Source organism: Haematobia irritans, chromosome 2, assembly GCF_050003625.1.
Source record: "Haematobia irritans isolate KBUSLIRL chromosome 2, ASM5000362v1, whole genome shotgun sequence".
NCBI classification, from domain to species: Eukaryota; Metazoa; Arthropoda; class Insecta; order Diptera; family Muscidae; genus Haematobia; species Haematobia irritans.
Genome location: NC_134398.1, coordinates 128336605 through 128408693, shown reverse-complemented (window position 1 = coordinate 128408693; position 72089 = coordinate 128336605). Strand labels below are relative to the sequence as shown.

At 33.3% G+C, this 72089-nt stretch overlaps 2 protein-coding genes and 3 non-coding genes across 5 annotated transcripts; 3 read left to right on the top strand and 2 right to left on the bottom strand.

Annotated features, from left to right (window-relative positions):
- The first annotated feature begins 28361 nt into the window (after nucleotides 1–28361).
- On the top strand, nucleotides 28362–28433 carry TRNAW-CCA (transfer RNA tryptophan (anticodon CCA)). Its single transcript has one exon. It is a non-coding gene; the product is annotated as a tRNA-Trp (tRNA).
- Nucleotides 28434–31050: 2617 nt separating this feature from the next.
- On the bottom strand, nucleotides 31051–31122 carry TRNAW-CCA (transfer RNA tryptophan (anticodon CCA)). The gene has a single exon. It is a non-coding gene; the product is annotated as a tRNA-Trp (tRNA).
- Nucleotides 31123–41197: 10075 nt separating this feature from the next.
- TRNAW-CCA (transfer RNA tryptophan (anticodon CCA)) lies at nucleotides 41198–41269 on the top strand. Its single transcript has one exon. It is a non-coding gene; the product is annotated as a tRNA-Trp (tRNA).
- A 6204-nt stretch (nucleotides 41270–47473) lies between these two features.
- LOC142226238 (uncharacterized) lies at nucleotides 47474–56607 on the top strand. Its single transcript, XM_075296137.1, has 4 exons — nucleotides 47474–47833; nucleotides 51839–52076; nucleotides 52140–52664; nucleotides 52734–56607. Exons 1-4 carry the CDS (start codon nucleotides 47487–47489, stop codon nucleotides 55167–55169), a joined length of 3546 nt encoding a protein of 1181 aa, XP_075152252.1. The 5' UTR covers nucleotides 47474–47486; the 3' UTR covers nucleotides 55170–56607.
- Nucleotides 56608–70097: 13490 nt separating this feature from the next.
- Nucleotides 70098–70844, bottom strand: Dim1 (thioredoxin-like protein Dim1). Its single transcript, XM_075296136.1, has 2 exons — nucleotides 70649–70844; nucleotides 70098–70576 (listed from the first exon to the last, which is right to left on the bottom strand). Exons 1-2 carry the CDS (start codon nucleotides 70724–70726, stop codon nucleotides 70226–70228), a joined length of 429 nt encoding a protein of 142 aa, XP_075152251.1. The 5' UTR covers nucleotides 70727–70844; the 3' UTR covers nucleotides 70098–70225.
- Nucleotides 70845–72089: the final 1245 nt, after the last annotated feature.

Sequence of the window (72089 nt, the reverse complement as noted above, 5' to 3'; positions counted from 1 at the left end):
CTTCCTAGAAGCAAGTACACAAAACCCAAATTTAAAAGAGAATTGTGTCTTAAAAGTATCCTTACTTGTATTCTCCGCTTCTTTGGCTCGGAATCAATACCAAAATTTTTAAAGTAAAGACAAAATCTTTGGAACCGGGCATGCTTTTTTTCAGTGTAGCCTACCATATCTATCAAAGTGTTACAAAAAATTCAAAAAGAATCCAAAATAATATCAGCTATTGTTTTTGTATGAATGTCCATTTACAAGAGACGTACAGTATTTCTACTAATGGTCTCAAAATTTCGTATTCGGCATAAGCCGGCTATCATGTAAAACCTTTTTTCGGAAGGTTCATTGTTGGGTTTAATGAACTGCCTGAATTTATTCTGATAATTGGTTGATAGTTTTGCTGCAAGTAGAGGATGCTGATGAGGAATGTGGTAATTCCGAAACGTGCGTCCATGCAACCATCTTGCAGTCTATAGGGCTTTGCCTAAATAAATTTGACAAACATTATTTTCCTCTGTTGGTTAAGCTACACTTGTAGTTTAGTCAATGCATGGTTTTAAGCTGAAATCAAAAACAACAACAATGATTAAAGAACAAAACCAACAATAACAAAACAAAACGAATTCTTTGTTTAATGTTAAAAAAGTTTATGAAAATGCATTGTAGTGGTCACCAATATAGAAAATATTTATAGCATATTTAGATTAAAACCTCTACTTTAAAATAACATAGAGAAATAAATCGTATCTAATTGGGGAAATAGAGTTTGGTGTCGTTTTCGAATGTCCTCTATAGTGGACATCGGTAGTCAAAGAGTTAATAGGAGTGTTAAAGACAATTTCATTGATTTTAAAGAATTTTTCAGAATTATAAAAGCCAAGTTGACCTTAGTCAAACAAAATTTTCATTCACTTTAGGATATCAAATTTCAAGTCGAATTACTTAATCAAAACGAATTACTTAAGACAAAACGACTTCATTGAAAAGTTTATCGACATTTGGATATGGAAAAAGACTTTTGTATCAGTGAAATGCATCTTCTATGCTAAGCTAAATTGGGATTCGTATTTTAAGGACATGACATTTTTTTCTCATGACAATATTTTTTCAGGGTATACAAGCCAATTCAGTTCTTGGTCGATTTGTTTAGAGAAGTCTATAAATAATTATAAAGGAATCTAAAAAAAAAAACATTCATAAATTTGGAAGCAATACAAAAGATCACTGTATACAGTAAGCAGCCATATACACAGAGCCCAAGATTTGAGTTGCGTTGCCAATTTCATCCGATTCGGTTGAAAATTGGTACGCGGTTTCTCTAACAACCAAGCAAAAATTGGTCAATATAGGTCCATAACTATATATATAGCTCCCATATAAACCAATTGACAAATTTGGAAGGAGCTACGCAATCTTGTAGGAGAAAAATTCATTCGATCCCGCTGAAATTTGATACACGATGTAAGTGTATGGCCTTTAACTATAATGCAAAAATAGGTCCATATCGCCTCGTAATTATATATAGCCCCCACACGCTCACAAAAAATCGCTTCTGTAGCATATACTCCCAAACATATTTTGCTTCAAGCATATACATTTTTGGGTATTGCCCAAACATTTATATGTTTGATCTCTTCCAATATATAATATGTTTGAAAGCATATTGGTCTAAACAATATATGTTTGGGTAGTCTAAGTTCCAAACATTTTGTATTTTTGCATCCAAATTCAATAATGTTGTCTTCCAAAAAACAATATGTTATTATGTGAACATATAATATGTTTGGAAGCATTTTGCACCCAAAAATATTATATGCTTAAAAAAAATTCTCCCAAACAATATTGTGCTCAAAATTTTATTTATTTATTTATATATTTACAATCATAATGAATTATGAAAATAAACAGGTAATATAGGTGCTAACAACATAGGTTTTCGACCTGAATGCTCAAAATTTTTTTTCTGCCCAATTGTATATTCCCCCACATCTTTCTCACTTCCACGAGATTTTTTAGTTCTTAGCACCTTTTTCTGTAATACAAACATTGTAGAAGAAATTATTCAATTGAATGATTTTTTTTTATTTTAATTTTACCTTTTGCCGGACGGGGATTCGAACAGCGGACCACACAGTTTGTAAGGATCAAAGAAGTAGCTGATCAATTGCCCAAGGAAAAATAAAATGTTAATTTTGTAATAACAAGCAACAACCACCAACTTAATTCAATATCGCTCCCTGTTAAATAGCGCTCCAAGCTACTAAACACATATATGTTTATAGGCTATTTCTAAATTAATATATGTTTGCATCCAAGCATATTATATTTACAAACATTTTATGTCCCAAACATAATATGTTCTAACATATTAACATATATGTCCCAAACATGTTATGCTAGTTTATGAACATTATATGCTTGCACTCAAAAATATTGTGTTTAAAAATGTGTGTTCCAAACATATAATGTTAATAGCCAAACATATGAAAAACAGTCTTTTTCATCCGTGCATATAAATGGATCCCCCGATTTTAAATACCGAGATTCAAAGAATTGCAAATTTCATCCAATGGGGTTGGAATTTGGTACTTAATGTCAATCCATCTATATATAGCCCCTATATAAACCGATTCCCCGATTTGATTTCCGCTACTTCCTACAGATGCAAATTGCGTGATGTCTGTTTATACTTTCTACTAATCATGCAAAAATGTTACTTTATCGGTTCATAACTATATATAGCCCCTATATAAAGAGACGCCAAAATTTGACTTCTTGTGCCTTATGTAGGAACAAATTTCATCATATTCGGTTGAAATTTAGCTCTCTAATTACCCTTCGAAAATTAGTTCATATCGGTTCATAATTAATTGAATGCGCAGCAAAAAATAATTATAAAATTGGAAGCACCTAAATTATAGCGTCCTTATTGAAGGCATATCCAGTATAATTATACAAAATTAAGAATGTTAAAAAAGTTTGTAAAACGGCAGTATTTTACACACAAAGAAAATTTCATTAAAATTGAGCCAACGAAAATTTGTCATTGATATAACGAAACATTTTCATTAATACAATGAAAATATTCGTTAATAGAACGAAAAGTTACGTTGATTAACAGAAAATTCGTTATAATATCGAAAAATGTGTTGTATTAACGAATTTGATTCATTGGCTCATTTTTATACCCTCCATCATAAGATGGGGGTATATTAACTTTGTCATTCCGTTTGTAACATATCGAAATATTGCTCTAAGACCCCATAAAGTATATATATTCTGGGTCGTGGTGAAATTCTGAGTCGATCTAAGCATGTCCGTCCGTCCGTCTGTTGAAATCACGCTAACTTCCGAAGGAAACAAGCTATCGACTTGAAACTTGGCACAAGTAGTTGTTATCAATGTAGGTCGGATGGTATTGAAAATGGGCCATATCGGTCCACGTTTACGTATAGCCCCCATATAAAGGGACCCTCAGATTTGGCTTGTGGAGCCTCTAACAGAAGCATATTTCATCCGATCCGGCTGAAATTTGGTATATGGTCTCTAACAACCATGCAAAAATTGGTCCACATCGGTCCACATCGGTCCATATTTATATATAGACCCCATATAAACCGATCTCCAGATTTGGCTTGCGAAGCCTCAAAGAGGAGCAAATTGCATCCGATCCGGCTGAAATTTGGTACAAGGTATTGGTATATGGTCTCTAACTACCGTGCAAAAATTGATCCACATCGGTCCATAATTATATATGGCGCCCATATAAACCGATCCCCAGATTTGGGTTGCGGAGCCTCAAAGAGAAGCAAATTTCATCCGATCCGTCTGAAATTGGGTACATGATATTGGTATATGGTCTCTAACAACCATGCAAAAATTGGTCCACATCCGTTCATAATTATATATAGCCCTTATATAAACCGATCCCCAGATTTGGCTTGCGAAGTCTCCAAGAGAAGCAAATTTCATCCAATCCGGTTGTAATTTGGAACATGGTGTTAGTATATGATCTTTAACAACCGTGCCAGAATTGGTCCATATCGGTCCATAATTATATATAGCCCCCATATAAAACATTCTCCAGATTTGACCTCCGGAGCCTCTTGGAGGAGCAAAATTCATCCGATCCGGTTCAAATTAGGCACGTGGTGTTAGTATATGGTCGCTAACAACCATACCAAAATTGGTCCAATCACACAAAAATTGGTCCATATCGGTTCATAATCATGGTTGCCACTAGAGCCAAAAATAATCTACCAACATTTTATTTCTATAGAAAATTTTGTTAAAATTTTATTCGGTTCATAATAAAATTTTCATCATTGTCAAAATTTTATTTCTATAGAAAATTTTATCAAAATTTTATTTCTAGAGAAAATTTTGTTCAAATTTTATTCGGTTCATAATCATGGTTACCACTCGAGCCAAAAATAACCTACTAATATTTTATTTCTATAGAAAATTTTGTCAAAAGTTTATTTCTATAGAAAATTTTGTGAAAATTTTATTTCTATAGAAAATTTTGTTAAAATTTTATTTCTGTAGAAAATTTTGTCAAAATTTTATGTCTACTTTGCAAACTGAATTATATACGTATTACATCGATCTTTTTTGATTTAATATATACCACGTATGGACTTACATACAATTTAGAAGATGGTGTTAGGAGGTTTTAAGATACTTTGCCATCGGCAAGCGTTACCGCAACTTAAGTAATTCGATTGTGGATGGCAGCGTTTAGATGAAGTTTCTACGCAATCCATGATGGAGGGTACATAAGCTTCGGCCTGGCCGAACTTACGGCCGTATATACTTGTTAATGACACATTTCGTTAATATAACAAAACTTTTTCTATCAGTGTACCGCTATATGGTAGTACTTTAGGGCTATTATGGTTCCAATATTCGTAATTATTATGTGCACTCTTAAGCGCATTAAAATTTCAAAGATTTCCTCATGTAAATGTACTGCTTCTGAAAGAGCTGAAATTCATACAAAGAAGAAGCACATACAAGTGGGAAATTTCCTTATAAAATCATGAGTGAATTACTCACAGAGGTAAGCCTTGAACTACAAGACCCATACAAAGCTGCTAACAATTCAGCAGATGCCTTGCTGGGTAATTATAAAATCTGTCTTTTTATTTTGTCTAACATACACTGAAAAAAACAGTGTACGCCCCAAGAAAAAACATTTTAGTTCATTTTAGAAAATATAGATTAATTCTAGAAAATTTTAACTCCTATTTCATAAAAATAAGTAAACCTTTTTCGACAAATTCAAGAAAATTTATTAGATACATTTTTTATTTTTCATTTATTAAAGAAAATTTTGTAGTTTGAAGGAAAAAATTTAAGTTAAAAATTGCAAAAATGTCTTTAGTGACATACAAAGTTCACGATGGGTGTTTTATTGGTAAAATTTACAAATTTTACAAAATTCTGAACTATTTTGCTTCATTTGTGTATAATTTTTTCTTCAGTTTTAGTTAATTTAACTAAAGTACGCAAAAATTATTATTGTCATGGAAACTTTCTTAACACGTTATTGAGGTAAACATGGAATCGGGCAGCACTCAGTGATAAGAGAGAAGTTCACTAATGTGGTATCACAATGGACTGAATAGTCTAAGTGAGCCTGATACCTTGGGCTGCCACCTAACCTAACCTACCATAACACGTTATAATTCCATGAACTAATCGGCTTTAGTGAAATATAGGGTTCACTTTTTTTTGAGTGTAGAATCCATATGGACTAACATACAATTTACACGGCATTGTTAAAAAGTTTTAAGATACCTTGCCATAGGTCGTGTTACCACAACCGAAATAATTCGATTGTGGTTGAAAGTCAGAAAACTTTCTACGCAATCCATGGTGAGGCGTACATAATCAGGTCTGACCAAATTTTTGGCCGTATATACTTGCTTGGCTCTCAATATGTCCAATTTCGTGCCAAGAAAACAGCATTTGTGGGAAAGTCGCGATAAGGTGATTTGCAACAACATAACACTCAACCACATATTGCTAAAGAATGGTTGATAAAGTGGGCACTGTTGTACTTTTTTTTACCCTCCACAATAGGATGGGGGGATATTAACGTTGTCATTCCGTTTGTAACACATCGAAATATTGCTCTAAGACCCCATAAAGTATATATATTCTGGGTCGTGGTGAAATTCTGAGTCGATCTGAGCATGTCCGTCCGTCCGTCTGTTAAAATCACGCTAACTTACGAACGAAACAAGCTATCGACTTGAAACTTGGCACAAGTAGTTGTTATTGATGTAGGTCGGATGGTATTACAAATGGGCCATATCGGTCCACTTTTACGTATAGCCACATATAAACCGACGCTCAGATTTGGCTTGCAGAGCCTCTAAGAGAAGCAAAATTTCATCCGATCCGGCTGAAATTTGGTACATGGTGTTAGTATATGGTCTCTAACAACCATGCAAAAATTGGTCCACATCGGTCCATAATTATATATAGCCCCCATATAAACCGATCCCCCGATTTGGCTTGCGGAGCCTCTAAGAGAAGCAAATTTCATCCGATCCGGCTGAAATTTGGTACATCACCCTCAAAAAAAATCGCTTCTTTAACATATGTTCCAAACATATTTTGCAGGAAGCACATATATTATTGCATACTGCCGAAACATTAATATGTTTGTTTTATGTGAACATATTATATGTTTGGAAGCATTTTGAGCCAAAAATATTATATGCTTGGAAGACTTTTTCCCAAACACGATTGTGCTCATTCCCTAACATACTCGTAATTTTCACTTCCACGAAATTTTTTAGTTATTGGCACCTTTCTCTGTAATACAAATAATGTTGAAGAAATTATTCACTTTTATAAATTTTTTAAATTTTACCTTTCGCCTGCACGGAGAATCGAACCGAGGACCATACAGTTTGTAAGCCAACACACTATCCACTGGGCTACGTAGCTGTTATAGTCACCAGTAGATAATTATCGTTTTAAGTTACATTTATATAGCATAGTTTGCAGCGCCCACGAGCCCATGCAAACATAACATTATTTAACAGAAACATACATTTGTTTGCCACGTGGAGCAGTGGTTAGCATGTCTGCCTTGCATGCAAAGGGTCGTGGGTTCAATCCCTGCTCCGACCGAACATTTTTATCCCCTCCACCATAGGATGGGGGTATATTAACTTTGTCATTCCGTTTGTAACACATCGAAATATTGCTCTAAGACCCCATAAAGTATATATATTCTGGGTCGTGGTGAAATTCTGAGTCGATCTAAGCATGTCCGTCCGTCCGTCCGTCTGTCCGTCTGTCCGGCTGTCCGTCCGTCTGTGGAAATCACGCTAACTTCCGAACGAAACTAGCTATCGACTTGAAACTTGGCACAAGTAGTTGTTATTGATGTAGGTCAGATGGTATTGAAAATGGGCCATATCGGCCCACGTTTACGTATAGCCCCCATATAAACCGATCCCCAAATTTGGCTTGCGGAGCCTTCCGGAGCAGCAAAATTCATCCGATCCGGTTGAAATTTGGTACGTGGTCTAAGTATACGGTCTCTAACAACCATGCAAAAATTGGTCCATATCGGTCCATAATTATATATAGCCCCCATATAAACCGATCCCCAGATTTGACCTCCGGAGCCTCTTGGAGGGGCAAAATTCATCCGATCCGGTTGAAATTTGGTACCTGATGTTAGTATACGGTCTCTAACAAGCATGCAAAAATTGGTCCATATCGGTCCATAAATATATATAGCTCCCATATAAACCGATCCCCAGATTTGACCTCCGGAGCCTCTTGGAGGAGCAAACTTCATCCTACCCGATTGAAATTTGGTACGTGGTATTAGTATATGGTCTCTAACAACCATGAAAAAACTTGTCCATATCGGTCCATAATTATATATAGCCCCCATATAAACCGATCCCCAGATTTGACCTCCGGAGCCTCTTGGAGGGGCAAAATTCATCCGATCCGTTTGAAATTGGGTACCTGATGTTAGTATACGGTCTCTAACAAGCATGCAAAAATTGGTCCATATCGGTCCATAATTATATATAGCTCCCATATAAACCGATCCCCAGATTTGAACTCTGGAGCCTCTTGGATGAGCAAAATTCATCCGATCCAATTGAAATTTAGTACATGGTGTTAGTATATGGTCTCTAACAATCATGCAAAAATTGGTCCATATCGGTCCATAATTATATATAGCTCCCATATAAACCGATCCCCAGATTTGACCTCCGGAGCCTCTTGGAGGGGCAAAATTCATCCGATCCGTTTGAAATTGGGTACCTGAAGTTAGTATACGGTCTCTAACCAGCATGCAAAAATTGGTCCATATCGGTCCATAATTATATATAGCTCCCATATAAACCGATCCCCAGATTTGACCTCCGGAGCCTCTTGGAGGAGCAAAAGTCATCCGATGCGGTTGAAATTTGGTACATTTCGTTAGTATATGGCCTCTAACAGCCATGTAAAAATTGTCAAATTTTATTACTATAGAAAGTTTTGTCAAAATTTCATTTCTATAGAAAGTTTTGTAAAAAGTTTATTTCTATAACAATGTTTGCCAACATTTTATTTCCATAGAAAATTTTGTCAAAATTTTATTTCTATAGAAAATTTTGTAAAAAATTTATTTCTGTAGAAAATTTTGTCAACATTTTATTTCTATAGAACATTTTGTCAACATTTTATTTCTATAGAAAATTTTGTCAACATTTTATTTCTATAGAAAATTTTGTCAAAATTTTATTGCTATAGAAAATTTTGTCAACATTTTACTTCCATAGAAAATTTTGTCAACATTTTATTTCTATAGAAAATTTTGTCAAACTGAATTATATACGTATTTAATCGGCCTTTTTATACCCTCCACCATAGGATGGGGGTATATTATTATACCCTCCACCATAGGATGGGGGTATATTAACTTTGTCATTCCGTTTGTAACACATCGAAATATTGCTCTAAGACCCCATAAAGTATATATATTCTGGGTCGTGGTGAAATTCTGAGTCGATCTAAGCATGTCCGTCCGTCCGTCCGTCTGTCCGTCTGTCCGTCTGTCCGTCTGTCCGTCTGTCCGGCTGTCCGTCCGTCTGTGGAAATCACGCTAACTTCCGAACGAAACTAGCTATCGACTTGAAACTTGGCACAAGTAGTTGTTATTGATGTAGGTTGGATGGTATTGAAAATGGGCCATATCGGCCCACGTTTACGTATAGCCCCCATATAAACCGATCCCCAAATTTGGCTTGCGGAGCCTTCCGGAGGAGCAAAATTCATCCGATCCGGTTGAAATTTGGTACGTGGTCTAAGTATACGGTCTCTAACAACCATGCAAAAATTGGTCCATATCGGTCCATAATTATATATAGCCCCCATATAAACCGATCCCCAGATTTGACCTCCGGAGCCTCTTGGAGGGGCAAAATTCATCCGATCCGGTTGAAATTTGGTACATGATGTTAGTATACGGTCTCTAAGAACCATGCAAAAATTGGTCCATATCGGTCCATAAATATATATAGCTCCCATATAAACCGATCCCCAGATTTGACCTCCGGAGCCTCTTGGAGGAGCAAACTTCATCCTACCCGATTGAAATTTGGTACGTGGTGTTAGTATATGGTCTCTAACAACCATGCAAAAACTGGTCCATATCGGTCCATAATTATATATATCTCCCATATAAACCGATCCCCAGATTTGACCTCCGGAGCCTCTTGGAGGGGCAAAATTCATCCGATCCGTTTGAAATTGGGTACCTGATGTTAGTATACGGTCTCTAACAAGCATGCAAAAATTGGTCCATATCGGTCCATAATATATATAGCTCCCATATAAACCGATCCCCAGATTTGACCTCCGGAGCCTCTTGGAGGGGCAAAATTCATCCGATCCGTTTGAAATTGGGTACCTGATGTTAGTATACGGTCTCTAACAAGCATGCAAAAATTGGTCCATATCGGTCCATAATATATATAGCTCCCATATAAACCGATCCCCAGATTTGACCTCCGGAGCCTCTTGGAGGGGCAAAATTCATCCGATCCGTTTGAAATTGGGTACCTGATGTTAGTATACGGTCTCTAACAAGCATGCAAAAATTGGTCCATATCGGTCCATAATTATATATAGCTCCCATATAAACCGATCCCCAGATTTGAACTCTGGAGCCTCTTGGATGAGCAAAATTCATCCGATCCAATTGAAATTTAGTACGTGGTGTTAGTATATGGTCTCTAACAACCATGCAAAAATTGGTCCATATCGGTCCATTATTATATATAGCTCCATATAAACCGATCCCCAGATTTGACCTCCGGAGCCTCTTGGAGGAGCAAAAGTCATCCGATGCGGTTGAAATTTGGTACATTTCGTTAGTATATGGCCTCTAACAGCCATGTAAAAATTGTCAAATTTTATTACTATAGAAAGTCTTGTCAAAATTTCATTTCTATAGAAAGTTTTGTAAAAAGTTTATTTCTATAGCAATGTTTGTCAACATTTTATTTCCATAGAAAATTTTGTCAACATTTTATTTCTATAGAAAATTTTGTAAAAAATTTATTTCTGTAGAAAATTTTGTCAACATTTTATTTCTATAGACAATTTTGTCAACATTTTATTTCTATAGAACATTTTGTCAACATTTTATTTCTATAGAAAATTTTGTCAACATTTTATTTCTATAGAAAATTTTGTCAAAATTTTATTGCTATAGAAAATTTTGTCAACATTTTACTTCCATAGAAAATTTTGTCAACATTTTATTTCTATAGAAAATTTTGTCAAGTTTTTATTTCTATAGAAAATTTTGTCAAAATTTTATTTCTATAGAAAATTTTGTCAAACTGAATTATATACGTATTTAATCGGCCTTTTTTTGTTTAATATATGCCCCTTATGGACTAACTTACAATTTAGAAGACAGTGTTAAAAAGTTTTACGATACCTTGCCATCGGCAAATGTTATCGCAACCCAAGTAATTCGATTGTGGATGACAGCCTTTAGTAGAAGTTCCTACGCAATCCATGGTGGAGGGTACATAAGATTCGGCCTGGCCGAACTTACGGCCGTATATACTTGTTTTGTTTTTTTTTTTTTAATTTAACATTTATATTTATACTATATTATTTTTTTTTTTTTAATGAAACTTCGAAATGTGCGTTATTAAAGATTTATAGTCTGTAACAGTGCTTGATATAAACGAAATTGACTGATTTTTGGATAAAATATTATTTTTTTTGCAAAAATAACAATCTTGTAATAAAAAACTGTTTTTGTACAAAACTTTAAAATTTGGAAGGAATTCAAAAACTAACAAAAGAAGAACGTGGAGTCGAGTATAAACATACATACATAATTTTATAATATAAACATAAATTTATTTAGGAGTGAACAGTTTTTTACTAGCATTTAACACCATCGCTCTAAAATTCCTTTTATTTTTCTTTAATAATTCATTTTAAAGAAAATAAACTTTTTAAATTGTTTTAGCTGTAAAACTCGAACTTAATGCCCGCTTTTATATTTGATGGTGTCCGTCAACTCCTCGTGGACTACTTTTTAATAAAGAGGAACTAAAGTTTGTTTTTTTACATTTTACTGTGTAATTTTTCACTATTTCCTCCTTATTTCATTTTACTGTCCCAACTCTAAAAAGAGTATAGTGCCCTTTCGTTATTTTTATGAAGACCCCTGATTTCTTTTAAAGAACCAAGAAAAAAATTGTGTCCATAATGCCAAAATGATAAACAAAACACATGTCCACACATACATAAAATGCTGCTCTCAAGGCGAAAACATATGCTGTTTGTTTTTCAAATGTCTATTCTCTTGGTTCCGAATGTCTATTCTCTTTATTCAAATTAAATAATATTGTTACGAATTTGATAATTATAGATTTAAGTTTATTTAAATTAGTTTCCGTTAATTTAAATTTCAAATTGTAACGATAAAATTTCGCTATCACTTGTTGGATTCATCTATTCATTTTCTAGCACTTTCCTGAATTTCTTTTATGTTCTTTTGTTTGCTTATTTTCATGTAAGTTCTCACTCTCTTTGATAACAACCCCTTTGCTTTGTTATTTTGCATTCTCATTTCATCTCATTGTATATTGTCATTGTTTTTGTTCTTGTAGTAATGCGAGCGTATATCTATGTGAGTGTGTATGTGTTTAGCAGCCACCAGATGAATGACTTAATGGTCGTAGATCCTTCTAGCATTGTCTAAGAATGTTCTGGCGTTGCCAGAATATTGTAGTGCTACCAGAATGTTCTCGTATTGCCACACCGTCATATATAAAAGCGCTCGCATGCTGCTAACGAATCAGTCTTAATTAAAGCGTCAAACGAATAACTTCAGTGTGAACGAATTGTAAAGTGTGAAGTCATTGTAAATAAATTGTAGATTGTCGTTATTTAAAAGAACTGTGTTTTAATTGCCGGGTAATTAAAAACGCCTAAATATAAAAACGTAACAATTGGTGTCAGAAGTGGGATAACGAAAAAAAAAAATCTACAATGAAGTTTAACGAGCTTCGAGTGGAAGACTTAAAAAAGGAATTGAGCAAACTGGAGCTGCCGACAACAGGCAATAAGGCCCAGCTTCAAAAGCGTCTACTGGAAGAGTTTGAACGGCGTAATATGGACATTGCGACGCATGAGTTTGATTATAAGGAAGACATTGATGAATCAATACTCGTCAATACAAGCAGTGTAGAAACTCCATCTGTGGCTTCGAATGTTGTGGATTACACATCAATGCTCAATGCTTTGAGCAAAATGATGGAAGAAAATTCTAGAAAAATGGAAGAAAATTCTAGAAAAATGGAAGAAAATTCTAGAAAATTGCTGAAAGAAAATGCCCTACAAATGGAAGCAAATTCTAGAAAAATGGAAGAAAATTCTAGAAAATTGGAAGAAAAATTCGACGAAAATTCTAGAATGGTCAACGAAAAATTACAACAAATTTCTGAAGGCATGGAGAAACGTGTGGACCATATAGAAAATCAAATTGTGGAATTGGATAAGAAAGTTCTTTCCGTGGATGAGAAAATTATGGTTCATGATGAGAAGTTTCTGCACATCGAGAAAAAAATGTCAGAGCTGGAAATTAAAGGTGGTCCAGTGCGCGTCATCGAGGGCTCAAAAATCAAAACTCCTGTTTTCGATGGCTCAACGTCATTTGATGTCTTCAAATTCCAATTCGAAATGGTTGCTTCTAGAAATTTGTGGAATGACGATGATAAAGCAATTGAACTTCTATTGGCATTAAAGGGCAATGCTGCTGATGTGATACAAAGCATTCCCGCTGCTTCTAGAAATAACTATAATGAAGTAATAGCGGCGCTTCAACGCAAGTATGGTGGAGAGCACAAGCAAGACATCTTTAGAATGGAATTAAGAGGTAGAGTCCAGAAATCAAACGAGACCCTACAAGACTTCGCAACAGAAGTTGAGCGGCTAGTGCTTTTGGCATACCCTGGAGAGAATCATCCTCTTATAGATCGTATCAAGATTGAGACTTTTGTGAATGGCATTCGAGACCCTGAGATAAAATGTGCAACATATGCCGCACAAAAAGCTACATTCACAGAAACAGTAACATTTGCACTTGTACAAGAGACTGCGAGATTGCTGGCACGGCCTCAAATTCACAAAGTACGCAGAGTAGAGACCGAGTGTGAAGAATCGAAATCGGTCATTGAATTGGTAAAAGAGGCTCTAAAGCAGATAATGCAAGAAATGAAGCAGCAAGCAAATAAATCTAGAATGAAATGCTATAACTGTGATAAGGCTGGACATCTTTCCCGGGAATGTAAAGCGTGGCGTAAAACGTCGGGGTCAATCTCGCCATCTCCATTAAACAATAATCAGAAGAAGGCGACCACAAAGCCAAGCGACTCAAATTCAAATTTTGCGGATAATAGAAAAGGTGGCAAACAAGTTATTGATCAAGCCTTGACACGACGGCATTGCAATGTAGAAAACAGACGCTACTCGAAGGCTGAACCAAAGGAGACAGTTGTAAATGTCAGGCAGTTACACATCGAATCTGGCACAGACTGGTCAACAGAGCAACGTAAAGATCCCATTCTGAGAAAAATTATTTCGGCAAAACAAGAAAATAAGAAACCCAGCAAGAAAGACATCGCAGCCGAAAGTCCACTTATGAAAGCATACTGGGCTCAATGGGATAGTTTAGTTCTAGTCAATGGATCCCTGCAACGTAAATGGGAAAGCGAAGATGGCAAAAGCAGCCGAAATTTGATCATCGTTCCAGATTCCAAAATAAGAGACGTTTTGGCGGAGTTCCATAATGGTCCCAGTGGAGGTCATCTGGGAATAACCAAAACCGCCGAGAAAGTGAAGCAACGACTCTACTGGGTTGGATGCCAGAAATCAATTGCTGAATGGGTAGCCAATTGCGAGAAGTGCATGAAGGCGAAAGGTCCAACAAGGAAAAGTCGAGGTCCTATGCAAGAGTATAGACCTGGAGCCCCGTTTGAAAGAATAGCAATGGACGTGGCAGGCCCATTCCCAGTAAGTGATTCTGGAAACCGTTATGTCCTTGTGGTCATGGATTACTTCAGCAAATGGCCGGAGGTGTATGGAATTCCAAACCAAGAGGCAAAAACGATTGTGGATGTGGTCAACAAAAACTGGATATGTCGCTACGGTGTGCCGTCCGAGATTCACTCAGACCAGGGAAGAAATTTTGAATCGGCCATATTCAAAGAGATGTGTGAATCCCTTGGTATCAAGAAAACGAGGACTACGCCATTACATCCACAATCCGATGGCATGGTAGAAAGGTTTAATCGCACCCTGGAGGAACATCTTCGAAAAGTGGTGGACAACGGCCAGAGGGACTGGGACGAGCATATACCAAAGTTTTTGCTGTCCTATAGATCTGCCATTCATGATTCCACCTCTCGAACACCGGCCAATGTTCTATTCGGAACTGAGTTGAAGTTGCCTGGAGATCTGATATTCGGCGCTAAACCTTATGAGCTCGCCATGGAAGAAAACAGAAACGACATCCCAAACACTTTCGGAGAAGTTCACGAATCAGTGCGCAACAAAATAAAAATGGTCAGCAACAGAATGAAGGCGAGATACGATCGTGCTGTAAATACTGAGGGCTTCCAAGAAGAAGAATTGGTTCTGCTATTTAACCCGCAACGAAAGAAAGGACTGTGTCCCAAACTGCAAACACAGTGGGAAGGCCCATACAAAGTCATCAAGAAGATCAATGATGTTGTATACCGGATTCAGAAGGACGACAGCCCTAGATCAAAGATGAAAGTTGTACATCTGGAACGATTGGCTCCTTACGGAACAGGTTCTGTGCCTGTTCGGGACGAACAGGCTTAAGCGGGAGGCAGTGTTACGAATTTGATAATTATAGATTTAAGTTTATTTAAATTAGTTTCCGTTAATTTAAATTTCAAATTGTAACGATAAAATTTCGCTATCACTTGTTGGATTCATCTATTCATTTTCTAGCACTTTCCTGAATTTCTTTTATGTTCTTTTGTTTGCTTATTTTCATGTAAGTTCTCACTCTCTTTGATAACAACCCCTTTGCTTTGTTATTTTGCATTCTCATTTCATCTCATTGTATATTGTCATTGTTTTTGTTCTTGTAGTAATGCGAGCGTATATCTATGTGAGTGTGTATGTGTTTAGCAGCCACCAGATGAATGACTTAATGGTCGTAGATCCTTCTAGCATTGTCTAAGAATGTTCTGGCGTTGCCAGAATATTGTAGTGCTACCAGAATGTTCTCGTATTGCCACACCGTCATATATAAAAGCGCTCGCATGCTGCTAACGAATCAGTCTTAATTAAAGCGTCAAACGAATAACTTCAGTGTGAACGAATTGTAAAGTGTGAAGTCATTGTAAATAAATTGTAGATTGTCGTTATTTAAAAGAACTGTGTTTTAATTGTCGGGTAATTAAAAACGCCTAAATATAAAAACGTAACAATATTTAGACTTAAACATATCAAATTTTTGGCCTTATCATAACACAGTTTTCCGAAACAACATACAAGCGGTTTCACAGAAATTGTTCTTTTTTGACTCTTTTGCTGTGTTATATTGATATCTTTCGTCAACTCTCCCGGTTTCCATCTCTATTTCTCTCTATACTCTCTCTGTCGCTTTGAATAAAATATCACAACATATGTATGTTTAGTCGAAATTTGTAAATTTATATATGTTTGTATTCACACATATGATTTTTATGAAACATTCATGCCCCAAACATAATATTTTCTAACATATTAACATAGATGTCCCAAACATTTAGTGTTAGTTTAGGAACATTACATGTTCGCACTTAAATATATTGTGGTTTAAAATCGTGCCCGAAACACATTTTGTTTATATCGGAACATATGAAAAACATACTTTTCTAACAGTGTGGTGTTAGTATATGGTCTCCATGCAAAAAATATCCATATCGATATTTGATCCATAATTACCCAGCAAAAAAAGCGTCGCCAAAAAAGTAATGAAAATGTTCTTTTTGGATCCGGAAGTGGAGCCAAATTGACGCAGAAACGACGAATTTAACATGGGCTTGTCATGGGACGGAAGTCCTCCATTTCAACAGCCGTTGCACTGAATTTGCATCATTTCTTTAGATGTGATCCGAATTCAATGGTCTGGATTTAAATTAAAAAATTCTGTGATATTTTGTCAAATAAATAATTTTTATTTTTTTTTTTTTTTAATTTTTAATGGATTCTACAGCTTGTCAAAAACGTTTCAAAAATTTACTATTTATTCGACAAAATTTAAATGATTTGTACCATTTTATGAATTTTTACTCTGTTTTTAACCTATTTGAAACAAAAAAAAGTTAAAATTACCCATTAAAATTATAAAAAAGAAGTGCTTTTAAAGTTGTGCCTTTGGAAGAACTTCCATTCTGTTTGCTGGGTATATATAGCCCCCATATAAACCGATCACCAGATTTGACCTCCGGAGCCTCTTGGGAGACCAAAAGTCATCTGATTCAGTTGAAATTTGGTACGTCGTGTTAATATACGGCCTCAAACACCCATGCAAAAATTGGTCGAAATCGCTCCATAATTATATTTAGCCCCCATATAAACCGATCCCCATATTTGACCTCCGGAGCCTCATGGATGAGCAAAATTCATCTGATTCGCTTGAAATTTGGTACGTGGTGTTAGTATATGATCTGTAACAACCATACCAAAATTGATCCACATCGGTAAATAATTATATGTAGCCCCCATTTAAACCGATCCCAAGATTTGACCTCCGGAGCTCTTGGAAGAGCAAAATTCTTCCGATCCGGTTGAAATTTGGTATGTGGTGAAATTTGGTACATTGCGCTAATATATTGCCGCTAACAACCATGCCAAAATTTGTCTGTATCGGTCTATAGTTATATATAGCCGATCGCCAAAAATAATCTACCAAAATTTTATTTCTATAGAAAATTTTGTCAAAATTTTATTACTACAGAACATTTTGTCAAAATTTTATTACTATACAAAATTTTGTCAATATTTTATTTCTATAGAAAATTTTGCCCAAATTTTATTTCTATAGAAAATGTTGTCAAAATTTTGTCAATATTTTATTTCTATAGAAAATTTTGTCCAAATTTTATTTCTATAGAAAATGTTGTCAAAATTTTATTTCTATAGAAAATGTTGTCAAAATTTTATTTCTATAGAAAAATTTGTCAAAATTTTATTGCTATAGAAAATTTTTTCAAACTGAATTATATACTTATTGAATCGGCCTTTTTTATTTAATATATACCCCGTATGGACTAACTTACAATTAAGAAGATGGTGTTAAGAAGTTTTAAGATACCTTGCATCAGCAAGTATTACCGCAACCCAATTAATTCGATTGTGGATGACAGTCTTTAGTACAAGTTTCTATGCAATCCATGGTGGAGGGTACATAAGATTCGGCCTGGCCGAAATTACGGCCGCATATACTTGTTTTATACTATTTAAGTATAAAAAGTACCGTGGTACCCCCACAACATATTTTGTACCATTTTCAAATCTAAAGTTCATGTATTGAAACTCTGAAAAGCGGACACACTAAAAAAGTGGAAAATTTTCATCAGACGTCCACTGTATTATCACATAAAAATTAACCTCTAATAAGTGGACACCTCTCAAAGGTGGACAAACCAAAGACACCATATGTCTATCTCTGGGTGTTGCAAACATATGCACTAACTTCTAATACCCTGTTCCACAGTGTGGCTCAGGGTATAATTAACACAAAACGAAGTAATTCCGTATTCTCCGTCCATTCTAAGCAACAATCAACACATGCTCAAAGTTTTTAAAAATTCTTTTTGCTGCAAAAAAGTTAAAAAATTGATTGGTTACGAAAACAATGTACATGGATTTTATGACCATGTAATGATTCTAGACATATCTATTCGCAGCAGATAAAAAAAAATTGCCCCCAAAAGAGTCACAAAATTGAATGGTCTGGTAGCTGATTTTCCTGACCATGTAATGGTTCAAATTCTATCATTTAAATGACATATTATGTTTGCGGCATATGAGAACCATTTAAATGCTTATTGCCAGCATGAATTTTTCTTGGCGAGAAATTTCTTTTCAAAAAAAAAAAAAAAACACAATACATGGTTTTCACCGCAACCCTGTCCAAACATTGTTTTTCTGTGCGTGTATGTCTATGACTTTTATGGCAAACATATTTACTCATTTTTGACCAAGTTTTTTTGTTTTATTAGAACTTTTAGCTACTTTATCTTTATCCTTTAACTTTTTCTATAGCTCACCTTAAAAGGTGCAAGAAAACAAACCGTTATGAAACAAAACATTTTGAACTTTAAACTGTGTAAACGAAGTTTGCTGAACCGTAACAATGTAAGCAAAAAAGTGTCACCAGAAGTGGTAGTAGCTGGGATTAAAAAAACAATAGCAAAAATTCTAGAAGATGCAGCAATTTATACAACTGCTAAGCCCGTTTAGTAGATCCATGTATGTGTGTGTGTACATCTGTATTTGTATTGCTCAAAGGACATATGTGAACTAGTCTTTGTTCTCAGCTCAAGAGATGTTTTGTTGTATCCGTTGGTTTAGCCGCATCCTATGATCTAATGCCGTCCTTTAAAACAGCTTGTTCGCTGTGTGCATTGTGTTTGTTCAGCATAAAATTTACAGTGTTGTGTGAGTATACATAGCGTTTGTATGTGTGTGTACGTTTTCAAAGTTTATTCTTACGTCTATTGTACGCTTGGTGGGGATGTTGTCATTGTTAGCATAACTTTTTTCTCGTCTAACATATTGCTAACGATGTGTAGTTCTTTTTTATAATTTACCAAACATATTTTATTCATTAGGTTTATCTATTGCAAAAGTTTCATGACATATGTAATTATATAGAAAACAAGTAAGGAAAGTCTAAAGTCGGGCGGGGCCGACTATATTATACCCTGCACCACTTTGTAGATCTAAATTTTCGATACCATATCACATCCGTCAAATGTGTTGGGGGCTATATATAAAGGTTTGTCCCAAATACATACATTTAAATATCACTCGATTTGGACAGAATTTGATAGACTTCTACAAAATCTATAGACTCAAAATTTAAGTCGTCTAATGCACTAGGGTGGAACACAATGTTAGTAAAAAAATATGGGAAACATTTAAATCTGAAGCAATTTCAAGGAAACTTCGCAAAAGTTTATTTATGATTTATCGCTCGATATATATGTATTAGAAGTTTAGGAAAATTAGAGTCATTTTTACAACTTTTCGACTAAGCAGTGGCGATTTTACAAGGAAAATGTTGGTCGAAATCAGAAAAACATATATATGGGAGCTAAATCTAAATCTGAACCGATGTCAAACAAATTTGGCACGCATAGCTACAATGCTAATTCTACTCCCTGTGCAAAATTTCAACTAAATCGGAGCTAAAAATTGGCCTCTGTGGTCATATGAGTGTAAATCGGGCGAAAACTATATATGGGAGATATATCTAAATCTGAACCGATTTCAACCAAATTTGGCACGTATAGCTACAATGCTAATTATACTCCCTGTGCAAAATTTCAAATAAATCGGAGTTAAAAATTGGCCTCTGTGGTCATTTGAGTGTAAATCGGGTGAAAGCTATTTATGGGAGCTATATCTAAATCTGAACCGATTTGGCTGATATTTTGCAAGCTTTTCGAGACTTGCAAAATATTCGGATGTACGGAATTTGAGGAAGATCGATTGATATACACGCCAATTATGACCAAATCGGTGAAAAATATATATGGCAGCTATATCTAAATCTGAACCGATTTTTTCCAAAATCAATAGGGATCGTCTTTGAGCCGAAACAGGACCCTGTACCAAATTTTAGGACAATCGGACTAAAACTGCGAACTGTACTTTGCACACAAAAATACATCAACAGACAGACAGACGGACATCGCTAAATCGACTCAGAATTTAATTCTAAGACGATCGGTATACTAAACGATGGGTCTCAGACTTCTCCTTCTTGGCGTTACATACAAATGCACAAACTTATTATACCCTGTACCACAGTAGTGGTGAAGGGTATAAAAAAATCAGACAAAAATTAAACGACAATTTATACAAGTGAAATACACTAAATTCGAAATTCTTTAAAAATATTAAATTTTTAAACAACAAAAACATTCACTATTTTTTTATAAATTCTGTGTCATGTTTACAATTAGTAAAATATATTGTAATTAAAATCACCTAAAATAAACCTAAATTTTTATACCCTCCACCACAGGATGGGGGGTATCATCCTGTGGTGGATGGTATAAAACATAACTTTGTCATTCCGTTTGTAACACATCGAAATATTGCTCTAAGACCCCATAAAATATGTATATTCTGGGTCGTGTTGATATTCTGAGTCGATCTAAGCATGTCTGTCCGTCCGTCCTTCTGTTGATATCATGCTAACTTCCGAACGAAACAAGCTATCGACTTGAAACTTGGCATAAGTAGTTTTTATTAATGCAGGTCGAATGGTATTGCAAATGGGCCATATCGGACCACTTTTACGTATAGTCCCCATAAAAATTTCAGTGGATGAAATTTGCTCCTTGATGTATAAGTATATGAAAGTTATATATAACTTTTTTGATACTATTTAAGTATAAAAGGTACCGTGGCACCATAAGAGATCGCCTTAGCACACTCAGCCATAAAAGCCAATGAACGCGATGCATCGAAACGTAAATTCAAATATTTGCGATAGAATCGTAATATGACACCAAGGCATAACATTTTAACTACTTCTCGAGATGTTCTTTATTAGTATGAATGAAAAACTAAAGAGCGCAGATTCAAATCTCAACGGCAGTGAATTTTTTATCAAATATTTTCCTAAAATATTATTTTTTTATGTTATTATATATATGGTTTGTTATTTTCGGCGTATATGCTTGTAGAAATGTATCGTTTCCATTTAAACTTAATAAAAAATTGAAAATGCTCGTAATTTGCAAAACCTTCTCAAAACTACTTCCAAGGAAGTGCAAAAGTCAACTGACACATCCTAAAATCATCGAGTTGTTGAAATTTTGGTTTTATTTTCATTTTTTATACCCTAAACCACATAGTGGTCAGGGTATAATAAGTTTGATCTGCCAAAAAATGTCCCTACCAGAAATATTGGTTTTAGACCCCATAAAATATATATCGATCGACTCAGAATAACCTCCTGAGTCGATCTAGCGCTTGGTGTCCGTCCGTCCGTCTGTTCATGTATTTGTTGTTCACAGGATCCGGTCTCAATTATTACCCGATTTTGATGAAATTTGGTACGGGCAATTTTTTTGGCACAAGGACGAACGCTATTGAACTTGGAAGAAATCGGATCAAATTTAGATATAACTCCCATATATATGTATCGCCCGATTTCAACAAATGGGGTTACGTTGCTCTTTTTTACAACCGGATCGTCACCAAATTTGGCAAAAAATAATCTTTTTCGTCGCCCTTCAAGTCTGCAACATTTCATCCAAATCGGTTCAGATTTAGATATAGCTCTCATATATATGTATCGCCCGATTTTTCCAAATTTGGCCACAAAACCCTTATTTATCAACCGATCTTACTCAAAGTAATCTTCTATTGCATTTACTAATATGTGCAAAAAATCATCGAAATCGGACCAGATTTGGCTATAGCTCCCATATATATGTACCTCCCGATTTTTCTAAATTTGGCTATAAAATCCTTATTTATCAACCGATAGTACTCAAAGTTGGCCAAATGTAATCTTCTATAGCAATAACTGTATGTGCAAAATTTCATCGAAATCGGTTCAGATTGAGATATAGCTCCCATTTAGGTATAGCCCGATTTTCCCAAATTTGGCCATAGAACCCTTATTTATTAACCGATCTCACTCAAAGTTGGCTACATCCAGGCCTCTATAGTATTAACGGTATGTGCAAATTTTCATCGAAATCGGTTCAGATGTAGATATAGCTCCCATATATGTATTGCACGATTTTAAAAAATTTGCCCGATTTTGAAAAAATTGACCATAGATGCCTCATTTTGTAACTGATCTTACTCAAATTTTGCACAAGGTAATCTTTTGTGGTATTAATCAAACCCTCAAAATATTATGCAAATTGGTTCAGATTTACATATAGCTTCCATATATGTGCATCGCTCGATTTTCCCAAATTTCGCCATAATACTCTTATTTATTAACCAATGTTACTCAAATTTTGATGTACTAGCCGATCGTATTTATACGTACTTGTAGCTCTTACATAAGAATATTGCTCGACTTTTACAGATTTCGATTTCTTACCCACACTAATTGAGCGATTTTCTCTTTTTTAACAATGGGCTCAATATTAGTGGCATACTAACTCCGTAGGTGCAACATCAACTACAGCCGGTGTTGCTACAAGTAGGGCAAATTCCCTATATGTAGGTTTTTTCTAATATTTAGCGTCTTGTAGGGACGAAGGGCCACAATGTAGGGACATTTTCACTCAACACAATTTGTAATAATTTTTACATTTTAGTGGCTCTAGAGGAGGAAATTAGAAGCCGGTAAGGCTTGATCTTTAACAATGTGTGGTAACAATAGTTACCACTCGTGTCAAAAAAAAAAATCCAATAAAATTATAAGATTACCACAAATTACCACAAATCTACCAAACAAATATTTCTGTAGAAAATTTTGTCAAAATTGTATTTCTATAGAAATTTTTGCAGAATATTATTTCTATAAAAAATTTTCTAAAAATTTTATTTCTATGGAATTTTTTCTCAAAATTTTATTTCTATAGAATTTTTTATCAAAATGTTATTTCTATAGAAAAAATTTTCAAAAAAAAAATTGTTTATAAAGGGTGATTTGTTAAGAGCTTGATAACTTTTTTTTTAAAAAACGCATAAAATTTGCAAAATCTCATCGGTTCTTTATTTGAAACGTTAGATTGGTCCATGACATTTACTTTTTGAAGATAATTTCATTTAAATGTTGACCGCGGCTGCGTCTTAGGTGGTCCATTCGGAAAGTCCAATTTTGGGCAACTTTTTCGAGCACTTCGGCCGGAATAGCCCGAATTTCTTCGGAAATGTTGTCTTCTAAAGCTGGAATAGTTGCTGGCTTATTTCTGTAGACTTTAGACTTGACGTAGCCCCACAAAAAATAGTCTAAAGGCGTCAAATCGCATGATCTTGGTGGCCAACTTACCGGTCCATTTCTTGAGATGAATTGTTCTCCGAAGTTTTCCCTCAAAATGGCCATAGAATCGCGAGCTGTGTGGCATGTAGCGCCATCTTGTTGAAACCACATGTCAACCAAGTTCAGTTCTTCCATTTTTGGCAACAAAAAGTTTGTTAGCATCGAACGATAGCGATCGCCATTCACCGTAACGTTGCGTCCAACAGCATCTTTGAAAAAATACGGTCCAATGATTCCACCAGCGTACAAACCACACCAAACAGTGCATTTTTCGGGATGCATGGGCAGTTCTTGAACGGCTTCTGGTTGCTCTTCACTCCAAATGCGGCAATTTTGCTTATTTACGTAGCCATTCAACCAGAAATGAGCCTCATCGCTGAACAAGATTTGTCGATAAAAAAGCGGATTTTCTGCCACTGATTTTGGTAATAAAATTCAATGATTTGCAAGCGTTGCTCGTTAGTAAGTCTATTCATGATGAAATGTCAAAGCATACTGAGCATCTTTCTCTTTGACACCATGTCTGAAATCCCACGTGATCTGTCAAATACTAATGCATGAAAATCCTAACCTCAAAAGAATCACCCTTTAGAAACTTTTTACAAAATTTTATTTCTATAGAGATTGAACAAAAAAAAATTAACAACAAATTAACCATGGTGGTAATACAAATTTATATTCTAGGTTATAACTATACGTTGCATTTTCATGTTTTAAGGTAATAAAGTACTTAGAACCATTTTTGTTTTGTAAAACTCTTTAAATTTAACGAAAAATATTGTAGGGAAAATAGTTTTTTGTCCTTGTAGGGTAAACCGAACATTTTCCCTGGCAACATTGACTATGAGCTAACAGGTTGGCTGATAAGTTCCCGGTCTAACAAAGAAAAACACATTTTTTTCTCAAAATTCGTTTTTATTATTCAACATAGTTCCCTTCAAGAGCGATACAACGATGGTAGTACTCCTTCGGTTTTGCCTCAAAATGGGCCTCAGTTTCGGCGATCACCTCTTCATTGCAGCCAAATTTTTTCCCTGCGAGCATCCTTTTGAGGTCCGAGAACAAGAAAAAGTCGCTTGGGGCCAGATCTGGAGAATACGGTGGATGGGGAAGCAATTCGAAGCCCAATTCATGAATTTTTGCTATCTCAATTCTCAATGACTTGTGGCACGGTGCGTTGTCTTGGTAGAACAATACTTTTTTCTTCTTCATATGGGCCGTTTTGCCGCGATTTCCACCTTCAAACGCTCTTATAACGCCATTTAATAGTCACTGTTGATATCTTTTCCCTTCTCAAGATAATCAATAAAAATTATTCCATGCGCATCCCAAAAAACAGAGGTCATTACTTTACCAGCGGACTTTTGAGTCTTTCCTCGCTTCGGAGACGGTTCACCGGTCGCTGCCCACTCAGCCGACTGTCGATTGGACTCAGGAGTGTAGTGATGGAGCCACATATCGACGGAAAAACTTGGATGTATTACGAGTTAACAGCTGCAAACACCGCTCAGAATCATCAACACGTTGTTGTTTTTGTCAAATGTGAGCTCGCACGGCACCCATTTTGCACAGAGCTTCCGCATATCAAAATATTGATGAATGATATGACCAACACGTTCCTTTGATATCTTTAAGGCCTCTGCTATCTCGATCAACTTCATTTTACGGTCATTCAAAATCATTTTGTGGATTTTTTTGATGTTTTCGTCGGTAACCACCTCTTTCGGGCGTCCACTGCATTCACCGTCCTCCGTGCTCATTTTACCACGCTTGAATTTTGCATACCAATCAATTATTGTTGATTTCCCTGGGGCAGAGTCCGGAAACTCATTATCAAGCCAAGTTGTTGATTCCACCGTATTTTTCAGAAAACAGTATTTTATCAAAACACGAAATTCCTTTTTTCCATTTTTTTCACAATAACAAAAGTTGCTTCACAAAAGACGCTCTATCTCACAAACTAATTAACTGATAGACGTCAACTTTTGACACGAATCATTTGAAGGTTGGCACTATATAAAAATAATATGCATTTAATACTAGCGACGCCATCTATGTGTCAGACCGGGGACTTATCAGCCAACCTGCTACATGTAGCTCTTACATAAATCTATTGCCCTATTTGCAGAAATTTGAATTTATTACCCACAACTAATTAACCGATTTCCTCTTTTTATACCCTCCATCATAGGATGGGGGTATATTAACTTTGTCTTTCCGTTTGTAACACATCGAAATATTGCTCTAAGACCCCATAAAGTATATATATTCTGGGTCGTGGTGAAATTCTGAGTCGATCTAAGCATGTCCGTCCGTCCGTCCGTCCGTCTGTTGAAATCACGATAACTTCCGAACGAAACAAGCTATCGACTTGAAACTTGGCACAAGTAGTTGTTATTGATGTAGGTCGGATGGTATTGAAAATGGGCCATATCGGTCCACTTTTACGTATAGCCCCCATATAAAGGGACCCTCAGATTTGGCTTGTGGAGCCTCTAACAGAAGCATATTTCATCCGATCCGGTGTTGGTATATGGTCTCTAATGGTGTTGGTATATGGTCTCTAACAACCATGCAAAAATTGGTCCACATCGGTCCATATTTATATATAGCCCCCATATAAACCGATACCCAGATTTGGCTTGCGGAGCCTCTAAGAGATGCAAATTTCATCCGATCCGGCTGAAATTTGGCACATGGTGTTGGTATATGGTCTCTAACAACCATGCAAAAATTGGTCCACATCGGTCCATAATTATATATAGCCCCCATATAAACCGATCCCCAGATTTGGCTTGCGGAGCCTCAAAGAGAAAAAAAATTCATCCGATCCGGCTGAAATTTGGTACATGATGTTGGTATATAGTCTCTAACAACCATGCAAAAATTGGTCCACATCGGTCCATAGTTATATATAGACCCCACATAAACCGATCTCCAGATTTGGCTTGCGAAGCCTCAAAGAGAAGTAAATTGCATTCGATCCGGCTGAAATTTGGTACATGGTATTGGTATATGGTCTCTAACAACCGTGTAAAAATTGGTCCACATCGGCCCATAATTATATATAGCGCCCATATAAACCGATCCCCAGATTTCGGTTGCGAAGCCTCAAAGAGAAGCAAATTTCATCCGATCCGCCTGAAATTTGGTACTTGATATTGGTATATAGTCTCTAACAACCATGCAAAAATTGGTCCACATCGGTTCATAATTATATATAGCCCCCATATAAACCGATCCCCAGATTTGGCTTGCGAAGTCTCCAAGAGAAGCAAATTTCATCCCATTCGGTTGTAATTTGGAACGTGGTGTTAGTATATGATCTTTAACAACCGTGCCAGAATTGGTCCATATCGGTCCATAATTATATATAGCCCCCATATAAAACGTTATCCAGATTTGACCTCCGGAGCCTCTTGGAAGAGCAAAATTCATCCGATCCGGTTCAAATTAGGAACGTGGTGTTAGTATATTGTCGCTAACAACCATACCAAAATTGGTCCAATCACACAAAAATTGGTCCATATCGGTTTATAATAATAGTTGCCACTAGAGGCAAAAATAATCTACCAAAATTTTATTTCTATAGAAAATTTTGTCAAAATTTTATTTCTATAGAAAATGTTGTTCAAATTTTATTCGGTTCATAATCATGGTTGCCACTCGAGCCAAAAATAATCTACCAAGATTTTATTTCTATAGAAAATTTTGTCAAAAGTTTATTTCTATAGAAAATTTTGTTAAAATTTTATTTCTGTAGAAATTTTTGTCAAAACTTTCTTTCTATAGAAAAATTTGTCACGTATGGACTTACATACAATTTAGAAGATGGTGTTAGGAGGGTTTAAGATACCTTGCCATCGGCAAGCGTTACCGCAACTTAAGTAATTCGATTGTGGATGGCAGTGTTTAGAAGAAGTTTCTACGCAATCCATGATGGAGGGTACATAAGCTTCGGCCTGGCCGAACTTACGGCGGTATATACTTGTTTAATAATGGACTCAATATTAGTGGCATACTAACTCTTTTGGTGCAAAATAAACTATAGCTCCTAATATTAGGCATTTCTGCTCAGATTGTGACAAGACACCCATAAACATGTAGCCCTCTTTATGTTCTCCAAAACCTATACCAATGATACCCCACAAATGCTTATGTTTACTAATTCAGTAGGGGTGGTTTAGGGTATGATATAGTCGGCCCCGCCCGACTTTCTACTTTACTCACTTGTTTTTTTAATTTTTTTGATTATTCAGTTTTTTCTCATATAAGATGTGGTTATATGATATGCCCTCATTAGAAAATAAATATTCATAAAATTTACCCATAGACCCACCAATATGTGTTTGTGATCCCCCTCTATTTATACTATTATTTCTTGAAATATTTATTTGCTTACAAGCTCATTATCATGCCAATGAAAACATTTCCGCGTAACCACTGTGCTCTCTTGCAATGCCTTTTTTCTCGGTTAAAGTAGGGAACGGTAAACAATTTTTATAAATAGATTTAGAAAGGAACGATGATTTTTTATTAACATTACCCCTCAACATATTGTCTAAGAGGCAATAGAGATTGAGTAATAGAGATGGACTCCGTGGCGCAACGGTAGCGCGTCTGACTCCAGATCAGAAGGTTGCGTGTTCAAATCACGTCGGGGTCAAAACAAAATTTTGATTTTTTAAATACATGTTCTATTTTAATTGACTATTTTTAACAAACTGACAACTATATTATCGTGAGGCCAAAGATTTCATGCCTTTAAAAAACGAATGCGAATTTTGCTTAGCATAAAGACACATTTCTCTGATATAAAGTTTGTTTTCCTTCTCCAAAAGTCGATCAACTTTTCAATAAAGTCGACTTGTCCTTGCCCCCAAAGAAAAGGCAACGAAATTTGTACTGAGTTCATAAGTTTCTCAAATAAGCAAATTTTACTTAAATTGTGTCTGTCTAGAACTTCATATATAATTCCAATTTTTTCTTCCAAAATATGAAATTTTATTAAAAATTTATTAAAAATGTATTAGTATTAGTAAATTTTCTTCAATTGGACAAAAAATATTAACTTATTTGTACCATAGTTAAAATTTTCTAATATAAAACTACATTTTCTTTCAAGCACTCAAAAAAAGTAAACCCCATATTTCACTAAAGCTGATTTTATTATATTTTAGTCCATGGTATTATTACGTTTTAATAGTGTTTCCATGACTTTAATAATTTTTGGCATACGTTAGTTAAATTACCTAAAACAGAGGAAAAAATTATACACAAATGAAGCATAAAGATTAACTAACTCCCACAAAATAGTTCAGAATTTCTTAAAATTTTTACATTTTACCAATAATGCGCGCATCTTGAAATTCTCTTTAACAAGTGAAAGACAATAATTATATCTAATAAATTTTCTTGAATTTGTCGAAAATTATTTACTCATTTTTGTGAAATCGGCGTGATATCTGCGTTTCTAATACAGTTTAGTTAAACATTTCTAAAATTAATATATTTTTTTGAAAATTAACTAAAATTTTCTTTAATGGTGGGTTCACTGTTTTTTCAGTGTGGTGGGTTCACTTTTTACTGGGTGTATGTGAATCGACTTAAAACTGGGTATCTTTGTATGTAGATTTTTTTTTTACTAAAATAAAGTGAACCCTATATGTCACTGAAGCCGATTTAATTATATTTTATTCCATGGAATTATTATGTTTTAAGAAGATTTCCATTGCATTAATAATGTTTTGCGTACGTTATTAAATAAAACAGAGGAAAAAATTATACACAAACGAAGTATAAAGACCAAAAAAAAAATTGAAAATTTTACAGATAATGAGCCCATCTTGAACATCGTATGACACTAAAGACATTTTTGCAATTTTGAACTCCAATTTTTTCCTTCAAACTACGAAATTTTCTTGTTATATTTTGTATGATAAATTTTCTTGAATTTGTCGAAATCTATTTATTTATTTTTGTGAGGCGTGACGCAGATGTCACGCAGATTTCAATTTCAATTTCCATTTATAATAAAAAAAAGTATTACATGACTATAGCCTAAGTAAAGATACATAAAATAATAAGTGTGCAAATTTAAAATTGTATAACAATTTTTACATGATGTCGTTAAAATCTTTGCTGAAATTTTCTAAAATTAATCTATTTTTTTTTTAATTAACTAAATTTTTCTTTCCTGGTGGGTTCACTGGTGGGATCACTGTGTTTTCAGTGCAACTTGGCTTTAATAATTTTGAAAAATTCTTTAAAATTAATGAAATCATCTTTAATTTCGTTAATTTTTTTTTCTATCTTGACTACAAAGCAAAAAAAAACATTCAAAATAGGAGATGTTTTTCAGTACTTTATTTCAAAAACGCTTTTGTCTTGAAACATAGTCGTCGAGTCCGATTTAAGAAATTTAAGTAGTCGTTAAAACATTTTTAAGAATCACCTACGCAAGACGCAAATTTAAAGAGAATTGTGTTTTAACGGTACACTGAAAAAACAGTGTACCCACTTAGAAAATTTTGATTATTTTTAGAAAATTTTAACTAAAATGTATTACGCTGACATCACGCCGATATCGCAAAAATAAGTAAATATTTTTCGAGGAATTCAAGAAAATTTATTGATCATAATCATTTTTTTTTCACTTATTATTTGTAGTTTGAAGGAAAACATTGGAGTTCAAAATTGCAAGAATATCTTTAGTGTCATACGAAGTTCACGAAGGACTCAAATTTGTAGTAAATTTTACAAATTTAAAGAAATAATGAACTATTTTTTGAGAAGTACGAATTTAGTAAGTCTTTATGCTTCATTTGTGTATAATTTTGTTCCCGTTTTTAGTTCATTTAATTAACGTACGCAAAAAATTATTAAGGTAAAGGAAACTTTCTCGAAACATAATAATTCCATGAACTAAAATAAAGTTAAATTGGCTTTAGTGAAATAGAGAGTTCATATTTTTTTCAGTGTATCCTTACCTCAATCCTCTGCTCAAGACAAAATCATGTCATGATTTTTTTCAGTGCAAATAACTTTTCATATATATTTTTATTTTAATTCAAAAATTAATCGAATAAATTTATTTAAATATTTGAGCCTTTTCACATAACAAGTAATTTCAATTTGTATTTGATCCATTGGGAATTGTCTCCCAACATTCACAACGGCTCCTAAATTCGGGATCATTTTAATGATTGTAATTGTCGAAAACCATCGAAATAATTTCTCCACAGCATTTTATCAAAAGAATTGATATCATTACCTTGAAATGATGACCCCGACGTGATTTGAACACGCAACCTTCTGATCTGGAGTCAGACGCGCTACCGTTGCGCCACGGAGTCCTATAATTGGCTGTGTCAACCAATTCTATGGTCTAGTACCAATAATTTGTCCATCGGCTATTTTTAACTACAATACAAATAACTTAAGTGTTTCTAATGGCATATCCACTAGCAAGGCATCGTATTTCATCACATAGAGGGAATGCATCGATTAGGTGGGGGGCTGGTTCTATTCATAGAGTGAAAGCAAAGAACGTTCATCCATTCATTCGCCCAGTTGACGTTATATGCTGCCTCTGCTATCTAATTCAATTAGCTTTCGATTCATCGCGGTTTGTTTGTCAATTTTGATGTTGTTGCTGTTGTTGATGTCATGCTGTGGTCGACGGTCGATGTGGCCCATATCGCCTCAGAGGTACATTGATAACGAGGTGACGATATGTTTGCTATTGCAAACACAAATCGACACCTATGCTTCTAAAACATTTCGACATTAGTAGTGTTTTTTCGAGCTGATAAGATTAAAAAATTTGTTTATTGAGCCGCACCCAGAAAAATGTGACCCCTTCTTTAAGTTAAAACAAGTAAGGAAAGTCTAAAGTCGGACGGGGCCGACTATGTTATACCCTGCACCACTTTGTAGATCTAAATTTTCGATACCATATCACATCCGTCAAATGTGTTGGGGGCTATATAAAGGTTTGTCCAAATACAAACATTTAAATATCACTCGATCTGGAGAGAATTTGATAGACTTCTACAGAATCTATAGACTCAAAATTTAGGTCGGCTAATGCACAAGGGTGGAACACAATGTTAGTAAAAACAAGTAAGGAAAGTCTAAAGTCGGGCGGGGCCGACTATATTATACCCTGCACCACTTTGTAGATCTAAATGTTCGATACCATATCACACCCGTTAAATGTGTTGGGGCTATATATAAACGTTTGTCCCAGATACATACATTTAAACATCACTCGATCTGGACAGAATTTGATAGACTTCTACAAAATCTATAGACTCAAGATTTAAGTCGGCTAATGCACTAGGGTGGAACACAATGTTAGTAAAAAAATATAGGAAACTTTTAAATCTGAAGCAATTTTAAGGAATTTTCGCAAAAGTTTATTTATGATTTATCGCTCGATATATATGTATTAGAAGTTTAGGAAAATTAGAGCCATTTTTACAACTTTTCGACTAAGCAGTGGCGGAAAATGTTGGTATTTTTACCATTTTTGTCGAAATCAGAAAAACATATATATGGGAGCTATATCTAAATCTGAACCGATTTCAACCAAATTTGGCACGCATAGCAACAATGCTAATTCTACTCCCCGTGCAAAATTTCAACTAAAGCGGAGTTGAAAATTGGCCTCTGTGATCATATGAGTGTAAATCGGGCGAAAGCTATATATGGGAGCTATATCTAAATCTGAACCGATTTCAACCAAATTTGGCACGCATAGCAACAATGCTAATTCTACTCCCTGTGCAAAATTTCAACTAAATCGGAGTTAAAAATTGGCCTCTGTGGTCATATGAGTGTAAATCGGGCGAAAGCTATATATGGGAGATATATCTAAATCTGAACCGATTTCAACTAAATTTAGCACGCATAGCTACAATGCTAATTCTACTCCCTGTGCAAAATTTCAACTAAATCGGAGTTAAAAATTGGCCTCTGTGGTCATATGAGTGTAAATCGGGTGAAAGCTATATATTGGAGCTATATCTAAATCTGAACCGATTTCAACCAAATTTGGCACGCATAGCTACTATGCTAATTCTACTCCCTGTGCAAAATTTCAACCAAATTGGGGTAAAACTCTGGCTTCTGGGACCGTATTAGTCCATATCGGGCGAAAGATATATATGGGAGCTATATCTAAATCTGAACCGATTTCAATAAAATTTGGCACACTTGACTCTAGTACTAATTGTTCTTCTTGTGTAAAATTTAAAGCAAATTAGGGTAAAACTCTGGCTTCTGGGGCCATATAAGTCCATATCGGGCGAAATATATATATATGGGAGCTATATCTAAATCTTAACCGATTTCTTCCAAAATCAATAGGGATATATTCTGAGCCAAAACACAAACTTGCGCCAAATTTGAAATCGATTGGACTAAAACTGCGACCTAGACTTTGATTACAAAAATGTGTTCACGGACAGACGGACATCGCTATATCGACTCAAGATCCCACCCGCCAAAGACACCATGTGTCTATCTCGTCTCCTTCTGGGTGTTGCAAACATATGCACTAACTTATAATACCCTGTTCCACAGTGTGGCGCAGGGTATAATGAACTAATGTTGAAAAAAGTTGAACTTCGTACTACACCCAGAAAAAAGTGACCCCTTCTTTAAGTTAAAATGAACTCATTGCGAAGAAAGTTGAACTTCGTATAGCGCCAAAGACATTTTTATTTGTTTGAACGATGTGATTTTCGTAGAAATTAGGAATAACGCATTCCATATATTAGTTAACATTTTCCTATATTTATATACCACTATACTACAGAATGAAAAAATTTAACTAATTTGAATTCATATATGGAATGATTTTATTGAATTTTTTTCATTCATTTCGACAAATCTTACACATTTGTGGTAAAACTTTTACTTCATAATTAGAACTGCTTACCTTCGTTTTTAAATACAATTTTATTTATTTCTATAAGCAATTTTATCTTCAATAAAAGACATGTTTTATTAATATATTGAATATATTTATTAAGAATCAACAACATCGAATCTCTTTGAAATATTAGTTTATTATTCCACTATTTCCAATTTCCGTGTGATATTATCAACTGTAAAACGCACTTTTTCTTCTTCTTGTACTTTTCACTTTTAATAAGTTGCTGCCTAACGATTTTGTCCTCCTTTTACAATTTCAATACCTACAAATATAAAAAATCATAAAACATTTTTGTTGCAAAAGGTTAGCGTCACTGAATATTACCTGATAATTGAAGATTCCAAAATGAAGACAAATGAAAGGGTTGTTAATCTGCTGGTGTTTTCTTTCTTTATACACTATCACGAACATTGATAGATTTATTTAAAAAAATCGAAAATTTTTCTCACTAATTTAAAATAACAAATATTTTATATATTTTATTTGTTATTTATTATATTATTTTACCATATTATTTTTCAACAATCTCTCCGAAACAACGCGATTCCAACTAAAAAAACAACCGACGCGCAAATATATCGATTACACCCACGCGCAAACACATCGATTACGATGACAGGTATCGATTACAGGTAGACAATAGAAATTTAGGAAAATTTCCTATATTCTAACAAGTGTGTTTCCTTAAGTTTTGAAAGGATTGCATACTTCTTAGTACGAATGAACTAAAATATTTTTCTATGCCAAGTGTTGTTCGTATGTATGAAAAACTTTCTATTATAAAGGAAGTCGCAATTATTATTTTATAAGAAATTTTACTAATTTTTAAGAAACTTGGTTTTAGTTCGGTTTTTGTTTATTTTTACGAATGCTTTGTTATCGGTGAATAAAATTTTCTTTTTCAGTAGTAAATTCTTATACCCAGCGAAGAAAATAGTATGAGTAAAATTCCATGCCTTATTCTAGTTAATGAACTATTCCTAACTGCTTACCGTTTAGGATTTTTTTACTGAAACGAGTAAATTTTATTATTTTTCACAAAAATTTACCTTAATGGAAATAAAATGGATAAACTATATTGATGAAATTTTTTTCCTTTAGTTTCGAAGGCACTTTTTTCTGGGTGTAGAGGTGTGCGCGTGATTAACGCGTGAATCACGTGATACGTGAAAAACACCTGAACTCTCGTAAATGTGCCTGAATAAAATTTCTGCAAAATGAGGCTCACCAAAAAATTAAGATTTAATTCTTACTTGTACACTGAAAAAACAGTGAAGAAAACTTTTGATTAATTTTAGAAAATTTTGAATATTTTTAGAAAGTTTTAACTAAACTGTATTATAACACTAGCCAACAGTCGTTTTCTAGCATATTTTTTCTTATTGATTTTGACCTACGAAACATGAAAATGAGTTTTCTGTCGATTGGTTTTAGAGAAACAATTTATTTTTCAGCTATACGCAAAAAACCAAAATTGCTGTTAGCATCGTGTTTTTTATTTTATATGAATTTTTATATGTTTTTTTTTCTGCCACATTTTTATTAAAAAACGCCATTTTTTAACTTTTTTACGCCGCCAACATCCAAACTACTTACCCGATTTGAAAATTTTCTGAGAATAAGTTGTAGACGGCTCAATTTTCTTTAATTTGAGTAGCACTAGGATCAAATAGGTCAAATAAGACGAAAGATATGCTCAAAATTGTAGGTGTACCTCCAAAAATTTAAAAAAAAATTAAAAAAATTGTATCTCGAAAACCAATCGACAGAAAATTTTTTAAAACTCATTTTCGTATTTAGTAGGTCATTTAGTAAATCAATAAGAAAAAATATGCTAGAAATAAATCACAGAGAAAATTTTGTTATTTCTTACCTAGTGTAAGCGCTGATATCACGCCGATATCACAAAAATAAGAAAATATTTGTCGACAAATTCAAGAAAATTTATTAAACATAAATATTTTTTTCACTTTTTAAAGAAGTGTAGTTTGAAGGAAAAATTTGAGTTCAAAATTGCAAGAATGTCTTTAGTGACATACGAAGTTCATGATGGACGCTTTTGTAGTAAAATTTACAAAATTGAAGAAATAATGATCTATTTTGTGAGTAAATCTCTATGCTTAATTTGTGTATAATTTGTTCCCGTCTTTTAGTTCATTTAACTAACGTACGCAAAAAATTAATAGAGTAAATGAAACTTTATCCAATAATTTCATGAACTAAAATATAGTCAAATTGGCTTTAGTGAAATAGAGAGAACTGAAATTAATTTATCTGTCGAACTATTCATGAATTTCGTTACCTTTGCTCATTACTGGTTGAAAAATGTCGTGAGTCTCGTGAATCGTAGGTTAGGTTAGGTTAGAGCATGAGTTTTTAAAAGTAATTGGTGCGTGAGTACTGGTTTTCATTTCGTGAATGTGCGTGAGTGTAAGTGGCTACCACACGCATCGTGCGTGAGCGTACGTGAATACATAGTTTGCTTCGTGAATGTGCGTGAGTGTGAGGGAAAATTCACTCAGGCGCACACCTCTACTTCATATAGTGCCAAAGACATTTTTATTTGTTTGAACGATGTGATTTTCTTAGAAATTAAGAAGAATGCATTTTATATATAAGTTAACATTTTCCTATATTTATGTACCACTATACTACAAATAAAAAATTAACTGAATTGCACTCATGACATATATGGAATGGTTTTATTGAACTTTTGTGGACAAATCTTACATCTTTGTGGTAATCCGTTTACTTCATAATTAGAACTTTTTAAATATAATTTTATTTATTTATATAAGCGGATATTTTCTTCAATAAAATACATGTTTTATTAATATATTAAATATATTTATTACGAATCAAAAGCATCGACTGGCCTCGCAGAATTTGTTTATTGATACACTATTCCCAATTTCAATGTAATGTTAGCTTTTCTTGACTGTAAAAACTAATTTTTCCAACTTCTACCTTCCAGTTTTAATAAGTTGGTACCTAACGATTTTGTCCGGGTTTTCACAAAAAAGCTAGCGTCACTGAATGTTACCTGATAATTGAAGATTCAAACAGGAAGACGAATGAAGGGGTTATTATTCTGGAAGAAAACTTTTGATTAAATTTAGAAAATTTTGAATATTTTTAGAAAAATTTAACTAAACAGTATTACAAGCGCCTGCAGCACGCCGATATCACAAAAATAAGTAAATTTTTGGACAAATTCAAGAAAATTTTTTAGACATAAATACTTTTTTTTTAACTTGTTAAAGAAAATTTTGTAGTTCGAAGGAAAAAATTGGAGTTCAAAATTGCACGAATGTCTTTAGTGACATACGAAGTTCATGATGGATGCTTTTGCTATAGAATTTACAAATTTAAAGAAATAATGAACTATTTTGTGAGAAATACGAATTTAGTAAATTTTTATGCTTTATTTTTGTATAATTTTTTCCGTTTTTTAGTTAATTAATCTAACGTACGCAAAAAATTATTAGAGTAAATGAAATTTTCTCCAAACATAATAATAGTATAAACTAAAATATAGTTAAATTGGCTTTAGTGAAATTGAGAGTTCACTTTTTTTTTTGAGTGTATATATTTTCTTTATACACCATCACGCTATTGGTAGAATTATTTTATTTATTTTAATTTTTTATTGATTTTAAATAATTTTCAAAAAAAAAAAAAAAAAAAAAACAAGTATATACGGCAGTAAGTTCGGCCAGGCCGAATCTTATGTACCCTCCACCATGAATTGCGTAGAAACTTCTACGAAAGACTGTCATCCACAATCGAATTACCTGGGTTGTGGTATCTTAAAACTTCTTACCATCATTTTCTAAATTGTGAGGTAGTCCATACGTGGTACACTGAAAAAACAGTGAACCCACCAGGAGGAAAACTTTCGGTTAATTTTAGAAAATTTTGAATATTTGTAGAAAATTTTAACTAAACAGTATTACAAACGTTGGCATCACGCCGATGTCATAAAAATGAGAAAATATTTTTCGACAAATTCAAGAAAATTTATTAGATATAACTAAGTTTTTTCACTTGTTAAAGAAAATTTTGTTTGAAGAAAAAATTGGAGTTAAAAATGCCAAGAATGTCTTTAGTGACATACGAAGTTCATGATGGACACATTTTTGGTAAAATTTAAAAATTTAAAGAAATTCTGAACTATTTTGTGGAAGACACGAATTTAGTTAATCTTTATGCTTCATTTGAGTATATTTTTTTCTCGGGTTTAGTTAATTTAACTAATGTACATAAAAAATTATTAGAGTAAAGAGAACTTTCTCCAAACATAATATTTCTATGAACTAAAATAAAGTTAAATTGGCTTTAGTGAAATAGAGAGTTCACTTTTTTTTTGAGTGTATATATTCGACAAAAAAGGTGTGTATAGGTAAGTCTACAAATAATTACGAATTGATATGGACTTTTGCACGGTACGTAGAGAGCCAGAATTGAAATATGCGGGTCGCTTATATGGGGGCTATATACAATTATGAACTTGATATGGACCAATTTTTGTGTGATTGGGGATCGATTTATCTGAGGGCTATATATAACTATAGGCCGATATGGACCCACTTAGGCATGATTGTTAACAATGATTGTTAACATATACTAGCACAATGTACCAAATTTCAACTGACTCGAATGAAATTTGCTCCTCCAAGAGGCTCCAAAACCAAATCTGGGGATCGGTTTATATAGGGGCTATATATGATTATGGACTGATATGGACCACTGTTGGCATGGTTTTTAAATATCATATACTACCACCACGTACCAAATTTCAACCAGATCGGATGAATTTTGCTTCTCCAAAAGGCACCGGAGGTCAAATCTGGGGATCGGTTTATACACCCAGAAAAAAGTGCCTTCGAAACTAAAGGAAAAAATTTTCATCAATATAGTTTATCCATTTTATTTCCATTAAGGTAAATTTTTGTGAAAAATAATAAAATTTACTCGTTTCAGTAAAAAAATCCTAAACTGTAAGCAGTTAGGATTAGTTCATTAACTAGAATAAGGCATGGAATTTTACTCATACTATTTTCTTCGCTGGGTATAAGAATTTACTACTGAAAAAGAAAATTTTATTCACCGATAACAAAGCATTCGTAAAAATAAACAAAAACCGAACTAAAACCAAGTTTCCTCAAAATTAGTAAAATTTCTTATAAAATGATAATTGCTACTTCCTTTATAATTGAAAGTTTTTCATACATACGAACAACACTTGGCATAGAAAAATATTTTAGTTCATTCGTACTAAGAAGTATGCAATCCTTTCAAAACTTAAGGAAACACACTTGTTAGAATATAGGAAATTTTCCTACATTTCTATTGTCTACCTGTAATCGATACCTGTCATCCTAATCGATGTGTTTGCGCGTGGGTGTAATCGATATATTTGCGCGTCGGTTGTTTTTTAGTTGGAATCGCGTTGTTTTGGTATGCGGAGAGATTGTTAAAAAATAATATGGTAAAATAATATAATAAATAACAAATAAAATATATAAAATATTTGTTATTTTAAATTAGTGAGAAAAATTTTCGTTTTTTTAAATAAATCTATCAATGTTCGTGATAGTGTATAAAGAAAGAAAAAACCAGCAGAATAACAACCCTTTCATTTGACTTCATTTTGGAATCTTCAATTATCAGGTAATATTCAGTGACGCTAACCTTTTGCAACAAAAATGTTTTATGATTTTTTATATTTGTAGGTATTGAAATTGTAAAAGGAGGACAAAATCGTTAGGCAGCAACTTATTAAAAGTGAAAAGTACAAGAAGAAGAAAAAGTGCGTTTTACAGTTGATAATATCACACGGAAATTGGAAATAGTGGAATAATAAATTAATATTTCAAAGAGATTCGATGCTGTTGATTCTTAATTAATATATTCAATATATTAATAAAACATGTATTTTATTGAAGATAAAATTGCTTATAGAAATAAATAAAATTGTATTTAAAAACGAAGGTAAGCAGTTCTAATTATGAAGTAAAAGTTTTACCACAAATGTGTAAGATTTGTCGAAATGAATGAAAAAAAATTCAATAAAATCATTCCATATATGAATTCAAATTAGTTAAATTTTTTCATTCTGTAGTATAGTGGTATATAAATATAGGAAAATGTTAACTAATATATGGAATGCATTATTCCTAATTTCTACGAAAATCACATCGTTCAAACAAATAAAAATGTCTTTGGCGCTATACGAAGTTCAACTTTCTTCACAATGAGTTCATTTTAACTTAAACAAGGGGTCACTTTTTTCTGGGTGTATGGGGGCTATATATAATTATGGACTGATATGAACCAATTCCTGCATGGTTGTTGGATACCATATACTAACATCACGTACCAATTTTCAACCGAATCGAATGAATTTTGCTCTTCCACACTGAAAAAAATATTGTCGTGAGCAAAGATTTCATGTCCTTAAAATACGAACGCAAATTTTGCTTAGCATAGAAGGCGCATTTCTCTAATATAAAGTTTTTTTTCCTTGTCCAAAAGTCGATAAACTTTTCATTGAAATCGTATTGTCCTTATAATTAAGTGATTTTATTTAAAAATGGGTATCATAACATGAAAGAAAATTATTTGGGGTAAGGTCAACTTGACTTTAATAATTCAGAAAAATTCTTTAAAATTAACGAAATTGTCTTTAAATTTGTTGTCTTTTTGCATCTTGACTGCACAACAAAAAATCGTTCAAAAATAAGACATGTTTTTCAACACTTTATTTTAAAGATGTTTTTTACTTGAAATATAGCATAATTTCTACTGGAAGTCGAGTTCGAATTTTGGTAATAAAGTTGTCGTTAACACATTTTTAAAGGACTTTGAGAAATAAAGCTGATAAAACGAAAAATTAAAATTTGCTTCCTAGAAGCAAGTACACAAACCCCAAATTTAAAAGAGAATTGTGTCTTAAAAGTATCCTTACTTGTATTCTCCGCTTCATTGGCTCGGAATCAATACCAAAATTGTTAAAGTAAAGACAAAATCTTTAGAACCGCGCATGCGACGGCGACTATGTAACATTTTTGTCGCAAAAATATTCTTTTCTGGTCAAACATAACATGCTTTCCAAAATTAGATTTATAATTTCCGAGAAAATAACATGGTTTCGACAAACATCTTATATGTTTTCCGTGAAAAAGTAACATTATGCTCTTGAAACATGGTTGAGGTGCACTCAAAAAAAGTGAACTCTCTATTTCAGTAAAGCCAATTTAACTTTATTTTAGTTCATGGAATTATTATGTTTGAAGAAAGTTTCCTTTACTCTAATAATTGAATTTACTCGAATATTAAATTTTGTATTGCCAAAAACTGTGAACCGTTCCATGCATTTCTTTAAACTTTTTTCTACTTGAAATCAAATTAATTCCCTAACCAGCAAATAAGATATGAAAGTGTTTGTGTTTAGAAATAGAATCAGTTCAATCGCAATAGCAATAGACTCCGTGGCGCAACGGTAGCGCGTCTGACTCCAGATCAGAAGGTTGCGTGTTCAAATCACGTCGGGGTCAATCACATATATTTTTAAAAAATATATATGGATAACGGGAAATCAAAATAAAGTGCGCTGTGACCTCAAAAAAAGAAGGAATTCCCAATAAACACAAGTATTTGATAAATACTTTTATTCAACACACACTGAAAAAAATATTGACCTAATATTGAAGATTATGCAACTTAAATTTTAGGATTCGGAATTTACGCAATGCTAAGAGCAAAATTTTTTAAAATAATGACATTTTAATTAAAAGAAAGTAAGGCAAATGTTCCTTAAAATAAAGAAAAACATTTTTAATTTAAAGAAATCGTCTTTAACTCAACTGACATATTGAATTTTTAAATTTAAGATAAAAATGCTTCAAATATAGGCTATGCTTTATTTTAAGGATTTGCATCTTTGGTTTAAAGTTTTTTTTTTAGCATTAAGAAAACAGTTTTTACTTTGAAGTACTTGGCATAATTTGGATTTTAAAACTCGAATTTGTTTTTACATGAATACCTTTATTAATACATCGCAAACAGAGAATAAAAATTCGATGAATGAGATCTGTATCCAATTTTAATTTTATCGATCCTAGATTTAAAGCCAGGGAGGTCCCTACAGAATGTCTTTATTTTAAAGAAGCCGCATCTTTGGCTCGGAATCAATACCAAAATCCTTAAAGGAAGGTCAAAATCTTTGGATCCAAGTAAACTTTTTTTTGAGTGCAGCTACAAACAAAATAAGTAAGTTAAAATTCCACTTTAGAAATTGTAGACAATAATAGCAACAATTTCTCAAGCTAGAACTCAAATTAAGATTTTTTACTATTCAATAATTTCTGAAACAATTAAAGCAACAATTCATTTAATTTTAAAATGCTAATATTAAGTGTAAACCAAGCGGTGTTGCTAATTGTGACAACTGGTAGAAATGCGAATGGGAATTATCGGGACTCCCTTTGAAACTAGGTAATGGACTGTATGACGTTTGCTGTAAATTTATTTGTTCTCTCACGGATGAGAAATAATAAGTGGAAATTGACTTCCAATTTTTGCCCCAAAATGAGAAACCAGTATTGGGGATTTTTTCCCAAATCGGGGATATTTTTTCGAGGATGGGGACAAAATTTTTGAGTTGGGGACTTGGGGGTTTGGTGGGGAATTTACACAAATTTGGGGATTTTTGTGGGGAATTCTGGTCAGTATAACAAATTAGGTTTTGAGTTATGGTTTATATGAAATTCTTTAATTCTACATGCTTAAAAAGGGGCTTAAAGAAGTACAGAGAATCTTCAAAATATGAAAAATAAAAATTATATTCTAAAAGCTACTTTACAATTTACTTTGTTTCTAAGAAATTATTAACTATTGTGAAATTATTAAAATTATGAAATTATTATATATTAAATATATATAAAACATATAATAGAGATCATATGGGGGCAACAACGCCTTTTGGTCGATCACCCAATTTTATTTCTTAGCTATTCAGAACTATTTGATTCATAACTCCTATTTTTTCACAAATCCTATTTTTTCTCTGATGAGGGATTGTATCAGATAATATTTTGAGCACCCGTCTAATTTTTAGGATTTTGAAATCTTAATCTTATTGTAACTCGCAAACTGGTATAACCAAAATTTCATAATTTTACAATTTTTAGATTATGACTGATTTTTTACAGCAGAGCCTATTTCTTTTTTCAAAAAACTTGCCAAAAACGATATTGGGGATTTTTGTGGGGAATTTTAAATTAAATTGGGGATTTTTGGGGATGAAAGTATCTCATTTTGGGGACAAGAGCCCGAAAAATACTGGCAACACTGAAAACAAGTATATACGGCCTAACCTAACCTAACCATGTACCCTCCACCATGGATTGCATAGAAACTTCTACTAAAGACGGTCATCCACAATTAAATTACTTGGGTTACGGCCGATGGCAAGGCATCATAAAACTTCTTAACACCATCTTCTAAATTGTAAGTTAGTCCATGCGGGATATATAGTAGACAAAAGAAGGGTCGATTAAATACGTATATATTCAGTTCTTGGCTAGTATATATAGGGAAGAAATAATTACGATTCGATATGAACTTTTGTGCTGTAATTATAGAGCCAGAATTGAAATATGGGGGTCGTTTTATATACAATTATGAACACGAGTCTATAAAACATGGCAGATTTCTTACTGTTTGGTAGATTGGCAGAATTCTTGATGTCTTGGAAGATTTTGCAATATATTCCTCTCCAACAATGAAATGCTTCAAAAATTTTCTATAGAAATAACATTTTGACAAAATTTTCTACAGAAATAAAATTCTGACAAAATATTCTATAGAAATTATATTTTGACAAAATTTCCTAAAGAAATAAAATGTTGACAAAATATTCTATAGAAATAAAATTTTGACAAAATTTTCTATAGAAATATAAAATTTTGACAAAATTTTCTATGGCAATAAAATTTTGGTAGATTATTTTTGGCTTGAGTGGCAATCGTGATTTTTCTGTTATTGGGGATTGGTTTATTTGGGGGCTATATGTAATATAAATCGATACGGACCAATTTTGGCATGGTTGTTAGAGACCATATACTAACACCATGTACCAAATTTTAACCGGATCGGTTGAAATATGCTTCTCTTAGAGGCTCCACAGGCAAAATCTGGGGGTCCGTTTATATGGGGGCTATACGTAAAAGTGAACCCACATGGTTCACTTTCACAATATGGACCAATTTTGGCATGGTTTTTATCGAATATGGGGATCGGTTTAAATGGGGATTATATAATTAAGACCTGTATGGACCAATTTTTAATGGTTGTTAGAGACCATACACTAACACCACGTACCAAATTTCAACCGGATCGGGCGAATTTTGTTCTTCCAAGGGTCTCTGGAGGTCAAATCTGGGGATCGGTTTATATGGGGGCCATATATAATTATGGACCGATGCGGATCAATTTTGGCATGGTTGTTAGAGACCATATACTAACACCATGTACGAAATTTTCATCCGACCTACATCAATAACGAATACTTGTGCCAAGTTTCAAGTCGATAGCTTGTTTCGTTCGGAAGTTAGCGTGATTTTAACGGACGGACGGACGGACATGTTTAGATCGACTCAGAATTTCACCACGACCTACAATATGTTATATATACTTTATGGGGTCTTAGAGCAATATTTCGATGTGGAGGGTATAAAAAGATATAAGTATGGGTACACTGAAAAAAATATTGTCGTGAGGTCAAAGATTTCATGTCTTTAAAATACGAATGCAAATTTTGCTTAGCATAGAAGACATATTTCTCTAATAGAAAGTTTTTTTCCTTGTCCAAAAGACGACAAACTTTTCAATGAAGTTGTATTGTCCTTATAATTGAGTGATTTCACTTAAAAATGGGTATCATAACATGAAAGAAAAAATGTTTGGGCTAAGGTTAATTTGTCTTTAATAATTCAGAAAAATTCTTTAAATTTAATGAAATTGTCTTTACATTTGTTGTCTCTTCGCATCTTGACTACAAAGCAAAAAATCGTTCAAAACTAGGACATGTTTTTCAAAACTTTATTTTAAAGATGTTTTTAACTTGAAACATAGCATAATTGTTATTGGAAGTCGAGTCTTAATTTGGCAAATAAAGCTGTCGTTAACTCGTCTTTAAAGGACTTTGATAGCATATGAAGAAAAAAAGCTGAAAAAGTGAAAAATTAAAATTTGCTTCCTAGAAGCAAGTACGCAAAACCCAAATTTAAAAGAGAATTGTGTCTTAAAAGTATCCTTACTTGTATTCTCCGCTTCTTTGGCTCGGAATCAATACCAACATTTTTAAAGTAAAGACAAAATCTTTGGAAGCGGGCATGCTTTTTTTTCAGTGTAGTTAACGTAGATTTTGGAAGTGTAATGTGTATGAGGTATTAGTTTAATGCGCACTGCATCGTTTAGGATAAATCCACTATTTTTACAAAAACAAAAAAAAACGTGCTATGCAGATATTTTTTTTATCATTTTGCATATTATGTATTTTTAGAGGAATCGGTGTTCTTAAGACCAAATTTGGGAAAATAAGGCCATAACTAAAACTAACCCGATTTGGATCATTCTTTGCAAGTATATTGAGGACAATAGAAGATTAGATTTTGCCATCTTTAATTAAGATCGGTTAATATATAAAGGTTTTAAGGGAAATTTTTGAGAAAATGATAGATATATCTAAATTTGTTCCGAATTCCCCGAAGTTCGGATTTCGCCAAAATCGGCGGTATATATTTAATTGAGTCTAAAATCTATATTTCTGGTAGGCACATTTTTTGGCGGATTTAGGGTATAACCATTTTCTTTTAACGTTGTAAGAGTTTGTACTTTCTTGTGTATTTTCACTTTTAATTATAGTTGGTTTTCAAAGGATTTGAATAAAAATGTTATGATCCAATGAATAGTATCCCAGCAAAAAAAAATTGGAAGTTCTTCTCAAGGCACAACTTTAAAAGAACTTCCAAAAATGCTCTCCCAAAGATGTTCTTTATTTTAACTGCACAGGAAGTTCATTTGAGTCAATTTCTTTATAACTCGCTTTTTACATATTTTTAATGGGAAATTTATTTTTTTTTGTGTTTCATATTTTTTACATTTTTTTAATGGGAAATTTATTTTTTTGTGTTTCAATAGGATAAAAACAGATTAAGATTTAATAAAATGGTACAAATTATTTAAATTTAGCCGAAAAAAATGCCAAATCCTTTGTAGAAAAATTTCAAATTTTTGAAAATATTTGATCACAAAAACTCTAGACAAGCGTTATAATGCATTAAAAATCATAAAAAAAAAATTAAAAATTATTTATTTGTCAAAATATCACAAAATTTCTTAATTCACATGCAAAACACTGAACTCGCCTCACACCTTAAAGAATGATGCAAATTAAGTGCAGCGTCTGTTGAAATGGTGGACATCCGTCCTATGACAAGCCCATGTTAAATTCATCGCTTTTGCGTCAATTTGCACCACTTCCGAATCCAAAAAGAACATTTTCACTACTTTTTTGGCGATGCTTTTTTTGCTGGGATGTATATAGAAAATAATTATTTCCGACCAAAATATTCAAGTGGTGTTGTAAATTTTGACTTTTGACTACTCGTTACTTTTGAATTGAGTACTCGTTACTACTCGTTACTTTTATAAAAAAATTAAAAAAGACATTGTGGGCACTTTTTAATAATATCTTCCTCTTTTTTAAAAACAGTATAGAAAAGCAAATTACATTAGCCAGTTTTATTCTAGTGTTATAAAATGTGGTGTTGTAGATATATGGGTCTCGTTAGAAAAAGATTTTCACCAATCATTCGAATTTTTAGAGCCAATTTCGTATTCACTATTTGGTATTTCGTCAGGGTATATCTAAATGACCTTGTGTATTATTGATGCTTGCAATTTGCAAACTTTTTAAATCCATCATTTTCCACCATTGACAGTGGATGAAAATATTTAGCGATCATTTTTATCGTGAGACATAATGTTGAAATTTTCCAAGGGGTTTTGAATAAGCTTGGGTACCTTCTCTGAAAACAATTGGATTGAACCAGCTGAAGTCAACGACATTATTATTCATACTATTTGCATGAGACGTGATCCATGTGATGCTTTAAATTATAGCTCCCACCTACACCCAATGCAATTTTTTTCAAATGCAAACGTTTTTAAGAAATCACATATATTTTTCACTTTATTCAAAGGTGAAGCCATATATCCTTTTCGTGTTATTTTAATTGATAAAACGATTTTCGAAAACTTCAATTTATATTTTCCAAGAAGTCAAGAATTTTACTTCCAAACCGCCAAATTACTTACCGTCAGAAGAAAAAAACTGGCATTGAAGATATTGAGTACTCTTTTACTAGTAACGAGTACTCAAAAAATTAGTCAGTAACGAGTACTTGTAATCAAATACTCGTTACTTTCCCAATACTATATTCAAGTGTATTTTTAATTGGTAATACCTTTTTATGTCATTGAAATGTCAATTGGGAAAATTAATATTTTAATTGAAAACTTAAATTATTTTTTTAATTTGATTAAAAAGTTATTCATATCAGTTAATTGTTTAATTGATTACTATTTCAACTTCAATCAACTTTTTAATTGGAAATTTGTTTTCTATATGAACGGATCAGACAATTCTTAATTCATTAATTTTCTATTTATTTTCATTATTTTATTGCAGAAAATGTTCCTGTAGATATGGCAAAAATTTCACGACGTGCAGTGGCCTCGTCGTCTTCTAATTCAGCTGCATCATCATCGTCATCTTCATATTCAATTCCCTCGGATCACAGTGGACGTTTGGAAAATCGTATAAATTCAAATACCATCATAAATGAAAGGAAGTCAGTGCGTTCCATATCATCCGCGGTGTCATCATCTCGATTTATTGATACTCCTTTGGGTGGCGGTCGTGATATTGACTACGGCAGCGATGATTCACAAACTGCAGTCAGTGGTACGGCAGATCCTCTACGAAATGATGGTAGCCCAGTTACAACTTCATCACATAATAATGTCTATACTTATACGCCAACAACGACTGGGTAAGTTGTAAAAAATATTTTTAGGGGTACTTAGTGTTGGGATACAAAATTATTTATGACCCTAACATAAAATATAATACCAACTAATGCTGGTAGTGAAAAGGATGCGCATGTTTGCACTAGATCCACCGTTGTCCAATGGTTAGCATGCCCGCCTTGCATCACAAGGTCGTGGGTTCGATTCCTGCTTCGACCAAACACCAAAAAGTTTTTCAGCGGTGGATTATCCCACCTCAGTAATGCTGGTGACATTTCTGAGGGTTTCAAATATTCTCTAAGTGGTTTCACTGCAATAAAGTGGTTTCACGGCTATAAAAAGGAGGTCCCTTGTCATTGAGCTTAACATGAAATCGGGCAGCACTCAGTGATAAGAGAGAAGTTCACCAATGTGGTATCACAATGGACTGAATAGTCTAATTGAGCCTAGCAGGCTGCCACCTAACCTAACCTAACGTTTGGAAACGCTATTGAACCTTCGAAATAGCAAGTATGTGCGGCCCCAAATTCGGCCATGCCGAATGTTATATATCCTCCACCATGGATTGCGTACAAATTTCTTCTAAATACTGTCTTCCACAATGTAATTAATTGGTTTGTGGTAACAATTGAAGGGGATATGGCATTTTAAAACTTCTTAACACTGACTTCTAAATTGTAAGTTAGTCCACATGATGTCTATGCCAGAAAAAACAAGTAAAGGGTGATTTGTTAAGAGCTTGATAACTTTTTTTTTAAAAAAAAACGCATAAAATTTGCAAAATCTCATCGGTTCTTTATTTGAAACGTTAGATTGGTCCATGACATTTACTTTTTGAAGATAATTTCATTTAAATGTTGACCGCGGCTGCGTCTTAGGTGGTCCATTCGGAAAGTCCAATTTTGGGCAACTTTTTCGAGCATTTCGGCCGGAATAGCCCGAATTTCTTCGGAAATGTTGTCTTCCAAAGCTGGAATAGTTGCTGGCTTATTTCTGTAGACTTTAGACTTGACGTAGCCCCACAAAAAATAGTCTAAAGGCGTCAAATCGCATGATCTTGGTGGCCAACTTACCGGTCCATTTCTTGAGATGAATTGTTCTCCGAAGTTTTCCCTCAAAATGGCCATAGAATCGCGAGCTGTGTGGCATGTAGCGCCATCTTGTTGAAACCACATGTCAACCAAGTTCAGTTCTTCCATTTTTGGCAACAAAAAGTTTGTTAGCATCGAACGATAGCGATCGCCATTCACCGTAACGTTGCGTCCAACAGCATCTTTGAAAAAATACGGTCCAATGATTCCACCAGCGTACAAACCACACCAAACAGTGCATTTTTCGGGATGCATGGGCAGTTCTTGAACGGCTTCTGGTTGCTCTTCACTCCAAATGCGGCAATTTTGCTTATTTACGTAGCCATTCAACCAGAAATGAGCCTCATCGCTGAACAAAATTTGTCGATAAAAAAGCGGATTTTCTGCCAACTTTTCTAGGGCCCATTCACTGAAAATTCGACGTTGTGGCAGATCGTAAGTCTATTCATGATGAAATGTCAAAGCATACTGAGCATCTTTCTCTTTGACACCATGTCTGAAATCCCACGTGATCTGTCAAATACTAATACATGAAAATCCTAACCTCAAAAGAATCACCCTTTATATACGGCCGTAAGTTCGGTCAGGCCGAAGCTTATGTACCCTCCACCATGGATTGCGTAGTAACTTCTTCTAAACACTGCCATCCACAATCGAATTACTTTGGTTGCGGTAACGCTTGTCGATGGCAAGGTATCGTAAAACCTCTTAACACCGTCTTCTAAATTATAAGTAAGCCCATACCTGTTATATATTATATTAAAAAAGACCGATTAAATACGTATATAATTCAGTTTGACAAAATTTTCTATAAAAATAAAATTTCAACCAAATTTTCTATAGAAATAAAATTTTGACAAAATTTTCTATAGAAATAAAATTTTGAAAAAATTTTCTATAGAAATATAATTTTGACAAAATTTTCTATAGAAATAAAGTTTTGACAAAATTTTCTATAGAAATGAAATTTTAACAAAATTTTCTATAAAAATAAAATTTTAACAAAATTTTCTATAGAAATAAATTTTTTATAAAATTTTCTATAGAAATAAAATTTTGGTAGATTATTTTTGGCTCGAGTGGCAACCATGATTATGAACCGATATGGACCAATTTTTGTGTGATTGGGGATCAGCTATATATAACTATAGACCGATATGGACCACTTTTGGAATGGTTGTTAGCGGCCATATACTAACACCACGTTCCAAATTTGAACCGGATCGGATGAATTTTGCTCCTCCAAGAGGCTCCGGAAGTCAAATCTGGAGAACGGTTTATATGGAGTATATATGTAATTGTGGACCGATGTGGACCAATTCTGGCACGGTTGTTAGAGACCATATACTAACACCATGTTCCAAATTACAACCGGATGGGATGAAATTTGCTTCTCTTAGAGGCTCCTCAAGCCAAATCGGGGGATCGGTTTATATGGGGGCTATATATAATTATGAACCTATGTGGACCTATTTTTCCATGGATGTTAGAGACCATTTACTAATACCACGTTCCACATTTGAACCGGATCGGATGACTTTTGCTCCTACAAGATGCTCCGGAGGTCAAATCTGGAGAACGGTTTATGTGGTGGCTATATATAATTATGGACCGATATGGACCAGTTCTGGCACGGTTGTTAGAGACCATATACTAACATCATGTTCCAAATTTCAACCGGATCGAATTAAATTTGCTTCTGTTAGAGGCTCCGCAAGCTAAATCTGGGGATCGGTTTATATGGGGGCTATATATAATTATGAACCGATGTGGACCAATTTTTGCATGGTTGTTAGAGACCATATATCAACATCATGCACCAAATTTCAGCCGGATCGGATGAAATTTGTTTCTCTTTGAGCCTCCGCAAGCCAAATCTGGGGATCGGTTTATATGGGGGCTATATATAATTATGGACCGATGTGGACCAATTTTTGCATGGTTGTTAGAGAACTAACACTAAAACCACGTACCAAATTTCAGCCGGATCGAATGAAATTTGCTTCTCTTAGAGGCTCCGCAAGCCAAATCGGGGGATCGGTTTATATGGGGGCTATATACAATTATGGACCGATGTCGACCAATTTTTGCATGGTTGTTAGAGAACTAACACTAAAACCACGTACCAAATTTCAGCCGCATCGGATGAAATTTGCTTCTCTTAGAGGCTCCGCAAATTAAATCGAGGGATCGGTTTATATGGGGGCTATATGTAATTATGGTGAACCAATTTTTGCATAGTTGTTATATACCATATACTAACACCATGTACCAAATTTCAGCCGGATCGGATGAAATTTGCTTCTCTTAGAGCAATCGCAAGCCAAATTTGGGGGTCCGTTTATATGGGGGCTATACGTAAAAGTGGACCGATACGGCCTATTTTCTATACCATCCGACCTACATCAATAACAACTACTTGTGCCAAGTTTCAAGTCGATAGCTTGTTTTGTTCGGAAGTTAGCGTGATTTCAACAGACGGACGGACGGACATGCTCAGATCGACTCAGAATTTCACCACGACCCAGAATATATACTTTATGGGGTCTTAGAGCAATATTTCGATGTGTTACAAACGGAATGACAAAGTTAATATACCCCCATCCTATGGTGGAGGGTATAATAAACATATTAAATACCCACATAAGGCATTTTAGTTCTTGATCGGTTTATATATAGAGGTGTAATTAGAGGGCAACATAGTAGTTAAACGGAAATTTGTTCCTCCATGAGGCTCCAGAAGTCATATCTCATTTTGAACCGATATGGACCAATCTTTGCATGATAATTACAACCAATATACTGACATCAGGTGCAAAATTTGCTGCCTGTTCGGGCAATTTTCGTTCCCCTCGAGACCAACGAAACCGTGAAAAATCAGTCGTTGCACAAAACTTTAGCCACTATACTATACCATTCTTTCGTATTATTTTCCAGACCTAACAAACATGCACCATATACTGCCTCCCCAATGCCTCCTGGTAAATACAATGAAACCGAGGCAACTCCAACTCTTAGTCCAAGGGAACTCATTCGTGCACAGTTTTTTGCCACCTACGATGTCATGACCGGAGTGCGTATAGCTGCAACATTGGGTGGATTCTTTGGTCTCATGGTATTCCTGATAGTCTATAAGAGTCGAAGCAGTTCCAATGAGACTTTAAAAGTGCTAAAGGTAAGTCAACCTGATTGCGATTGGAAATTCCTTACTCAGCTCGGGTGCATTTTTATTTTGAAGGATCCTAAAATGGCGGCTGTGGCCGCTGTTTGCATGCAAGAAGAGGAAGAACGTGAAATACAAGAAGCCATGGTTGCCACTGGGATGTCCATATATCCGGATGAATATGATGCCATTTTGTATAGGCGCCAGCGTATGTTATCTTTGGGAAATGTGAGTGCTCCACCTATGCTAAATCGGGGTTTTCGATTCTCCTCAGTTGGTGGTGGCTACAGTAGCCTGTTGGAGCCCCCTAGACGTTTCTCCCTCTCATCTGCTTCGGGTGCTTTGAGCGTCGGAGGTGGTAGTTATGTTGGAAGTCGCAGAAGAAGTGGTTCGGAAACTTCACGAATATTTAGTAATTACCCTATGGGTAGTAGTTTTGGTACAGATGATTATTTTGTGGAAACCGATGATGAGTTCGACAATGGAGATTTTCAGCAAAGAGTAATGGCATCGACATTGGACGAAGAACTGGTGGGGAAACATCACAAGCGCAGTGATTCTACAAAAAGTAAACAAGGGTTTCTCGAAGTGCCACTTATGGTAAGTGTGGATTAGCTTTTGAGATGTAGAATACCAGAAATATTGTTCATTTTCGTTTTGTTTTTTCAGGGACAAGATTCACGACGCAGCAGTGCCATGACTTGCTGCAGCACTGATAGCTCATATCTGGAAAGACGTTGTTCAGCCTTCACTTTGGGTTTGTCAAACCTGCCGCCTTCATTACAGCGAAAATGTTCTACAGCATCTCGAGCCTCGAGCACCGATATGTGGGACTATTATTATCCCGATATTCAAGTCATACAACCTACACCCAAGCCATCACCCTTGTCTTCGGAGCGAAGCATCTATGAACAATTGCAGGCACAACAATCACAGCAACAATCTCAGGCCTCGAAACCATTAACAACGACTATCAATGCTACCAATTCCACAACAACAATACCCATAGAGTCTTCCTTAAGAGGCTTTACCACAGTCACCAGCACCTCTAGTGGTAGTAATGGTAAGGCAACCAAGCCACCAGCGGGCAGCAGCTCCAAAGCCAGTGAGAAATCAGGAGGTGTATCACCTTCTCAGAAATGTATACCCAAGCATAGCATAGCCTACTATGACCCGGAGAGTGCTCAGTCGGGAAGAAAGCAACAAATCCACTCCATAAGTGCGGACACTGTCGATGTTTACCCCTACAATCAGCCGCTGAATGAGCGGGGTATCTATGAGGCCACTGCCCCAGCACAATCAGCTCCTCCCGTGGGAGTACATCAAGGCTTCCGTTTCACAGATTCTCCCACAGATGAGCTACGTCTAAATGTTAGACGTAAAATAGCAGTGGTAGAACTTCCACGTATACCTTATCCGGAGCAGGATACACCATCCAGCCTATCGGGTTTAGCGTGTGAGAATAACAATAACAGTTTTCCCTATTCAAATTCCGCAGCTGCCAAGGCTGCTGCAAATGCTGCCAATTCCAGCAGTATTAGCATAGACAGCACCCCATTAAGCATTGACAAGCTGAATGGTAGTGGTAGCTTGGGTACAGTATCCGCTAAGGCTCTATTCAATGCGGATCGTAGAGCTCCATTGGCGTCTCTAAGTTCCTTTAAGATCTCATCACTGGAATATCAAGATTCCGAAGTTCGATCGGTGGACGAAGAAGATTCGGTATTTCTGGATAGTGTGGCTGATACCGATGAAGATTTGCGCCAGATGAGTAGTGAAAGTGAGGAAGCTAGCCTACAGGACTATGTGGCCGATATTGATCCACACAATAGTGGGACTACAGGATCACTAATGCATCACGATAGTTCAATGCCAAATGCAGCTGGCAGAGCTTTACGATATCCCATGGAGAGACATTTCAGCCTGGGTGCCCAAACCATTGCCAATACAACAACAACAACATCAAGTAGTGCTGTGACAGGTGCAAACATAGTCCCCACAACTGCCAGTGCGAGAACGCGTCGATCTATGTTGCAACGCAATCGTACCATAAGTGTGTCTTCCAGTGATCGTGTGGCTTTACTGGGACATCCTCTGAGAGATTTTCATTCGCCCTCCTCGTCAATAGACTCGAAACAAACACCACTGGAAACCCATTTCGGTGCCATTATTTGTACAAATAGTCCTCCAACACATCCGAGACGGGCACAGCTCCTACAACAATACAGTGATCCTCAAAGTCAGCCAACGACTACAACTACGACAACCAATACAACGGAAGAAGATACCTGCTCCACTCTCAATACTGAGGTGGGAATGGGCATTGAAATGCCTGGTGATGTTATAGATTTTGTTATTACGGGTAGCAATGAGACCATGGGCTTAAGTTCCACCACCCCTAGGGGTGGATCAAGTCTCACCCATCATAGTAGTTTGAATACAGTAGTAAGTTTCGGCCGATCAAGTCCCCCTAACCAAGAAACTCAGTTGGGGAGTATTGAAGCGAAACAAGATCTACTAATGAAATTACAATTACAACAACAACAACTGCCAATTTCTGCATCAACAACAACAACCCAATATGATCCTTGTGCCTCTTCTATATCTGATTCTTTTATACAAACTAAGGAAACTCTAATAAAAATGCCTTCTTCTCTCAAAAGCCTGATTTTAAATAAACCTTCCAAGACAACAACAACAACAGCAACAATCTCAGATCCTGCAAACAAAACCACAACAACAACAACAACTCCTCCATCACCATCACAACAACCCATTAATATTATAAGTCGTAGTGCCAGTAATCTAACATTTCCCCCAGAGATAGCCAACACCACCACTACTGGAACACAACCCCTTAACTTTTTCACAACCCTTAATGAAGCCCCCATGTATGATGTCAGCCATAGTCCCTGTCCATCGGTAATGCTGGAGTTACCATTGATACGTTTGCCCACCGAGGAGGATAATACTTCGGTGAGATCAGCCGACCCTCCCGACGCAGGCGATCATAGTTTGAGCTGTAAGAGTGATGAAACACCGCAACATTTTGATCCCAGCTTACCTAGCTCATCACGTAAATGGTCTAAGGAGACATTATTCTAGCTAACAGCTATGGTACGAACCACAATGGCCATAATGGTCATTGGTGGAAATTAACCATTACATGGATGGCGGTATAAAGTTACTTTAAAAGTGGACTGAGATAGGTTAAACAGTGGTAGGTAGGATAGGTGAAGCTACAGACGAATACCCAAATATGAATGTTCGCATCGGTAGATCACCTATTCGGACCACTTCCTTGCCTTTGAGAACAGTGATGTGAGTGGGACCGTATTGTGTTGTACACACACATAGCAATGAAGATCATGGTGATGAGATGCTCTCTCCTTTTGATTTGTGCAATTAAAGGAATTTATTGAAATCTAAGTTTTTGTAAGAGCTTGTTGTTGATTTTTTAATACCAATAGAAGAAAAAACCAAAACAAAAAATATTACTATCGTAATTATTAAAATATTATTTAATTATTAAAAAATAAATATTAGTCTTTAATTAGCCATTAGTTAAATTAAATGATGGGAATTGTATGTTATTTAAGTCAAATAAACCACATAAAAAAATCAGCCATTAAAACAAACAAAAAATGCATAAGAAGATCCAGTCCTTTTTGAAAACTGAGAAATTGTAATAACAACAAAAGATATCCTAAAATAAAATTAATTAAAACCCAATGTTAGATTCGTAAGTAAGATCGTTTAAGTAGTAGTTGACCAAACTATTTTGGGTGTTTGTTTTAGTAACGAAATTTTCAATATAGACGACGATGAGTATTTGAATATTTGAAAAAAAAAAAATAATAATAAAAGAGAAAATTATGAAAAAAAAAATCTTATAAAATATTACAATGTATTATTTTGTATGTGTAATGTATGAGAAATATTTACGTTTGAGACTGTTCAATATCCTATGTTTAGATATAAATCTTGGTATCCTCAGATTACAAATTCCACACACAACAGTTATCTGTTCTCCCCACAAAAACGAAGAAGTCTCTTTTCTCTCTCTCTCTCTGTCACATACACACTCACCTACTGATACTCCTTAACAGTATATTGAAGCAAAAGGTTTCCCTATGAAAACTCGGTTTCTAAATGGTTACAGTTTCACACATTTTTGCACAAACTTTAAATTTTACGCTGATGGCTTTTCCTCCTGAGAACATCATATGAATAGTGACAGTTCCGAAACAAGATGGGTACACAGAACAAAATATCAACCAAATTTGTCCAATATTTTAACCCTGGACAGTCATCCTTATTTTTTGTACACTAACGTCATCCTTCGTCATTTTGACTACGGCTTATTTCAAAATGCTATAATTTGCACTGTGAGCAAAAATGTGAACCAAAATTGAATTTATTTTCTTATTCATTTTGTTCTTAATTAGTATACAACAAAAATTCATAAAATATTTGCATTTGTATAACTTAAATTTATCATTTCCCAATCGACTAAAATGCATTTTAGATCGAAAATGAAATTACGCGTCGTCATTTTGACGAAGGATGACTGTCCAGGGTTAATTGAATTTTAAAAAATGTTTAATTAAAATTTTGATTGGTTCAACAAAATTTTTAATTGAAACAAAAATCAATAACAACAATTAACAGTTCCGAAATATATAAATAAGAAGGTATGTATATGTTTCATTTGTTCGATTACTCCGAAAACCGATTTTGAACATTGTTTGACCGGTTTTCTGTATTTCTATCTATCGACATTGTCATATGTTTTCTTCGAAAGTCGATCTTTGGTTAGAGACGTACTAAAGAAATGAAATCGCTGACTCATACAACTCCTTTTTATTATACACAAAGAAAATTTCATTAACCCTCTAAAGCCCTTTTTTCTGTTAGCTTAGATAAAATATTCAGGTTTTATCAAAAAAAAAAAAACGTGAAAACAAAAAATTTGGTTGTCTTTAGAAGTGTCTCACTAAAAAACTCCGACTAAAGGCTGGTTTGAGCATTAGAGGGTTAATGTTGAGCCATCGAAATTTTTTTATTCACGTTACTATTACAAAACCATAGCACTGAAAGCACAGCCTGAACTACTCCCTAGTTTATTTTCAAAGGTTAATTTTATTAATATGTTATAAATCACTGAAACCCGTTTTTTATTTCCGAACCAAAAGAGTTTTTTCAAAAAATCCGGTAATACTAGCAAATACCGAAATATGTACAGCGAGTATTCTATTTCCATAGATAATCCTCCTATTGTTTTTTCCATATTTTTCCAAAGATAAATTAAATTTTAGAATTAGTTATTCAGCCATTTTTTGATACAGCCACTGCGAAGACTTTTGGTGCTATATCATTGTGGCGTCCTTGTTGCCAATTTAGGGAATTCAACAGATTATAATAAATTAATCCTTACCCTGTACTTAAAAAAATACCGCATATTGTATTACACCCAAAAAAAAGTGACCAAACCATGGAAGAAAATGTAGGTTTATTTTAGAAAATTTTAACTAAAATAGTTTTCTAAGTGCAACATGTTACAAATAAGTTTATACTTTTTGTCAAATTGAAGAAACTTTTTTAAAAATAATTAATTTTTTTTCTGTTGTTTAAGAAAATTTCATATGTTGGAAGAAAAAGATGGATTTAAAAATTGTTTAAATGTCTTTAGTGCTGTACGAAGTTCGAGACAGGTACAATTTTAGTAAAATTTACTCATTTGAGAGACTTATGAACTCAATTTAAGCAAACTTCTGTCATTTTAGGAAAATATGAACTATTTTATTTTTTAGTAAAATTGTGCACTATATTTGTATACAAATTTTTTTCTTATTTTTAGTTCACGTCATTAAAGTTAGCAAAAATTATTCAAATAAGGAACACTTACACATATTGTGCAAAATTTAACTAAAATCAACTAATCTTCATGAACTAAAATAAAGTTCAGTTGGCATTAGAGCTCCTTTTTTCTGGGTGTAGTGGGTCAAATTTGTTCAATATAAATTTATAATTTTGATCCAGTAATACAGAATACGGAACTTTTTTTATAGGGCTTAGTCACAAAGAGCTTTAAAATCAGCTAGTTCTTTAGAATAAAATTCTTATAAAAAATAAAAGTTAAGAAGTTTCAAGTCGAAATAATAATCATACAAAAAAATATACTCATATAAAATTGGTTTGGCCAATTTTGACCCACTAGTACTGCATGAGGGTTAAAGCAAATTTGATTCAGATTTTACGACAATAAAAGAAGTTTTATTTATGGATTATATTTTTATTAAAGTTAAAAATTAACGATCAGCCAATTTTTGTTTTCCTTCTTACACCAGTGACTAGACATTCTTACACCAATGATAGATATTGAAGAAGATTCGAAGATTCGGTACAATCTTATTATGTACAGCCATTATATTTTCTATATAAACGATAATAAAAGTACACAGAAAAAAAATTCTGATTCAATCACGAAATTAATTGTTCCAATTAATAGTAGGGTAGTATCAATCACAGAATTAATTAGAAATAAAAATATTCTTGATTAAAAAATTAATCGATCTTCTCCGGCACCGTGAACTAACATAATTATTTAATTGGTTCAATTAAAATTTTGATTTGATTTTTAGAAACAGTTTGAATCCCTAACTTGTGAAGTATTTAGTGCAAATTTGGATCAACTCGAAAGAATGTTACGTTTTTAGGTCCTTTGCATTGCTTTAAAAGTTATGCCTTGGAAGTTCATTTGAATGAAGAAATTAAAAATTATTTTTATACCCTCCACCATAGGATGGGGGTATATTAACTTTGTCATTCCGTTTGTAACACATCGAAATATTGCTCTAAGACCCCATAAAGTATATATATTCTGGGTCGTGGTGAAATTCTGAGTCTGTTGAAATCACGCCAACTTCCGAACGAAACAAGCTATCGACTTGAAACTTGGCACAAGTAGTTGTTATTGATGTAGGTCGTATGGTATTGCAAATGGGCCATATCGGTCCACTTTTACATATAGCCCCCATATAAACGGACCCCCAAATTTGGCTTGCGATTGCTCTAAAAGAAGCAAAATTCATCCGATCCGGTTGAAATTTGGTACGTGGTGTTAGTATATGGTCTCTAACAACCATGCAAGAATTGGTCCATATCGGTCCATAATTATATATAGCCCCCATATAAATCGATCCCCAGATTTGTCCTGCGGAGCCTCTTGGAGGAGCTAAATTCATCCGATTCGGCTGAAATTTGGAACATGGTGTTAGAATGTGGTCTCTAACAAACACGCAAGAATTGGTCCATATCGGTCCTTAATTATATATAGTCCCCATATAAACCGTTCCCCAGATTTGATCTCCGGAGCCTCTTGGAGGAGCAAAATTCATCCGATCCGGTTGAAATTTGCAACGTGGTGTTAGTATAAGGCCGCTTATAACCATGCCATAATTGGTCCATATCGGTCTATAGTTATATATAGCCGATCCCCAATCACACAAAAATTGGTCCATATCGGTTCATAATCATGGTTGCTACTAGAGCCAAAAATAATCTACCAAAATTTTATTTTTATAGAAAACATTGTCAAAATGTTATTTCTATAGAAAATTTTTTCCAAATTTTACTTCTATAGAAAATTTTTTCAAAATTTTATTTCTATAGAAATTTTTTTCCAAATTTTACTTCCATAGGAAATTTTTTCCAAATTTTATTTCTATAGAATTTTTTTCCAAATTTTACTTCCATAGAAAATGTTGTCAAAATTTTATTTTGTTAAAATTTTATTTCTATAGAAACTTTAAACTTAATTATATACGTATTTAATAGGCATTTTTTAGTTTAATATATACCACGTATGGACTATGTGGTATATATTATGGTGTTAGGAAGTTTTAAGATACCTTGCCATCGGCAAGTGTTACCGCAACCCAAGTAATTCGATTGTGGATGACAGTCTTCAGTAGAAGTTTCAACGCAATCAATGGTGGCCAGGCCGAAGCTTATGTACCCTAAGCTTCGGCCTGGGCGAACTTACGGCCGTATATACTTGCTTATTTTTACCAACATTTTTTATTACACTTTTATATACAATTATGTAATTTTTACAATTTTAAAAACTTTTCTCTACGACCATAACATAACACCCTGGCACACTCAACCAAAAACAAAAATGTTTGTGATATGATCGTAATATGACACCAAGGCATAGCATTCTAACTACTTCTCGAGATGTCCTTTGTTAATATGAATGAAAAGATAAAGAACACAGGTTCAAATCTCACCAGCTTTTAATGTTTTTATGAAATATATTTTTTTTTCAAAAAATTGTTTTTTTGTTATACATCGTTTTTCCATTTAAACTTAGTAAAAAATAAAAAAAATCTATTTTTCAAAACCTGCTCAAAAAAACTTTCATGGAAGTGAAAAAGTCACAAGAACAGGATCCAATCGTTTTTAACTTTTTTATTGATTATCTATTCCTTTTTGTGACATTTATATGTCCATTTAAATTTAAATTTTAACTTTAAACCTCCAAATAGAGTATTTTCTAAGGCTGGTCAAAAAGAACTTCATCAAAAGTGGAAAAAATTGATGGAGGATCCCAATTTTTTTATGGCTAAGGTTTTCATTATATTTGAGTCAAATTTTTTTTTTTCTTATTTTAAGGACAAGAAATATTTTTTTTTTCTTTTTACTGCGTCTAACATATTAATACATTTTGCCTATCATGATATAGGGAGTTATTTTAAAATTTTTGCTTAGAACAATATTTTTTGAGTGTAGCCACTGTAGCAAACAATGATTATTTCCTCTGTTCTCAAAAAACTTTTTGCTAGTTTAACAACAAATAGGGATGTTAGGATTTTTTTTTTAATTTTTTGCTTAGGATATTATTTATCACAATGGACTGAATAGTCTAAGTGAGGCTGAATCTTAATCGGGCTGGCACTTTAACCCAGGACATTATTTGTTTCAGTGTTGCTACTTTAGCAAACAATACCTTTTTTCCTTTTTCAACACACTTTTTCATAGTTTATCAAAATTTTAAACCACATCTATTAATAAATTTTGCCTACTCATGAGGTAGGAAATTCTTTTAAAATTTTTGCTTAGGACAATATTTTTTCAGTGTGGTTACTTTAGCAAAGATAGGAAATTACTTTAAAATTTTATTGTCCCAGTCATTGTATTGCATATCTTGTTATCATAATCATTTATTATGGTTCTAAATAAAATGCAATAATTTAATTTTGTTTTTAGTTTACTCAATCAAACAAAACCCAAAATAAAAAAATTTCAATTCTACTGTAACTCATATACCTGATTAAAGCACTTTATAAATGAAATATGAATAAATAAACTCCAATCAAAAATATAATAACAAAATGCACCAATAATAATAAAGAAGAAATATAAATAAATCAGCTGTAGGAATTTATAATGAACAACATATTTTCATACCACTTCATACAATAATACCAAAAGGAAAAATAAATAATATAGAACAAACCTATTTTTTAGCCACTAAGATTCTGTAGTAATGGAATGGAAAAATAAAAAAAACACTTTCCTAAAGTCATCCCACCTATCGAGCATCTATTTTTCTACTAAACAAAAAAAATTAATAATAAAAAAGTGAAAAAAAAAACAATTACAAAATCCATTGAAATCCAACAAGGTATGTTAATCTAACACAAAAACCGGTAAAAGAATAACTTACAAAAAAAACAACAACTCATATAAAAATTAGGAATATTAAATATTTATTATTATACTAACGCATTATAACTTTGTATGTATATTTCATCTTTATCTGGTATATATCACAAGTCCCTAACTAACGAAAACACTAAGCCTAATACTGATCTGTATAATCTCCATAATATTTCAACAATTTTTATATCGATAATATCGAGGAAATAATTTCCAATATTTGTACTAAACAACAAGCTTTAAAAGTTTGTTTTTTTTTTTATATAACGAAAATACATCACTATCTTTCCTACTCTAGAGCTTTAATTATAAATTAAGTATTTTCGCTGGATCTTGAGACGGGTAGTAAGAACGATAAGGTGTATGATTTGTTTTCTAATAATTGAAATAAAAATATCAATTTTATTTATTTAATTGAAGTAAATGGATTGACATGTTATACAACTAAATTGAACTAAATTTAATTTTATATGTTAAATATTTTATATTTTACATGTATAAAAACTATGATGTTATGTTCAGTAGAACATTCACAATAGAAGCATTAATACATCAAATATAATTTAGATAAATTTAATTACAGTGCACTCGCGGTAACGTGAACACCGCATAACGCGAACAAACTTTTTATTACACTAACTACTCCGTAAGACTGAAAAACATGAAATTTGACGTTAAAGGTAGATTCACAATGACAAATACATTTTCAAATACACTTACGGAATTTTTTAATGATCTAGTTTGGCTTTTTTCGTGAATTTTAATTATTACTTTAAATAGCTTTATAATTTCATACCCACTGATATTTTTCAAATACACTTACGGAATTTTTTTAATGATCTAGTTTGGCTTTTTTCGTGAATTTTAATTATTACTTTAAATAGCTTTATAATTTCATACCCACTGATATTTTTCCGATCTCTTTTTTTTAATTTTTTCATAAAATTAATATTAAGTTTTTAATATTACAAATAACAAAAATAAAAGACTATCACGCTAGAACGTGTAAAACTCCAGAATAAGGCTATGTTTTGTTCTGAAATTCGGTGAAGTTCACTAACGTGAACACTTTCGCTAACGTGAACTCTCTTGGTTTTAATTAGTTCACGTTACCGCGAGTGCACTGTACTTTAACCTAGATTTTTTTTATTAAATTTTTTTGTTAATAATTAACAGTTTTGTTAATATTTTTGCTAATAGTTAAAACAAAAATATTATTTTTTTTATTTAATTAAAATAAGTGTATTGACATGTAATACAAATAAATTAATGCAAATTAAATATATTAAATATTTTATGTTTTACATTCAATTTATTAATTTTGCATCACATCGAATCACATATAATTTCAATTAATTTACTTTAATTAATACAATCTATTTAATTTCATTTAATACAATCCAGCTGAATTTAGTATTTTTATTATTATACCCTCCACCATAGGATGGGGGGTATATTAACTTTGTCATTCCGTTTGTAACACATCGAAACATTGCTCTAAGACCCCATAAAGTATATATATTCTGGGTCGTGGTGAAATTCTGAGTTGATCTGAGCATGTCCGTCCGTCTGTTGAAATCACGCTAACTTCCGAACAAGCTTTCGACTTGAAACTTGGCACAAGTAGTTGTTATCGATGTAGGTCTTGCAAATAGCCATATCGGACCACTTTTACGTCTAGCAATTTTACAAGATTTTATACTTTCATATGAATATTTCAATTATACGCAGGACGAAAAAATTATTTTATAATATAAAACTATTTTTATGATAAAAATATACGAAAGAAAAAGGAACAATATTCAATTTTCCTGTGATAAACATTTTTAAAGATTCAACGTCAAGAGTTGTAGGTATTTTATCGAAAATAGTTTCTGATCTGTGATTTCTTTCCTGACCCTAAATCGATAAAAAAAAACAATTCTGCTTTCGATACAATTTTCCTAAGCTTTTTACCAATTTTTTCTTAATTGCAATTAATAAATATAAAAATGTGATTTTAATAACACTTTTACCTTAAACTAAAAATATTATTATTTTTATTTAGAAATTATTTGTTCAACCAAAATAATAGAATATATAATCTTCGTTTTTCAAAGAAACATTAAAAAAATACTCTACAGCAGCTGGGTGTTTTAACTCAAAATTGATTATAATCTGTAAATAAGATTAACAGTTGAAAGGTATTACACTAGTTTACAAAATAAAATTTTTTCATGTACATTTGATGAGATGTGACTTTTCTTATGTATTTTGATCTGCTGAATTCGAAATTTTTAAAATTTTTTTTATGAAACAGTTTTTTAGATATCCCGTAATTTTTAGTTGCTCGCTCTTTTTTCACTAAACAAATTATATCTCGAGTTAGAAATGTCCCCTTATATTTCAATAAATTGCTTAATTGATTAAAAAGTTAATTGTATCATTGGTTACGTTTTAACCTTCATTTAACTTTTTAATTTGAGATAGTTGGGTGATATTTTTTTTTGTGTGGGTATTCCTGATGAATGTGTGTAAATGTTTTCTATTTCTTTTTAATTACAAATTTATTTATGATCTATTTTGCAACGTCATGCATTTGTTTGTACTATGTATATTTCTATCATATTAATATTTACAAGTATCATGCAAAATTTTGGTTCTTACTACAAATCTCGAGATTTCTACTTGACTCATTGTATCATAAATTTTAGAAATTTAGATTAACTCATACCAAAAACAATATAATTTTTAAAAATACACCTGCCCCCAGCCCCCATATTATAAGATTAAGATCATTGTTGAAATAGTGTTAAACAAAAAGAAACATACATAATATATATATATACATTACTTGTTTTATTTTTAAGATAAATGCTGAATGAAGATCGTATAAATATTAGTTACGTAATGAATAAAAAATATTTAAAACAACTACAAGGAAATGAAATGTTGTAGCCCCAATATTAAAAATTAAACAATTGTTCAATGAATAAAAACATTAACCATACTAAAAATCGAAAACTAAAAAACAACCCTGTTATAAATGCAATGACAAAGAATAATTTATAAAATAAAAAAAATACTTAAAGTAGTGGAACCAATTGTTTGATAAAAAAATACAAAAATAAAATCAAATAAAATTTAAGAAATTAAAGCATAACTTCAAAGAATTTATTTAGCAAAAATATGCTAAAAACAACAAAAACTCATACCAAAATGCAATAATTGAATTTTAATTTAATGAATCATTGATTGGAATATCAAAGACTTGCAACAGTTGATTATTAAGATTTCAAATGAGGAACATTTTTGTTTCAACGATTTCTCTGATGTATATTTTCTTATTATTAATTTAAATTACATTAAAAAATTTCTTTGACGTACTTTAAATTTAAATAAATTGAATTAAATATAATTTACTTTAAATAAATTAAATTTGTAAAATTTAACTTATATTTGACTGACATTAAACTAAACAAAATTCTACAAAAGGTAATTAAAACTCAATAAAGTGTAATTAAAATTGAATAAAGTTAATTCAACATCACTACAATAAATTAAAGAAATGGATACAATTTAATTAAATAACTTTAACTAATGTTACACCGAAAGAATTCTCTTCGTTAATTTTACGAAGAATTCTTCATTAACTATTCTTCCTGAACTCTTCATTAAAATAACGAAATTTTCATTCATTTTCGTAAATTTTACGAAGAACATTTTACGAATATACGAAACTTCTACGAAACATTCTACATTAACTTTTCTTCGTACAAAGTTCGTACTTTTAACGAAACTTTCTTAATATTTCATGAATTTTGTGAAGAAGTTTTTACGAATATTTTACGAAACATCCTGCGTTAAAATTTCTTCATAAAAAGTACGAAACATTTTCTTTGAAACAACGAAGAAGTTTCATTGAAGTTGTAAAATTTCCGTTCGCGGCATTAAATTGTCTTTTATAATGTGCTTGAGTGTATTCCTTTATTCTATTTTTTATGCAAGTCTATGCTACTTCTCATTTGGGTGATAGCGCACTATGAATAAAAGTGAAGCAATAAAACTAAAAATTATTCAAAAACTTAAGATGTAAAGTAGTGATGTCTTTTTTCACACTTGCAACTACTACCAAATGCACTTTCGACTATAATTTTTTTTTCTAAAAGTTCGAACATTTTTCGGAAAAAAGTACGAAAGTTTCTCATAAAAAGTACGAACATTTTTCATAAAAACTACGAAAATTTTTCATAAAAAGTACGAAACATTTTCATAAAAAGAACGAAATTGTTTCATAAAAAGTACGTAGATTTTTCATAAAAAGTACGAAGATTCTTCATAAAAAGTACGAATTTTTTTCTTACAAACTACGAAAATTTTGGAAGAACTTTTCTTCGTACCTTTAATGAAAAGTTTCTTTGGTTGTAAAACAATGACAAATTTCGTACTTTTAACGAAATTTTTCGTTCTTTTTACGAAGAAAATTCTTTCGGTGTAGTCAAATTAAATAAAATTGAATTTACTATTTAAATTTTAGTTTTTTTTTTAATGCAAATTACTTTTACTTAAAGAGTAATGTTTTTCATTTTTATATGAAACTTAAATTTGTAATCGTCAAATGTTACAAGTCCCATGCGACAATCAATGATAATCATTTTCATAACAAAAAATATAAAACAGTATTAAATCAGTTAAGCATTTATTATAGTTTAAAATAGAGCAAAATCGAAAATGATGTGTAAGGAATAAATGGGTGTCGTTGGTTATAATTTCAACATAAGCTTATCAAAGCGTTTCGAATTATTTCTAATTAAATTATATTGATATTAAGCAATTCTCACAATGCATCATAGACTATGCTTTGTGAGAATTCCTTAATATCAAGATCACAATATCTGCAAATTCAGTTGCTAAGCAATATCCGTCATTACTGCATACCATTAAAATTTTTATATAAATTTAAAATCTTTTTTTTTTTCTTCTTTGAATACAATAATTTGGAAAAATAGCAATGCAATACAAAATAAAAATGAAATTGTTAAAAATCAAATACAACTGAAATCAATGCGCACGGCGTTTCTGTAAGAACTAAATGAGGTCAGCGAGAGTTACATGAACAATATGAAATTGCATGTATGTATATCTGTTGAAACGTAAACCATTAACTTAAATGTATGTGAATATTATGACAATTTTTAGTTAAATGTTAAAATTGAGCATATGCAATAAACCATAAATACAACAATACTACAAAAATAAATATTTTTTGAATATAAACACACAAATCATGCAAAAAATGAGAAAAACAAACAAAAAAAAATTAATGTAAATGTTAGCAAAAATTTAATAAAGAAAGAAAATCATAATGTAATATGTGAAAAAATCACTGTTTTTCGTGTTTAAATTAAATCTATAACGGCCATTTTCATGTATCTCCGTTAGACTTTAACCCCCAGTTAACAGAAAGTAAAGTCGAAATATCTTCTCTCCGGTTAACTTTAACTGAAATTTTTTTAGCAGTTAAGTTCCTAACTGGCAAATGGAATATATAGACAAGATGACAGACATGTCCATAGTACGGTTTAAAAGTTGGTTAGCTAACGTAGCACTAACGGAGCTTCCTGAAAATGGGGGTAAAAAATGTAAGTATTTTGTTTGGACGTATAGCCAAGTAATTTGTCTCAAATGCATATTTCCGCCACATAACCAATTCCAAAACCGCTGCCATCTGTGGAAAAAACAAGCTAATGGATATCGAATCAAACACCCAATGAAATTTGTTAGTTGAAACAGCAGAGAAGTCTGCTAAAATAGCAATAAAATCTGCCGAAAAAGGGAAAGCAGTCACTGTTTGCTGAAATAGCAAACATTGTTTGCTATTTTTTAAGATCGGCTATACAAAACCACGTTTTAGTTTGGCTGAAACAAGTAAAAATATCAACTTAGGGACTATCGTAAGACAATTAAAACAATATTTTCTGAATATCTATAGTATGTGCCCAAAAATCTGAATATTTATCAAATTGAGGCATAACAGCAAACAAAATGTTTGCTGATCGCATTAAGTGCTTGTAAAGATATTACAGAGCAAAAATATACCAAAAACTAAGTTTGGTTCTTAAATATGCTTTGGGTAAAAATTTATAATCAAACATTTTAAAATGTATTGTTGGTTATACCCTAAAGTACACAAATATAATAGCAGACATCGACTGCTGTTTTTAGCTTTTTTCTATGAGTGAAAAATAACTAACAATTAGATGTTAGACTAACCCCCATTTTCATGAACCTCTGTTAGTGCTACGTTAGCTAACGAACTTTTAAACCGTGCTATAGACATATCTGTAATCTTGCCTATTTATTCCATATGTTGGTTAGGAACTTAACCGCTGAAATTTTTTCATTTAAAGTTCACCGGAGAGAAGATATTACCATTTTTCTTTCCGTTAACTGGGAGTTAAAGCCTAACGGAGCTATATGAAAATGGCCGTAAGACATTATTTACATGTGTTTTCTAAAAAATATGAATTTTTCTCAAATTAATGCATAACAGCAAACAAAATTTGGAAGCTTGTCGAAGTATTAAGGTCCACAGATTTGTTGTAGTTTCGGTTATGCTAATGTCTTATATAGAGCCGGCCTATGCCATGCAAGATACCATATGGTAACCTCTCTCTCTCTCTCTAGTTGACAGTATTTGTAGGCACCCAAGGCTTATTTAGGAAGGTAGTTTCTTGCTATCAGGAGATTACAACATCTCCATTTTTCAGTGTAGGAATATATACTCTCTCTAGTTGACATATTAGTAGATACAGAAACTTTTTTTTTATAGAAATTGATTTAGGTTAGGTTAGGTGGCAGCCCGATGTATCAGGCTCACTTAGACTATTCAGTCCATTGTGATACCACATTAGTGAACTTCTCTCTTATCATTGAGTGCTACCCGATCCCGTGTTAAGCTCAATGACAAGGGACCTCCTTTTTATACCCGAGTCCGAACGGCGTTCCACTTTGCAGTGAAACCACTTAGAGAAGCTTTGAAACCCTCAGAAATGTCACCAGCATTACTGAGGTGGTATAATCCACCGCTGAAAAACTTTTTGGTGTTCGGTCGAAGCAGGAATCGAACCCACTACCTTGTGAATGCAAGGCGGGTGTGATAACCATTGCACCACGGTGGCTCCCATTGTTGATTTAAGTTCCTCTTAATATTTCAATTCACATTTCGATATTCTTCATATGTATGGCCATAACGCTCAAATTTGTTTAAGCGGTCATCTTCAAACGTACAAAGCATCAGCTCACATCAGTTAAGATTAAAGGTTTTTGAAATTTTTTATAACATGATGGGGGAATGTCGTTTGAAATCCATAAGAATGCCATTCGGTGAGCTTGTGGGAGAATTCCTTTGTTTTTTATTCCTGACGCCATAAAAAATCGATTTCATATTCATCATGAGACTGTAAAGTGAATTTGTAAACAACTCGGAATCTGACCATCCCCTTGTAATACGTTATCTCTAGCCACTGACCATTGTAGATTGGAACCAGGAATAATCAGGCTATAGCAGCCGTCTCAACTCCTACTTAACCGAATTTATGAGGCATACAAGACAAGCAAATACATGTATACTGTTGAAACGTCCCTTATTTGTTGAAATTTTCTACTGATCCGAATAAAATAATAAAATTACAGTAGTCAACGAAAGAGAAAGACACTCAGAACAAAACTTCAGAATAATCCTTGGGATTCTATCAAGATTTACACTAGTAAAAGCCTAATTGATTTGTTTAATTGAGCAAAATTATATACGAAAATTGATTCAATACTAATAAGCTGAGTAACAGACTAGATTTACTACAACCATGAGTGGTTGAGTTGATGTTTTTTCACTATAGCACTTCTACACGGGTGAAGTGCCACTGGGGCTTTCTTCAATATTGAATTTAATGGGAACCACCGCAATGCAATGGTAAGCATGACCTCCTTGCATACAAAGAGTCATGGCTCCAAGTCCAGTTTCCACAACATAGTTTCTCAGTGGTGAATTATCCCCTCTTAGTAATGCTGGTAACATTACTGGGTGGTTCAAAAACTCTCTAAGTGCTTCCACCGCTATATGAAACGCCGTTCGGACGCAGGTCCCTAGCCATTTAGATAAACGGTACTCAGTGGTATTACAAAAAGCTGAGTAGTCCAAGTAAGTCTGAAATTACTCGCTGTCACTATACCTAATATCCAGAGGCATCGATAGTCATGAAATTAAGCCAAAAGCAAAATGTATATACAATTCATTATGCCCAAATCAAGACATAGAATACAATATGGTTTCCTAAAAAATATAAATTTTATTTGACTCAGCCTCCTCTCATTGGAGAAGCATTTTAAATTAGTTGGTGCAATTTATTATATACATGTTTTTATACCTACAACTAAATTATTGTTTTGATGTTCAGTTAATATCTATATTTGGTTGAGTAATCTTTGGGTGACACCACCAAACCTCGTCCTTTACGTGCTCCTCTATACACAGTTTCCACAATGTCAATCATTTCTTGTTTATCTTCCAATGGCCAGTTGATTTTATTGTTGTTACCAGTACCCAGATCAATCATAATGTGCTTATTACGAAAAAAGAACATCACCGTACATGGATCGTATAATTCATACATTTTGTTGAAATCAGGAACTTCGGTTATGTCCACCAAATATATGACTGCGAAATTTTTCACTTTCTCTGCTATGCTGTACATAACTTCATCCATTTTCATACAGGCTGGATCCCAATCGTGGCCAAAGCGAATTACCTACAAGATATAAACAAATAAAATTACCCAATGGAAACATCGAGATTATGCTTATGGTAATGAAGGACATACCACAACTCTATCCTCTTCCGAAAGTATGGCCTGATCCACTTGCCATCCATTGTGTAAATGTGGGAGCATATAAGACATGATGGATGTTTATTTGTTGTTATTTTCGATGGGAAATTGTTTAAAAAAATCCAGATTCTGCTGACTATCAACAAACGTTTACGGGTGGTACGTCGTGGAAATGGTGAATTTGACGTATGTAAACATATTTTAAGTAACAATTCCCAATAGCAGCTAAACAACGTGTAAAAACGCCTCTGAAACACCAATTCACAATTAAGTGTAAAAACGACACGGCGTTGAAATCAACGATGAAGATTTATTGTACAAACACTATACCAAATGTAGGTAAGTACTATGTTCGCTTTTCGCGTTGAAATTTTCGTGGTTACTTTATTACCAAAGAAGATATTTTCAAGCAAGAAAAAAGCCAAAATAAGCGCTTTGAATATGCCCATAAAACTGAAATATATGCATTAAATTTAAGCAAAATAAAAGTTTTTCAAATTCGTGTAATATAGATTTTTTTATTTAATTCAAATTGTCATCGTTTTTACTATTACAATAAATTATTAGATGGTGTTTCAAGTTGTCAAAAGATTTTTTTTTCCTTTTTTCTGTCAATATACTTCCATATGATGAAAAACTTCTTTCAACGTCTGCAGACGATACGGGGCAGTATGAAAAAAATTTCATACGAACGTTTCTTGTCACATGGATCCTTGGAATCTATACCAAAACGTAAAATTTGATTAATTTCTTTAAGAGGTTCGTACCCCTTATTTCTTCGGATAATGGCATTGAGTTTTAAAGAGTAATCTTTGTTTTCCAAAGAAGATACAGAAGCTCGAATTTCTTCTACAATATCAATAGATTATTTAAGCTCTAATCCTCGAGTTTCAAATTTTACAATTGCGTTCGTCAGGCTAGAAAAATTTTGCTTTATGTAAGCGAGATCAGAAACCAAACAGCCTGAGCAAAGATAATTGAGAAGAAGATACAGTCTTGTCATAGCAAAACTGAAGCACCAGAGGACTCTGCCAACAAAATATCATAAAGTTTGCGTCGACGTGTCTCTCAAATGTACTGCCATTTGCGTCGGAAAATACATAACATTTGTGTTTTTCATAAATTTCTGAATAAAACCCACAAAAGCAATACCAAAACGATTATAAATTAAAATAAAACGTATGTGTATTTTAAAGCGAATATTCATTATGGTTTCATGCAAGGCCGTATTCAGCGGGGGGGGGGGGGGGGGGGGGGGGGATGAGGGGGATCAAACCCCCCCCGAAATGAATGAATATTTTTATATAAATAAATATATATTTTTAGCTGCATAGAAAAATCTTATCGAAGATGTTGAAGGAAAGCTGAAGGTTTTATTGTGAAGACGCTTACCTATAAAACTTGCACAAATCCTAGAATACTAGTTGAAAAGCCC

What these genes read in the sequence shown, in the direction of transcription:
- Dim1 (XM_075296136.1), bottom strand. Translation starts at nt 70,726, where the DNA reads ATGTCTTATATGCTCCCACATTTACACAATGGATGGCAAGTGGATCAG. An exon ending in CGGAAGAGGATAGAGTTGTG is followed by an intron (nt 70,577 to 70,648) that starts GTATGTCCTTCA and finishes TATATCTTGTAG; the next exon opens with GTAATTCGCTTTGGCCACGA.
- LOC142226238 (XM_075296137.1), top strand. Translation starts at nt 47,487, where the DNA reads ATGGCAAAAATTTCACGACGTGCAGTGGCCTCGTCGTCTTCTAATTCA. An exon ending in TATACGCCAACAACGACTGG is followed by an intron (nt 47,834 to 51,838) that starts GTAAGTTGTAAA and finishes ATTATTTTCCAG; the next exon opens with ACCTAACAAACATGCACCAT. An exon ending in TTCTCGAAGTGCCACTTATG is followed by an intron (nt 52,665 to 52,733) that starts GTAAGTGTGGAT and finishes TTGTTTTTTCAG; the next exon opens with GGACAAGATTCACGACGCAG.